The sequence below is a fragment of the Diadema antillarum genome, unplaced genomic scaffold (assembly GCF_040938485.1).
Source record: "Diadema antillarum isolate AM-2024a unplaced genomic scaffold, OU_Dant_1.0 seq00002133_RagTag, whole genome shotgun sequence".
Classification (NCBI taxonomy): domain Eukaryota; kingdom Metazoa; phylum Echinodermata; class Echinoidea; order Diadematoida; family Diadematidae; genus Diadema; species Diadema antillarum.
Genome location: NW_027272773.1, coordinates 1 through 52,946, shown reverse-complemented (window position 1 = coordinate 52,946; position 52,946 = coordinate 1). Strand labels below are relative to the sequence as shown.

The following is a 52,946-nucleotide window of genomic DNA, read 5'->3' as shown; positions in this document are numbered from 1 at the left end:
CCCCCACCCCCCCCCCCTCTTTCATTAGGAATCCGAAGGGACTCAGGGTGGTCCACAACTTGAAATTTTAGCATGTTGCAAGCTCAGAATCTGAGAATATTGCAGGAATTGAATATGCGAGGAGCGCACACAATGAGTACATAGTACGCAATGTTTTGCTGCTTATCTCTCTTTGTGCTGCTTACATTCAATGTTCTCTCTCATGTTTTGCACACAAATATCTAAAGTACCTGGTAGTTTGATGTTTCTTATGTTATGCACATGTTTTGCACATTTTTGAATACTTTTACTTTGAGCTTGTTGCAAATTCTTGAGGATGTTGCATAGCATGTTGCTGGCTTTTTAGGATGTTGCACAAGAATTTTAGCATGTTGCAGCGACATGCTAAAACCCCTCGTGGACCACCCTGGGGACTGTGACAGTGAAGTGGTAGGCCTAGGCCTACGGGGAAAGTGGGGTAAAACGGGTCCCTTTTAGGCTGGGTTCACATAGGAGTATACTATTCGGGTAGCACGTTTTCGAGGGCACGCGAATAGCTTCAACAGAATCGAACAACATGATTTCCTAATACCGGGTCACATAAGAGGGCACTATTCGAAGATGCCGTATAGCTGCGTATACTGTAGTTTAATAGGTTTAATATAGTGGGAATCGTGCTTGTTCGATTTTCGTGCAGCGTATATCATCCTGTTCGGATGTGGCAGCTGGTGTGTTCTCGGTGACTCGGTCCTACTAATTAGGCGTTTTCACATCAGCCCGATAAAAATCCAAGCTCGAGAAATTTTTCGCGATTGCGAATTAGCGCGCTATTTCATTTCTTGTTCACATCAGCCCGAAGAGAATTAGTCCGAATTTTTTTCGAGCTAATTCGACAGCTGAGTATGTGCAAACAGCATTAGTAATGTGTGTGCCCTCTCAAGAATTCCTCATGATTTGTGTGCAGTTTACCTCGATCGATCGGGTCACACATGCTAGGCATGCTGATGTGAAAACGCCTAATAGGTGTTTTCACATATTTCGTGATCAGGTTGATAGCGCGCTATTTCGAAACATCGGGCTGATGTGAATAGGCGTTTTCACATCAGCCCGATGTTTCGAAATAGCGCGCTATTTTCTGACTTGGGAAATTAACCCGATCACGAAATAGCGCGCTATTTGATAATGTGAACACAAATTAGCGCGCTAATTGTATCGCTCTGTTCGAGAAAATTTCTCGAGTCCAACTCGGGAAATTTCTGAAATAGCGGGATAGTAGCGCGCTATTTGATAACGTGAAAACGACTCGAGAAATTAGCGCGATGCATCCCATCATGCCTAGCGTGTGTGACCCGATCGATCGAGGCAAACTGCACACAAATCATGAGGAATTTTGAGAGGGCACACACATTACTGATGCTGTTTGCACATGCATACTCAGCTGTCGAATTAGCTCGAAAAAAATTCGGGCTAATTCTCTTCGGGCTGATGTGAATAAGAAATGAAATAGCGCGCTAACTCGCAATCGCGAAAAATATCTCGAGCTTGGATTCTTATCGGACTGATGTGAAAACGCCTATTGATGCAAACTAATGCAAACAGATGCAAACTAATGCAAACTGATGCAAACTCAATGCAAACTCACGCAAATTACTAATTAATGCAAACTATTAATACAAACCGCTGGCGGTGAAAATTAGGGTGAATTACAGCACCTGGACCTAGCTCTGCCCAGGCCACTCTAGCCCTCTCAAAACAGATATCGATCAAGTAAATCCATCATATCGAAGAATGACTAACGTCATGTTTACTTCAGTACCGGTATATCAAACATCTCACCTCAACAGTCAACAATAACTATTAAAAAAAAATATTGAAAAATCATCAAATTCATATTTTTTTTTGACCAAACAAATGTAGTTTAGATTTAAATTTGCTTTCAAAATTCAGAAAATATAGAACAGATTGAAGCGAAGAAATACGGACTGTAATGATCGATCATTGATGGCCGAACTACTAACTAATGCAAACTCAACGCAAACTCCAAGCAGGAAGGTCTCACCCATAGCTCCCTGCTCCAAGACACAACGCTATCCTATAGGGTCTTTCCTATGTGAAAACCAAGTAATATCGATTACAATTTTCGGAAAATGACACCCCGAAATACTAGTGTAATTAATGCAAACTCAGAGACCCAACGTAATCCTATCCTGCCTCTGTGAAACTGACCTAAATCGATTACAAATATCAGAAAATGACACCCCGAAAAGACTCCACTAAAAGACCCGCTCATCACAGAAACAATTCCGACACACTCCTGCTGACCCCTGTGAGCCTCCCTTAAATTGCTCAATGACAGTACATGTAGTATTCTACGTGAAAACAGTGGAAACAGTTAAACACAAATTTATCAGATAACGGACGGGCAGACCTCTGGTAGCCCATTAAAGGTGGCAACCTCACGGGCGGCCTCGGGTAGTTCAACTACTAATGAGTTAAAGGGTACTATTGAAAAGTCTAATTGCAAATGGAATGAAAAGATTCAGATATCGGTTTGTCTTGCATTTTGCAGACTGCCGTCGTTTGCCAGATCTCAACCAACAGAAACATTGATGAAGGGGGTGCTGGGGGTCCCTCAAGATATTCACTACTTTCCTAAGAATTTTTGTTTTAATTTCTAGGAATCAAATTCCTATAGAAATTACAGATTTTTTCCCCATTGCGATGAGAATAAAAGTGGTGATGAATTTCATTACCTTTTCATTGCAGCCTCCTAGTGAACATCGAAAGGAATACTGAATAAGATATCACAGGAAATACCCAAAAAGAAGGTGGATCAATTATTAATTGTGGAAAGAGGGCAGTCATATCTAGTTAAACAAGTTTTGTAGTTATATAAATAAAATTAATAACACATGTTTAGATGACTGTAGCATTTTGTCCTTTTCTTAGTTACTGCGTAAGCCTTTTTCCAGACCGTGAGTTCTTTATCTGTAACGTGTCTTTTCACTCTCCCCTTCTTTTTTCTTCATTTCTCCTCATCTCGCTCTCATCTCCATTTTCCTTCATTCTTTGTTCACTTATCATATGCATATATTTCCGTACGTCGATCTTTGGGGTTTTTTTATTTTCCCGTTGTTTTTCTCAACTATAATATGTGACTCGTATTTCTTTCATTCTAAATTTGTACAGCTGTGCTCATGTCATCAGTTTTGGGTCCTTCTTACTGTCCCCCTCCCTTATATTTCTCCCCTCCCCCCCCCCCTCCCGCTATATTTTCCTTCTCTTTTTTTTTGGTTCCCTGTATCGTGTATTAATAGATCTGTATTTATCATATTTCTGTACATTTTCTTTGTTCTTTTCATCAATCGTATTTCACTCTCATTTACTTTATTATAGTTATTTTGTATATTTTCAAAGTTACTTGCAACTCTGTTTGCATTATTGAATTGATAACGTGAAATATGACTGAACACTGGACTCCGATACCCAGAATATGGGTTGAGTGAAATAAAATTTTAACTTTCCACTAATCACAGCAAGGCACTGCAAACACGTGCAAGGAAGGTGTCGATCGATTAACAGGTTCTGAAATACAAACTCCTGAGCGCAGTTGGTCGTGAAATATGTTTCCCACAAATTATACTGACAATTACTGTACAGAAACAATCAAAACCACATTAGTTATATCAATAGTTGCCTTTGCATGTTAGTATACTTCCATCAATGGGTTTGTTCACAACAGGTAAAACTAAACAAATTTATATGCAACTTATTTGACACATTGACAGTCTATCATTTATTTAAGACACGATAATACGAGGAATAAGATATCACAACAATGTTATGTTTGAAATGTTAAATCCTTCTGTTCGATATCCGCTCCCCTCTTCATCTCTTCTTTTCCTTCTAATCTCAACTCGTCTAATCTATTCCTTCTCTTTCTTATCCTTCCATCTCATTTTCTGTTATCAGCGGAACTTTAGTTTCAGTTGTTATTGTTATTGGCTTTTTTTTATTCCATTGAGGTGTCAATACTTTGTTGTACTTGTTATACACGTATAGATATTCTTTTATTTCCATGTATAATGTAGTAGATATTGTGTTTCTCAATATTTTTGATTTCAGTCAATTAAAGCAATGATCCAAGGGGCATCGATCCGTTTCAATTATGGTGATGGGAAGGGAAGTAGTATTAGTATGTCTCGGGTGTCATAACTTGTGGGAACAATAGAATATGAAATATGAATATGAAAATGATAGATAAGTTACGAAACATGAATATAGGATACATAAAAAAGAAATTACGAATATGAATAAGGAATGAAATAAAAAAACAAATAACGTAATACGACGTATTGATGAGAGAAAGCAGTAATGAATGACGTCACTAATTTTGATATTTATAATGATGTCAGGAGCTTACACTCATTTCCATAAATGACGTCATAGGTTGCATTAAGGTTATATCGGAGAACCCTCTTGGGCATCTGGGCATAAGAGACTCGAATTCTTCAAAGAAAATATTGTTTCTATTTCGATATTTCTGTAAGTACTCAGATATCAAACGAGTATGACTTCTACCGGGCAGGGTAAAAACAGGGGGCCACATAGGAATACAGTATGATTTCGCTCCACTTTGCCGTGCATGTCCGGTCGGCACTGGCAGCAGCTAGCTCAGTGGCACTGTGCTGCAGTCCAACCCCGGCTGCAGCCCCAACCTTAAATGAAACATAGCTACCCACTTTCCTTACCTCTCTACGCTTCCTTTCCTCGGTTCTCTTTGAAGTCGATGCTCGAGGTGTTTCTGTTTTATAACTCCTACTAGGTGTTTCAAAAAACATTTCCCACTTTTGATCATAAATATTTCAAAAACTATTCATTCAATAAAATTGTCATTGATATGAGTAATAGCTGGATAGTGTACAATTTGGTTGAAGGTAATTTGCACGTGTAAACATAAATCAGTTTCATTAAATCTAAGATTGATTTTGAAGTAAGGTTTCAGATTTTGGTCAAATTTTAACCCTCTGTACAAAAATTGAACTTCGCACAGGAACCAATAATGTGTGTGTGAGTGTGTGCTGACAATGGCCCTGAACAATGGACATGCCTGAACCACCTGTTGACTAGGCGTCAGTCTGGCGCTCCCTGTCACATGAATGCTTAATCAATAATTCATGTGGATTGCCCTGGGCACTGCTAGTCTGAATTCATGCACGGTAAAGTGCTTACAAACACCACATTTCAGTCCAGCTGGCAATCATTTTCAAATTTTGCTTCACATATCACTAAATCTTGGATATAAATAAGCATAAATGATCTAAAGTTCCTCATTTTAATACAACTGTCTACTAATTAAATAGTCTGACAAATTTTTCGCTTTGTCGATAAAACGAGATCATTTTTGGTAAAGAGTTCAGCAGCATTTATCATTGGGGCGATTTGTTTCAGAGTAGATTTATTTAAAGCTCCATATACACAAGTGTATATAAACTCTAATTGATTTTCTTTACTTCCTGTCACCACGTTTACGATAGAACAGAAGGTATTCATTGTAATTTTGTTTTTCAGAAGTAGGGAGAGCACTGACGCGACTCAACGACAGTATCGACAGGCGTTTGACTTTACACAGATACTAAGTACTGCCAGAGGCTGAATAAAGACTAGCTGTGATAGTGGAATTTCTCATGAATGAATAATAAAGCATTCAAACCCTGGCCATTGTTCAGGACCGTTGTCAGGGTGTTAACCACACACTCCCATACACACCCATTGACCCCTGTGCACAGTGAAATTTTATACAGAGGGTTGAAAATAGAGCAAAGTCTGGAACCTAACTGTGAAATTAATCATGGATTTCATGAAACTTATTTATGCTTTCATATTTAAACCACCTTCAACCAAACTGTACACTATTCAGCTATCACTAATATCAATGACAGTGTTATCTGATAGTTTTTTGAATTATCAAGAATCAAAAGTGGGAAATGTTTTTTGAAACACCTAGTATGAGCAAATATATGGTCGGGATTGCATCTGGCTTCAGGAGTTTTCTCGGTAGGTACCTGTATAACCGAGGGCCACAGCCTGCCTGACCAGGTCAAAACGTGCTTCTCAAATGGTCCTCGCATAGCCATAGCCCTACAACACGATATCGACAATGCTTTTGTTTTTATGTTCGGCTTCGTTGTACCGAGATTTCTCAGCCATACAGCGCACCTTTCATGATTCTTTTGTGGGTCTGGAATGGAAAAAAAAAAACACACTCTGGCTCTGCACCCCAACCCCTCCCGGGTGTGGCACACTCTGGCTCAACTACTGCACTATAAAGCGATATAAAAAATATTAATTTCTTAAAAGACACAAACACTCGACCAGACAAGACACAGTATCAATATGCGCCACACCTATTGGATGGGTTGTAAACAAGAGTGTATCTTGTTTAAACTCCACCCCCTGGATGTTGCACATGATACTGTGTCTTGTCCGGTCGACTGTTTGTGTCTTAAGAAATTGATATTTTTTATATCGTTTTGTATAGTCTTGTGTACATGATATGGGACACGTCACGCAGTCACACCAACACACACTTTATTTGAAATCATTTTGTATACTGTGATGTAGACAAAGTGAAGTGGATGTCACATTTCACACTTTACACCTTCACAACACTCCTGAAATTACAAGGTTGAATAAATGAATTTTATTTTACATTTCATTTTGTATGTCAGAGTATATAAGATAAATACGTCAAAAGTGCAGAGTGCACAGACCCCAGGGGATGTGCTGTGACAGTGCTGACTGGGTAGGCACTGTGATAGCACACCCCCTGGGGTCTGTACACTCTGCACTTATTGACATATTTCATCTTATATACTCTGCATACAAAATGAGATGGATGTCACATTTCAATTTGGGCACTCTGAAAATAAAGACATGCAAGTTCTGAAAATATTTTTTTTTTTAATTTTCATTTTGTAACGTTATTTCATCTTTATTGCAATCAACTGTGCAAGATATCTAGAAGAAGTTCATGAAGCAATCTGCATTTCCACTTAAGATTTGATGCTTGACCAGGTCTTTGAACCAGGTCTTAAGATGAAGCTGTCGTTATTAGAGGGTAAGTCATGTCATTCAGCTAAATGTCTCTAGGCAACGGGGAATACTGTTGTACATACGACATGCACAGGGGCGTCACCAGCTTTTTTTCAAGGGGGGTGCGTTTTGACTGTAAATGTAAGCTGTGATTTTTTGTTTTATTTGATTTATTGGCTCCTGTGTCATCATGTACATTTACATGTGATTGTATACATACACGAATCTTTCGCTATGAAGGACTATACGGGGGTACATTATGTGACGGTGTGAGTCTGTGAGACCCTCGGCGATGATCCATTCCGCTCCTTCAGTGCGGAGGGTGTGGGAGGTGGATACCCCTTCCCACGGTAGGCCCACTTTTTGTAAAAACAAGAGTGTAAAAGTCGCGTTTACAGAGCATAGTGAAAATAAAAATACTATGAAGGACTATTACGGGGGTACATTGTGTGACGGTGTGAGATCCTCGGCGAGGGTGTAGGAGGGGGATACCCCTCCCACGGAGGGACTTTTTGTAAAAAGAAAAAAAAAGGGAGAATTGCATAACAATTAGATGCGAGCGAGCTTGAAAATTTTGATATATCACAATCCCAAACTGCGGTTTGTAGCTATATTTTTTTTGCTTTGGAAATGAAGGGGGCGCACAGGGCACAACTACTGGCAATTACTGGCAGCAACATGAGGATAATGGCATAACGATTAAATGCGAGCGAGCGGAGCGAGCGAGCTTGAAAATTTTGACATATTACAGTCCAAAAACTGCCGTTTTTAGCTCTATCTTTTCGCTTTGGAGATTAAAGGGGGGGGGGGTGGCGCACCGGGCGCAACTGCTGGCAATTACTGGCAGCAACGTCAGGAGAATGGCACAACGATTAAATGCGAGCGAGCGAAGCGAGCGAGCTCGAAAATTTTTGCATTTCACAGTTAAAAAAATTCCGTTTTTAGCTACATCTTTTCGCTTTGAAAATAAGGGGGGCGCACCGGGCGCAACTGCTGGCAATTACTGGCAGTAACATCAGGAGAATGGCAAGGCGATTAAATGCGAGCGAGCTTGAAAATGTTGACATTTTACAGTCAACAAATTACCGTTTGTAGCTATATTTTTCGCTTTGGAAATTAGACAGGGCGCACCGGGCGCAACTGCTGGCAATTACTGGCAACAACATCAGGAGAATGGGATAACGATTCAAATGCGAGCGAGCGGAGCGAGCGACCTTGAAAAATTTGACATTTTACAGTAAAAAAAAAACTTCCGTTTGTAGCTATATTTCTTCGCTTTGGAAATTAAGGGGGGCGCACAGGGCGCAACTGCTGGCAATTGGTATACTGGCAGTAACATCAGGAGAATGGCATAACAATTAAATGCGAGCGAGCGGAACGAGTGAGCTTGAAATTTTGACACGTTTAACAGTCCAAAAACTGCCGTTTGTAGCTATATTTTTCGTTTTCGAAATCAAGGGGGGGGGGCCGCACCGGGCGCAACTGCTGGCAGTTACTGGCAGCAACATCAGGAGAATGGCATAACGATCATATCGTCTGTATCACTTCAGTCAATCAATTTTCCTTACAATGTTTTTGTTTACCCCAAGATTCCACAATTATGTTTTCTCAATTTACTTTGTTTTGATTATGCAACCTTATTCTAAGTTACCAAAGAAAGTGAAATGTTTGTTCTTTTCGAAAAATGAAATAAAGTTTGAATTGAATTGAACTGAATTGAATTGAATTGAATTGAATTGAATTGAATTGAATTGAATTGATTAAAATGCGAGCGAGCTTGAACATTTTGACATTTTACAGTCTAAAAACTGCCGTTTGTAGCTATTCCTTTTCGCTTTGGAAATTAAGGAGGGGGCGCGCCTGCTGGCAATTTAATACTGGCAGCAACATCAGCGATTAAATACGAGCGAGCGGAGCGAGCGAGAGTGAAAATTTTGACATTTTACAGTCCAAAAAATGCCGTTGGTAGCTATGTTTTTTTTTTCGCTTTGGAAATTAAGGGGGGGGGGGCGGTGCGCCACTGGTAGTCAAGGATGTCGGTTTATGTTCATGATTGGGGGAGGTAGGCCTATGACCAGAGAAGGGGCGTCGAAGTGACCAAGCGGGGGAAGGATGTCCATATATCTGCACTTTTTAGAGCATCCCCTAATTGTTTGTGTTTGTGTGTGTGTGTGTGTTTTATGCATGGAAAAGTTGGGAAATAGCCCAGGTCAAGTCTTATTATTGGCAATGCAAGGCATTTACATACATGTTCATATAGCTGTGTGTTGTACTTTGTGATACATTTTTTATATACTTTGAATATAAAAAACTGTCAGAGAAGAAAATGAGGTATTTTGATGTTGGCTTCTATCTAATTAGGCAAGTCACTTGAAATCAAAGATGTCAATAAAACCTGTCCGCCATATTGACGTCCCATATTACCTGCAGATTGTTGGGTCTTGTTGGTCCCCTTTGAAGCCATTAGTACAGTACATAGACCAAAACACACTTTCTTTGGTTAAACCAATCAATGAGCTCACGTAAAATGCAAAGAATCGATTTCACACACAATAACTTTACTTACACCAGTGTAATTGGTGAAATGTCAAATCTTATATCAAGGCTAAAAAATACTGTAATTTTTACATATCTTTTCAGTATTTGGTGATATTCTCACCAAACTTTCAGTCAGCGAGCAGGAAAATCATCAAGAACTAAGCACAGTGATGATATAAAACTATAGATGGCGCTATATGCATTTTGGAAGTGGTTCAGGTGGAGTAATAAGGGTTTTTAAGTCACGCGTGCCATATTACCTGCAGTCTCATATTACCTGCATGTACCCTATGACCAGAGAAGGGGCGTCGAAGTGACCAAGCGGGGGAAGGATGTCCATATATCTGCACTTTTTAGAGCATCCCCTAATTGTTTGTGTTTGTGTGTGTGTGTGTGTTTTATGCATGGAAAAGTTGGGAAATAGCCCAGGTCAAGTCTTATTATTGGCAATGCAAGGCATTTTAATATAGACTATAGTATGCAAAGCAACACTCAGTGATCTAGCTTTGATATAACGAAGTGTAAGGTACAGAGGTGTACATTCTACATCACATTGCGCAACATTGCAGCGACTCTTTGCCGTTCGGATGTTCTGAGTACACTGCTCCATCCTGCTTATCATTCAGAATGCCAACCAGGAATCACGCTGAATCACAATCTTTTGTCGGCTCCGGGCTTTTCGAACAATGTTTCACACTATTGATGCCTCTTTAATTATGGTTAAAAGAAATCTTAGAGAAAAAAAATTCTTGCTCACCCTTTCATGTCAATTTCAAAAGCAGCTTACCAACCCTTGAATTACCATTTTGATTTTTTTTTTTTGTAACCAGCGGATTGGGAGGGGGGCACGTGCTCCCCCCCCCCCCCCCTCCCAGTTACGCCACTGATTGGAGACCTATAACGGGGGAGGGTGTGGGCGGGGTATCTCCCTCCCATGCGACGGAGCTTTTGCATTTTCTGAATTGATAATCCGTTGCACAATGAATGAAATATACCTTACGTATATAGTACGGGCGACAGATAGTAAACACGTGATTTACGTATAGCAATTGCGATTGTTTTTGTTGTTTTTTTTTTGTTTGTTTGTTTTTTGTTTTGTTTTGTTTTTTGTTGTTTTTTTTTTTCGTTTTTTTTTACTCCTGGTGCAAAATAAAAACAAATAAGAAGAAAAATAAAAAAAGAACAATTATTTAGCGTCCGGCGTTGAGGTCGCTCGCAGACTGAAGCGATTTTTTTTTTCTTTTAGGTTCTGAAGGGGGGTGCGTTCGCACTCAGCACACCCCCCCCCCCCTGGTGACGCCCATGAAGTTTATTTGGATGATACTATCTTATAGGCAAATTGTTCAATAATAATCTACATCAAAATATACTGCTACCTTAAACAAGCGGGACTGTTTCAAGTCGATAAAACAAGCAAAACATGCATCAAATTGCACCATTTACAACATCAAAATGCAATTTCAGTTCTAACCCTGGAAGGGGTTTGACCCCCTCCCACACCCTCCCCCCTCGCTCGCTCCGCTTGCTCGGGCTCGGTCACGTTCATGACATCAGTGTAAGAATCAATACAAGAAGTTTATTGAAATGATATAGTTTATAGGCACATTGTTCAACAACAATTTCCATCAAAATGTCGGCTACCTTAAACAAGTGGGACTATTTCAAGTCGATAAAAACACGCGAAAAGCCTGCATCAAATTGCACCATTTACAACATCAAAATGCAAAAAGTTCTCACCGTGGGAGGAGGGGGGGGGGGGGGAAACAGGCGCTTCCACACCCTCCCCCCCCCCCCTTGCTCGCTCCCTCGCATACTAACATCCCCCCCCCCCCCCCCCCCAAGATGAAATCCTAGCTACGCCGGTGCCCCTTTCCCCGCTTGGTTTCCCTCAAAAAAACAGTAAAAGTCTAGGGATTGAGAGCTTCCTATATTCTAAATGTCTGTCCAAAAAATCTCGTTACATTTAGTGTCAAAACGCACCCCCCTTGAAAACAAGCTGGTGACGCCCCTGCGAGACCGACACTATACGCACACACAGCCCATGAAACCGACACTACGCAAAAGATGATAAAGAGACTGGCACTAGGCAAAGAAGGGTCACGAGACCGACACTAGTCAAATAATGCAAAGAAGGCCCACGAGACCGACAGGATGAAAAGCGCCATCTATATGTCAACTTCAAGTGCGTATCATAAAAGGGAAAAGAGGGAAAATAACGAGAACGATGTATCGCTTCAAGTTTAGGTCTTTCGTAATGACATCGTGCTAATTTTGATAGGCTCTCCCCATTTCTAGCTCTACGATTCTATTTTTGTATGAAACACTGATTCTACTGAGACGAAGATTTTAAATACATGTATGAAAGTAGCCCTAAAAATAGTCACGAGAGACACTGGATCTATTGACTAATGATAATAATAATAATAATGATAATAATGATAATAATAATAATAATAATAATAATAATAATAATAATAATAATAATGATAATAATAATAATAATACAACTGATGCAAAATTGGGTATTAACCCTGAAAAGGCGGGGGAGGGGAGAGGGAACCATGGGCGGAATCTGCCTCCCTCAACGTTTTGTGGAATACATATAATTGTACAAGACCTCGTCATGAGGCTTCTTGATTTCTTTCTTTCAAGTCTCGCGCAACTTTTGAGACCAAATTTGCCATGTCCGCACCCACCTTTATGAAGCCACGCCCATTTTTGTATCGGCATGTCACCCCCACAAGGGGCACAATTTTTGATTTTGTGTAATTTCCTATGGAAAACAGTGCTCTGTTGTGAAACTCATAAAAACCCACTTTTACTATTAATTTCTTTGATTTAATAATTTTTGGCTAATAACGGTAGAAAAATGGTCAGTGTCAATTTCCAATAAAAAAAAAGAAGAGTAAAAAACAAAGAAACTGAAGTACATAAGAATTTCCAAAAACAAAGAATTGAAAGTACTTTTGGAAGTTTTTATGATGTGCAATTGTTGAATACATGTATATTAAAGGCATAATTTACCACTTGCAGATGAAACAAAAACCCAACATTAGTGCTTTAAAGTAGTTCTAAAATGTGAGTTAGGGAAACAACCACTGTAAAAATTTCAATCCATATAATCGATGTTAAGTATTGTTAAATACACAAAATGTGAACAATAGTTATAATAAGAATGCTTCCAGACTAAACCATATACAGTCATGGTTTGAAAAAAATGCTGACATCTCCTCATATCTTAGGCTTTGTTGCAAAAATTTTATATGGTACGATGTTTTGTGATACAACAGACCTACATCAGACCTATGCATCAAATGTGATACAGTATCTTCAACATTTTTGAAATCACTGCTCCCAAAGGTAAACTGGACCTTTAAAACTGATATACAAACCCAATAGTAGACTCAATGCTTGTACATTAGTGCTTTACAGGCTAAAATAGATCTTGGTCTTAATTTGCATTAATTCATAATCTTGTAGATTAAGATGTATATTGTCGCTAATATACAGTGTGTCTCTAAAAAAAGTAAACCCAACTTCAATGGCAAATTGTCAGAAAACTATAAAATATTTACACATTATTTTTTCATGGTTAGATAGTCCAATAAGTCTTCTGTCCAATGATACCACGTAGATTATGTAACTCTCATGCATGACTGAGCATGATTCAACTTAGTGAATGGGTGTGAAATCATCACTGTGGCAAGTTCCGCGATCAGCATACCTTCTCACATTGTACCAGATGGCTCTTTTTGTTTGAGGCTGCCTGTCGGGGAACTGCACCCGAAAAGCCTCTTGAACTTCCACGAAACTTCTTGTTTCCTGGTATCGAGTTACCAGGAATACTCTCTGCTCAATTGTCAACTGTACCATGTTTGGAAAGCATGTGAAGTGTGCCTGTGTCAGGAACAACCTTTGCTGAAGTTGTTATGTAATCATAGGCCTAACATGTGACAAAAAGTTAACTTCAAATATGCCCTGAATGCATGACAATAGCAAGAAATAACTTGCCACAGTGAAGATTTCACACCCATTTACTCAGTTGAATCATGCTCAGTCATGCATGAGAGTTACATAACCTACATGGTATCATTGGATAGAGGACTTATTGGACTATCTAACCATGAAAAAATAATGTGCAAATATTTTATAGTTTTCTGAAAATTTGCTGTTGAAGTTAGGTTTACTTTTTTTAGAGACACACTGTAGGCCTACATGTATATGGCATGTTTCTATAGCACTGTGGTGATTAAATTGCTTTGCAGCGTAATATTACCCTGGTCACATGATATCCCACTTGCATCTACAAAGCATTCACTCCGCTCCATACAGACCATTCACATTCCATTGATCATGAATGGGGGTTGTCCTTGGAGAACAGCAGTTTGCTTTCATTTATTCACTTTTATTAATTACTATCATTCTACTCAGAAAGAGAACTTTCCCTTCAACAGACAAACTGTCACCTTCAAAGCTGATGTACTTGTTGAAGTATGATGTATGTGTACAATGTATATTTAAAGTACAAAGTACCTGTATGTAATTACAGTGTATGCATAGGGACTTACATGTATTTGCTCACATCTTTACACACAACTGTGAAAACCGTTTGCAAATCTAAATTTCTTCATTTTGTGGTGTAAGGATCCATTCCACATCATTGTTCACATTTCAGTCCATAAGATCACTATGGGGTAAGGGATAAATGATCACACGACTGAACTGATTTAGCGGAAAAATATATTTCTGAACACAGCCACTTTCTTGTGACAAGATTTTTAATGATACAGTACTTCTTTGCAAGTGTGACATTTCACTTCTCATACTTCAGGACAAAGTTACTTTGACACATCTTTCTTGGGAATACCGTGCCATGCAATAAAGGCTGGATTTTTCTTTTACATGTGACAGCATGTAACAAGGCATTTCTACTTGACACACTTAAACATCTTGCACACTTCTTCTTGTGTGGCACCATGTGCTTGGTTGATGCCATTAGCAGACTATTGCTTGTCACCTGGGTTGGTTGGCATCTCCCACTAATTTTCCAGTGTGTGTGATGGGTTTACCACTGCACTGGGTTGGCAACCTGAATGAATAAATATGTGTAATCCTTTGCATGTATAGATTGTGACTCTTCCACTCACGGGACCTCCATTTTATGTCTTATCCAAGGGACAGAATGTTTTGCCTCTTGGAAGGCATGATAGCACACAACACTGCTCACCAAGACTCTCTGGGACTCAAATACAAGCAATTTGATTGCAAGGCAGATACACTACCAACAGAACCACTTTGTGGGTCTACATCTTGCACACTGAGAAAGCAGAATAAGATGCTTTAAAATGACATTGTACTCTGCTGTGCTTTCAGGCTAAACATTGATTTCCACATTTGAATAAAGAGCACTGTTTAGATAATTGTCATCAGTTCGATGTACTTTATCAACATTCTACAAAGCACAGCCGGTTAGGTTCACAGAAACAACAAAAATGAAGAGCACTTATGAAAAAAAATAGGCAATTCTTGGCGACCATATCATTGATATCAGTTTATACATAAGCCTGTAAAAGATGGGTGCCTACATAGTTCTGTGTTCAACTAATCACATGCTTTTCTCTCTCACAAAGTGAGGGACAGTAGGCCTAGATCACATTGTGCTGAACATTATCCCACCAAATTGAAGTGCACTTCAAGCACGATAAATGAATCGTGCTTCCACACTAGTCACAGATGCCACTAATCATCACACTTGAATCAGCTTCCTCTCAAAAATATGCCACCACTGCCAATTCACAACACGTTTGTACACCAAGGCATCATATTGAGAGACCTTCTTATTCTTCTCCATCTTGCCAAGTGTGGGCTATAAGTACAGTACTTTGACATCACTGAAATTGAGTAAGATAGCATATGTGGCACCTTGGAAGTGTAAAACTTGACATTATTTTGTGGCGTCCTACATAATTACCCCCTCTGACAATTTGTGCAATCATTCTCTTTACACAGCTTGTATCTGTAACACTCAGGTACGTACATGTATTATGTATAAAGGTTCAACTTTGCAATATTACATTGGATGCCAAATATACGTTGTACACTTCAAATGTGCCATACGTGTATTTCATTTCAAGAATTATAGAATGGGTAGTGAGAATCCTGCAATCTCATTGGTCTGAGCTATGGGTGGATTTTCTACTGGCCACACGCTGCCCTCACAGTGGTAAACATGTTATCGCGCACTTAGTATTAGATGCCTATTGGCTGAAAAAACCATGGTTTTGAAGTACTGGATGCATGATTTTCGGGCTTTAGTCTATGGCAAGCCAAAATGAAATGCATCCAGTAAGTTTGCCATTGGGTAACAAGATCGAAAAATGGATTTTTGGCAGGAAAATTGTTCCATTCTATAACAAAGATGACGAACACGTCTTTTCGTGCGTCAGTCGGAATAGTGTTCATGCGGTAACTATGGTAACTATGGAATTAAGCCTAAACCCACTTTGCTTCGCATCGTGGGTTAAGCATTCCATAGTTATCTTATGCACACAATTCCGACTGACGCACTCAGACCTGTGCGTCATTTGTATACTGTGAAATGACAGTCATTTCGAGCTGGCGGAATATCTTGGATTCAAGCAGTAATACACATATCATAACAAAAACAGCATAAGAATGGTAGTGTGTGCATCTGACTGCTGAATAAAGATTTCAAGATGAAAGATTAACCTTGGGGTGTTGAGTTGATGGATATTTCCTTTCTTTCATTTGGAGATGATTACAAACACTATCACCATTCTACAAGCTAAGCTTGTGGCATCTTACCTGTGCATTAAAGAACTGGTCTATTTGTTGCCTTCAGTGATATTCAAGTTACATTACTTTGACCAAATGGACATACACATTTTGAATGTTATTTTATGGCCTTCAATACATGGTACATTTTGAAGTTTTAGATTGACATAACTGTTTTCACCTTGTTCTTCTTATTCTTTGGATGCCTCACCTTTTATCCAAGATGAATACATAAACAATCAAGATTGTAAACCTACAGCTCTCAGAAACTTTCATCTGCTTTGTGATAACAATCATGAAACCTTGACCTATTCCTCTTTGCATTTTTGTCACATGGTCTCAGAAATATCAATGGCAAGGCAAGGCAAGAAGAAATACCATCAAATGAACATAAACAAAAAACAAGAAATGTCGCTTTGGCGAATGATGCCTCCGCCATAGTGCATGATTCTCCAAATAGGTGTATAGTACAATGTCTTCACAATGTGTGATGACAGTTTCACATAACTGGCAAAATACTGAAATGACAGGTTTGTCAGAAATATCTTGAATGTTCACTTTCCTTGAATTGGGTTTGCTATAATTGTCTAAGAGTGTAGGTACATAATTTGAGGGAATTGAGGATTTTTACTTGACTTCTGACCGACCCTTTCATAAGTTCATGCATTGAGTAATTCTCAAGGTATGAAGAAAGAGTGTAATTAGAGTACAAAACAGATTTTTTTTTTTTCATTTAAACCTGGTCTTTGACCCTTAACCTTTGACCTTTGACCTTCTGGCTGGAAATTTCCCAGAGAATCTCCATTAGGTAATACATGAATATATTAATTTTTAAGACTAATAATGCAAGCATTGCATATACTAGTACATGTATATGAGGGAAATAGTAAAATTTTTAGGAGTTGACCTTGACCTTTGATCCCCCTGACTATTGAACCATGACCCCTTATCTCTAGATAATCCCTGCCAATCAGTACATGCGTATGTACCAAGTTCCATGAAAATACATTGAACCATTTGCGAGAAAAGTGAAATTGTAACATTTTCACCTAACCTTTGACCTTTTAACCTTTGACCTTATGACATGAAACTCTCTCTGGAGAATCTTTTTGCAGTAGTACATGTCTACACTAAGTTTCAAGAAAATACCTTCGGGCATTGCATAGATATGGGGGAAATAGCAACATTTTTAGCATTTGACCTTGACCTTTTGACCTTTGACCTCTTGCTTATGTCATTAAAATCTACTCAACTAATTGCCCCATCATGCACCATCCTTGGACCAAGTTTGGTGAAAGCTGCTTCATCCAGTTTTGAGTTATCACGTAAACAGATAAAATTTAAGATTTGACCTTGATCTTTGACCTTTGACCTCTGTCGGATTTCACTGAAAAACTAATTAATTAATTGTCCCATCATACATCATCCTCCAACAAAGTTTGGTGAAATTTGCTCCATCCAGTCTTGAGTTATCGTGTAAACGGATACAATTTCATGATTTGACCTTGACATTTATCCGATTTCACCCAAAATCTAATTAAATAATTGCCCCATCATACTTCATACTTGGACCAAGTTTGGTAAAATTCCAGTAAACATTACTGAAGTTATCGCATAAACGAAAGCGGACGGACGGACGTACGGACGGACAACCTGAAAACATAATGCCTCCGGTACCACTTCGTGGCGGAGGCATAAAAAGAAGAGGGGGAGGGGAATAAGGAAACATACTCTGCCTCTTGTCCTCCACGGTGCAGACATTAATGACTTATGCAATGCAAAACCTCTTAATCAAAGACATAACCTTGAAATACTCCTCTCCTGTCATACAATTCCAGTCCAGATCATAAGTTACTAGTAGGCTGAAAAGAAAGAGTAAACCTTACGAGTTCAACAGTGAAAATGTGATCAAAATCGGATAAAAATTAGGAGAGTTATGATATTGTGAAGTTCTGCTATTTTCTGCAGAACGGTTCTTGTACGGTTGATATGAATATGCAAATGAGTGAGCTGATGATGTCATAACCTCACTTTTTTAGTTGACTGTGCACACACAAAAAAGAAGGAAAATCAGCGTTTCTGTTATAAAGTGTAAAACATCATGCTATTCCTGGTTGAATAACTTAAGAATAATAAGCTGTTAGATAAATCAGGATCTGAGACTAGGATATAATTGCATTTGAATGAAGAACAGAAAGTTTCAAAATTTTATGTACAAACTATATGGCAAGTTGTGAGGGAATGACTTCATCACTTCATTATTTGTAGATTCATATTGACTGTTCATGAACTATTTCCTGAACAATTAGCAAAACTTCAAAATGTCATAACTTCCTTACTTTTTTATCCAATTTTGATCAAATATTCATTGTTATGCTGAGAAAATTTTACTCCTTCTATTCAGACTAATTTTCAACTGCACTGGAATTCCCTTTTAATTGGGCTACAGCAACACAAAGTGAAATTCACAATCTTCACAACTTTTTGGAGCTAAAAGCCTCACACATCTCTGTGACACATGGTAGGTGAAATTTAGTCATAAGTCCTGAAAGTGTACAACATTGGACAGTGGCCTAAATTAATTACACTAAAATTGCACCAAGAATACCTATCTAAAGAACAGAATGCACAGAAAATGCATTCTGTTCTTTTGACAGATGAAAACTCTTCAAAAATTCTACTACTTCTTGGCCATATAACTGTTTTTAGACCTCAAAACCAACTTCTAAAGTCTATACCAAAGAAATTATACATACACACCATTCATGACTGATGACTAGCAGAATACAAGGAACTGAGAGTAGCAAACATATTAGATCAGTATTAATTTTTTCTTCCTTTTTTACTGTCATGAAATTTGTAAGTTGTCTTCCTTAAAACACCATGGCATCTCAGTCACAAGTTTGGTTTAACAAATTTGCCACACTGAGCAGGGAACCCAGCAATAATATTGCTGTGTTCCCTACTCAGTGTGGCAGAACATATTACACTTATATGTTCTGAACAACACCAACAACAACAAACACATTGCGGCAGATTTTTTTTTTTGTACCTTGTCTTCACTGTATCAAACCATACATCCCAGAGAGGAATAATTGCTCTAACAAGGGATCAATTATATCAGCAGATAAACATCTGTCGTTTTTTCGTCCATCTTGATGCACTCATCCAAATCAGTGAGAATTCCTTTCATCTGAAATATAGTCTTGTCAATTTTCATCACATTTTTCTTAAATGATTTTAAAGCATGGACTCACAGTCTGTATCTAAGATTTGACTGCAGATTATAATCACTGCAGTGAAATTCTCTGAAAAAGCTTGTCGCAACAATTATGATGGAAAACAATATAAAATACTCTTTGATTAATTTATCTGAACTGAATCTTTGTCGATAAATCCCTTGTTTACAGCAGCAATATGCCCTAAACAGCTTTCATTTGTACCAAGTTTGGTGGCATTTCACAAAAGAGTCATGATGTTACAATACTCTTCGAAAATCACATGTACCAAGGAACCGAGTAAATGGTGTCCATATCATGGAGATCTCCCATATGCTTTGGTAAAACACCCTGCAGCTTTCAAATGGACATTCAAAATTAACTAAGTATTGTGATCTAAAAGAGAGCATCAAGAGGAGAATCTAGCATATTGCTTGAATCATGTTTTACATGCAACTCTTCTTTAATGTTCTGCATTAAGAAAGACTCAGACACGGAACAGTGTTGCCGGAGCTTATGCTAACATCATCATTTGAATGTTGTTGTATTAAAGATAGCTGAACTTCCTGATATCACAGACACCCCTATGTCACAAATAAGGCATAAAATAATAAGTAATTTCTATACACAAATGAAAAATTCACTTGTGCATAACAAATACCAATGAAACCTCCCAAAGAAAGTTATTGAACATGTATTCTCTAGTGCCTAAGCACTTATCATGCTAATTGCTCTCACGGCCAAAAGCTGTAAACATTTGTTCTGTGCCAAAAATTAACACAAACAAAATAAGAACACTTCACTAGGCTCACACTAATGTGCCTAACAAAAATGGAAGACAAATAGTGTATCGAACAGACATCATCACTTTAATTTGGGTATTGCAAAGATTTTCTGGTGAGCTGCCTTGCCCACATGACAACTATTTTCTCGCATGCTGAAATGAATGTATGGGACGGGACTAAAAAAACCCAATCTCTATTCAAACCACTCACTCCATGTACATGTTGTGAAACACAAACAATGTCATGTTTTAAAGTTTTCACACAAAATCTGGAGGCTCCCCTCATAGAACAGGGAGTGAACATGTTTCTTGTCACAAAGTTGATCAAATTATATGCTTTCAGTCATCGTCATAGTCCTCGATAATGACCTCATCATCACTGTCCTCATTGGTTGCAGAGTCATCCAGGGCATCTGTGTTCTGGTTGCTTAATATCAGCTTGTGTCTGGTACTCTGCGATGAGGACACCGTGGGCTGTGAGCTGCTGAAGTCATCCTCTACACTGGTGTCATCCAGATCCCTTTCATCCAGCCTCTGAAGCCACTTCCTTCACATACAATCGTATCATGATATGCAACAGATGAACATGTGCAAGTCACTATATAAGGTTGATGATCGAGGGATACGCATATGACAACAGAATGAGTAGCGAGAAAGGGTTAGAGTGACTAATAGACGTAACCACATCTATCAAGAACATGCTTCAGAGCTACACACTGACAGATATATCCACACCACAAAACATCCTGAAACTGATGTGCAAATCTATTCTTTTCTAAATAAAGACACACACTTGTTCAAAAATTGTGGCATAAAGCAAAGACACAATTTCATGTGAATAACACAGCAAGTCACATGGCTGATGCCACAAGCAGCGTACTACTGTAGACACACTGTTGAACAAATATTTCTATTTATCCTTTGATATATCATGTATCGTTTCACTGTGGTAACAAGGCATAACATTGTTTGGCATCTCTAATACAGATTATAACATTTCACAAATATTGCAAACAGTGAACGCTTTAGTTACCATTGTCAGATCGTGTCTTGTTTGCCTTTCATGTATTATCAAAAGACATAAGAAAATCCTAAAAAAGAATGGTGATGACTACGCCATGCAGTCAACTTTCAGGCATTTGTGTCTCAAGCAATTAAGGCCAAGTAAATTTTAGTGACAACTGACTGTGACCTTTCATCTTTCACCTCTGTAATTTGAAGCCAACTATTTATTGGCTAGAATTGTACATACTTTTTCCTCTTTGCAAAAGAATGGTGACCTCTCTGTCCTCTGACTATCACTATCATTATTCATGCAATTTTTGTAAATCTATTTTTACCATGTCCTATAACTTGACATTTCTGGCTGAAGTTAAACCTGGACAAAAATATTTACTCATGTAAGTTTTTGTCATCATTGTTTCATGTAAATTACTGCCTATTAATATCCACCCTGGGAAGGGCAAAGTAGGTATTCCACGATCCCTTCTCTCCTACACTTTGGATGCAGAGGTATCCCAATATTGAGGTGCATCATAAATGAAATGTCGCTATGGCGACTGATGCCTCCGCCATAATGCATGATTCTCCCAATAGGTGTATAGTACAATGTCTTCACAATGTGTGATGACAGTTTCACATAGCTGGCAAATATTGAAATGACAGGTTTGTCAGAAATATTTTTAATGTTCACTTTCCTTGAACTGGGTTTGCTATAATTGCCTAAGAGTGCAGGTACACATATTTTTACTTGACTTCTGACCGACCTTTTTATAAGTTTATGCATTGAGTAATTCTTAAGACCATGAAGAAAGAGTGTAATTACAGTACAAAATAGATTTTTTTTTTTTTTGCATTTAAACCTGGCCTTTGACCCTTTACCTTTGACCTTTGACCTTCTGGCTGGAAATTTCCCAGATAATCTCCATTAGGTAATATATGTATATAATCAAGTTTTAAAACTAATAATGCAAGCACTGCATATACTAGTATACGAGGGAAATAGCAAAATTTTGAGGAGTTGACCTTGACCTTTGACCCCGGACTATTGACCCATGACCCCTAAGTTCCCTAGATAATCCCTGCCAATCAGTACATGCGTATGTACCAAGTTCCATGAAAATACATTGAACCATTTGCTAAGAAAAGTGAAATTGTAACATTTTCACCTAACCTTTGACCTTTTGACCTTTGACCTTATGACATGAAACTCTCTCTGGATAATCTTTACGCAGTAGTACATGTCTACACTAAGTTTCAAGAAAATATCTTTGGGCATTGCATAGATATGGGGGAAATAGCAACATTTTTAGCATTTGACCTTGACCTTTTGACCTTTGACCTGTTGCTTATGTCATTAAAATCTACTCAACTAATTGTCCCATCATACATCATCCTTGGACCAAGTTTGGTGAAAGCTGCTTCATCCAGTTTTGATTTATCACGTAAACATATAAATTTTAAGATTTGACCTTGATCTTTGACCTTTGACCTCTGTCGGATTTCCCTAAAAAACTAATCAAGTAGTTGTCCCATCATACATCATCCTCGGACAAAGTTTGGTGAAATTTGCTCGATTCAGTCTTGAGTTATCACGTAAACAAATATAATTTCATGATTTGACCTTGACCTTTGGCCGATTTCACCCAAAATCTAATCAAGTAATTGCCCCATCATACTTTATACTTGGTTTGGTACACGTTTGGTAAAATTCCAATCAATATTACTCAAGTTATCGCGTATAAAACGAATGCGGACGGATGTACGTACATACAGACGTACGGACGTACAGACATACAGTTTGTAATAATAATAATTATAATAATAATAAATCATTTATTAAGCGCAGAAACTATGTCTATATATTCTACTGCGCTTCAAGAGCTCTTAAATTCCTATGTTGCACAATGCTGCATGGGAAGTACAAGAAGAAACAAGCCCATGCTAAAACAAAAAAGTTTTCACTTTTGATTTAAAACTATTTAAAGTCTGACATTTCCGAATGTCTAATGGTAATCTATTCCACAACCTAGGGGCTGCACAAGAAAATGATCGGTCACCTAAGGTAACTTTTGTTTTGATTTGGGGTATCTGCAATATCAATCTTTCATTTGTACTGCGGAGATTATGGCTATGAGTCTGAGATTTAAAGTTCAATAATTCACTGATATAACCAGGGGCCTGACCATTCAGAGCTTTAAACCAGCATCAGTATCTTGAAATCAATTCTTTGGCGAATGGGCAGCCAGTGCAATTCCTTTAAAATGTACAGACTGTACAGACGGACAGACGACGGACAACCCGAAAACATAATGCCTCCGGCACCACTTCGTGGCGGAGGCATAATTAAAAGGTAAAAGCACTTGGATATCCCAATTGAAGACCAATACAACAACCACACACACACACACACACACACACACACACATGCGCCCCTGCACACATTTCCCACAGAAAGATTACTGGTAATTGACAAGCTTAATACACACCTTTCATGCACAGAGTTTGAAAATCTTGTCACTTCCTGTAGAAAGGATATCTGACCTATATGAGACAAAAAACATACAAAGCAGCATAACTGCGATATCTTTTATTTTTTTGAGTGATTTATATGGTTCATATGCATAGTTCTGAAGTTAACTTTGAAACTTTTAAGATCAACTGACATGCTGAAGGACATTCAGCTTCGAGGTCTGTAATGCATCTCTTTCAAAAAGACAGTAAGTTTTGTCTTCTTTGTGTTTACATGATGTCCACACAAAACCTTGCAGTACTAACAGAGGGGGGAAAATATTGTGAAATTTTGCTTTGATTCAAGAATAATGTACCTGATATGTATGTGACAATAAAAAAATGCTCACACAAACTGAAAAGGTGTCCTTTTAGTCAGTTTCACAAAATACTATACCACTGTAGTTGATTGGTAGCTTTGAGGGTTGCTGGAGAAGCAGAGTGTTTTGGGTGGTTCCTTTCTTATGTGCTTAAGTGGGTGTATTGATTTTGCTGTTATTAAAGACAATCCCATGTTCACATGATGAACCAAGCCTTAAAGGTAAATGCATAATAAGTCATTATGAAAAACTATTTAGAGAGTCCCTTCAGAATGCTAAAATTCACTTTAAGTAGAATTTACTTTTGATGTGGATTTGCATTATTTCTTTGACTGAAGAATGTAACTTACCAGGATTCTTTAGTGGAGTGTTCGTCAGAGCCAAATATGGCAGTAGCTGTGTTTGAAGATCATGTGGTGTCCAACTATGACCCACAAACAAACTTCTGGCTACAGCACATCTTTCTTGATACTGAAAAGAAAGAAAGGGGTGTTATGATGTATCTTTTTCAATCACAACTTTCTTGGAATTTCCAAATTCAATGATCAGAATTGAGGCTCCTTTATGGATACTTGGTAATATTTAAATATGTCTCCTGGTACTGACATATATAGCATGTAAGAGAGCTGTACCAATGGCCTAAATCTCGAGGTAATCTTGCGATAGATGTTACAATATCCTTTCACATTCATACGAGCCTTGCCGCTAGCTAGAATCGTTCCCTGTCTGTAGGCACTTTAAATGAGTGCCACATTTTTGGATTTCTGCCAGACACTGCGATACAAAAAACCAGTGATCCATGTTTAAAGACTTCAATTCCTCACCATAGGAACAGATTTATCTTATAAATCAAATGCCACTTCTGTGAAGAAATCACTGGAAGACTCCAAAAGTTTGAGCGTGACTTAACATCATTTAGATGGGGAACTCCACAGCAGAAGATTCAAGACATATATCAACATATCAAATGTAAACAAACCACTAGGAAGTGATGTCACACAACTCAGACAATCAGACACTGGTTGAAAACATTTATTCAAGATTTTATAAAGACAATTCCAACGCTATCCATAGGCATACATGGAGCATAGTTTTCACACAATACTACCATCTCCCTTTATATTACGCAGACTTTTGCTAATGATCTTGCCCCATTCACATAAAGTTTATAACTGTAAGTTCACAAAATTATGCATTCCAGCACGATGGACATACCTTTCTAGAAACAGCAAACCATTCTGGTTTGTGGAGGGGTTTCCAGCCATGGCCACCTCCACCCCCACCATCCTTATTACACCATCTACGACTGGAGTTGTAGTGGATGAGACTTCGCACTGCCACAGATGCACTGTATTGCCTCATAGTTGTCCGATGCTTGAAAAAATGAACATTGAACAGTAGTTTGTTTGTTTCTTTGTTTTTCAAGCAGCATGACTGCTCACATGAGTGTGCTAGACTTCCAAACTGAGAACCACATTGCCCACATAAAAACCTGGCATGTCTATTTCCTAATTTAAGACTTATTAGACACCCATCATATTCAACCTCTTCTTTGAGATGAATTCATCTAATGCCATGTCACTAACATCCCTGTCATCAATGATAGCATTGCATTACATACACTGTATACTCACTGAATGATATGCGATAGAATACAATACAATAAACATCAGAACTTACAAACTTCTATATGAACATAACCTACACCACTGAATATTTAAATATGCATGCCAAACCACCACGGATGATATCTGCCTAAATCTGATCAAATTAATCTTTGCAGACGATAGACAAAGGGTTAAAGGGTGTGTTCACTTCTGGTTGAGGTGAGAATTTAGCTTTTAAAGTTTTGCGAGATATTCAGAAACCACTCTATGAGATGTCAAAGAGCATGCAATTCTAAGGGGTATCAAAAGTTTACTGTAAAAGTAGTTTCTTTCGCGTACAGATACGTACTTTCGCGGTTTCCATCGGTGCCGACTTTTTTGCGTGTGTTTAAATTCACGGTCGGCAAAATCTGTGAATTCACAGTCGGCAAAAACTGTTTTATTTTGCACATGAAAACCCAAACTGTAATCCAATTATTATTTTATTTATTAAATAGAAATTAAAATTAAATGCAGGATTACCTGAAATCCCGTCTATACCTACATTGAGCGGTATCGCTGTGTGTGTGTTGACCATCAATACACTCAATGCGCGGAATGGTGTGTGCATGTGCGCAATGGCGTTGTAACAAGCGGCGAGTTCAAAAAATTTTCGCGTGATGTTAAATTCGCGGTTCAACTTCAAAGCGCGAAAATAAAACCACCGCGAAAGAAACCACTTTTACAGTATTTGATGAAAATCGGTTTTGAAATGGCCGAGATATCCAAAAACAAGGTTAGACAAAGATGCCTGTCGCCTTTTATTATTATCACTTTTTTAAATATCTCAGCCATTTGAAAACCAATTTTCATCAAATAAACGTTAAATCCTTCTTAAAATTACATGCGCTTTCATATTTCATAAGAGGTTTCTCATTATCTCACTTAGGAATGTTCAAAACATGAATCCCCACCTCAACCAGTACTGTACAGTCCCTTTAACCTATCCTCACAGGGATGAGGCCAAATGGGACCACCCATGGGACTCTTATGGACAATTGTCATCTTTTCCCTAAATGGTGCACTACTTGATCAGGTGTTTGTTGTTGTTGTTGCTTTTGAAATGTTACATTCATTATGATATAAGTGCTTGAGATTATTGTGGCATTGCATTGAGGCACTACTTCCAGCTGCAAAGCGGGGACACACAAAGAACTTGAAGAGGATAGTATGCCATCACCCTTTGATACTACTGCTCTCAAGATCATGATAAAGCCACGTAGGGTGCATTTATCAACTCACTTCTGGCACAGAACTAAGGTTTCCAAACAACTTTCAAGGAGTTTTGGGCAGTTGATAAAAGCAAAGCTGTTTTGATTATGGGGTTAGAAACACATTTCTGAAATGCCAAAAAGTGCAATAGAAAATGTGTTTGAGCCAGAAACATGTTTCTGTAGAGTTGATAACTGCAAAGTTGTTTTGAAACACGTTCATAGCTTGGACCTACCCATGCCAACCACTGCCAACTACACATCTTGGCTCCTAGGAGTCAAACTGCACAGTGGAGATGCACAGTGACAAGGCTTTCTAAGTGACTCATGACAGAGTTGATAAATGCAACAACTTGAAAAACACAATCCAAATGGCATTTGCCAACATGGGTATTGAAACACTTTTGGGAAATTTGATAAATGCAGCCTGAGATCAATGGGTGTGGGTGGATTTTTCCTAAACTAGTTTATATCATATCTGGCAGACCGTACTACGCGTACCGGTAAATGTGTGAAGATTGGTGATTTCACTGCAGAGCAATCTGGAGTTAAGCTTGGTACACCCAAGGGTTATGTTGGTGGGCCACTTCTCTTTTTCACATACTTACACCTGATTGGAAAACTCTTGAAGATGCATTGTATTTACAACTACTGTCTCACAGATGACATTCAAATTCATGTTTCTACCAAACCTTCGATTCCACCAGGAATAGATAACTTTGAGTAATGTTTAGATGAACTTAAACTGTGATTGACATCAAATAGTCCTAAATCAAAAGATTTAAAAAAGAAATTAATTCTTGCTACTTGGCTGAAAACAAATATTGAACACTAGAAATTACCACGATCCTGTAATGTCTTTTCAGAATCACATCCTGTTCGTACAACAGGATGTTTGTTAGGTATCAGTTGTGCAAAGTTAGGATTCATCCAAAAGTACTGTCCTGTGAATACAACCAAACTTGTTATATATGCTTTTATTTTCTCTCGTCTATATTTCACTCATTCACTGTTCTGTATCTATTCCAGGAAAGAAGTACATAAACTCCTGTGAATTCAGAATTCTGCAACTTGCCTTTAAACACTCACTAAAAATAATTGCCAGTTCTAAGGTCTCTTCATTGACTCTCAGTAGACAAAGGAATCTCCCTTGAAATCAACTCGCTGATGTAACATGCTATCTTCTGGCCTTCCCCTTATTTAAAGAGTAACTCCATCACATCATGCAAAAAACCCTGAAATCTAGACTCTTCGACAGATGCACTTTATATTTCTTGCACCAAAAGTCAAACACTCATGGGCAAAACAAGCATAATCTGTTATAGGTCTAACACTTTGGAAAGGTATTCACAAGAATCTTCGTCAAATTTCCACAACAGATGAATTAAAATCAGAACTGAAAAAAATACTAATTCAGTCTTTAATAAGCTATGCCTTACTTGTATTTCTAAATCTTGTTTAATTGCTCCTCTCTTCCTGTGTATCATGCTATGCGTAGTTAATTGTCTGTATCATATCACCATGAGCATCAAAAGGCAGACATGTGCACTATACAAGTGGCAATCATTATTATCAATTTGAATACCTGGTAATCCCCCATCCAGACTTGCTGTACCTTTTAAAGCCAATAGGACCATCACTGCTGTGTCACCATACATGTACCTAAATACAGTATGATTTGGCAGTAAAATATCTTTATTTGTGAAAGACGATGACCGTCTTGGCCCTATGGGCATTGTCCTGAAGGCCACATGGAGGCCACCTCCACCATTTGAACCACTTTGTAGGCCACATTCCTAAAATGGTATCTGCCACATTGCTCCTATCTACTCCACTCCACTACTAGTACACTAAACTTCACCCTTGATACAGTGAAACACAATGCAAAACACGGCAAGTGCCATAATGTGTCTCGCCCATTCACGTACAAGAAATTGTACGCAAATGGGATATAACAGATATAAAAAAAGAGATATAAAAGGGTAAAAATTTATGGCAAAAAAAAAAAGTGCCATAAAAATTTAACATTGGGCCCTTAAAGTTCGTTGACCCCTGCCTGTGACCTTTGACCTTGTGGTGACCATCCACTCACCAAGGGACAACTACCATCCAAGTTTGGTCACAAACGGACCTATGGATCAAAAGTTATGACTCATAATAGAAACGCGCCATAAAAACTTAACATTAGGCTCTAAAAGTTTGTTGACCCATGCTTGTGACCATTGACCTTGTGGTGACCATCCACTCCTCAAGGGACATCTACCATCCAAGTTTGGTCACAAACGGACCTATGGATCAAAAGTTATGACCCATAAAAGAAACGCGCCATAAAAACTTAACATTGGGCTCTAAAAGTTTGTTGACCCCTGCTTGTGACCTTTGACCTTGTGGTGATCATCCACTCCCCAAGGGACATCTACCATCCAAGTTTGGTTACAAACAGACCTATGGATCAAAAGTTGTGACCCATACAGGGGAAACTCGGTATAACGAACACTGCTATAACGAGATATCGGTTATAACGAGGAAATTTTCTCGGTCCCAAATTTCCTTCCACACAAGTCTATGTAAAATGCTACTCTTATAGCGAGATCGGCTATAACGAAATAACTGCTATAACGAGATAAATTTTGTGACTTCCAAACAAAGAAAAACATAGTAAATCAAACCTGCTATAGCGAGGTAAAGCAAAATGCCTTCGGTAAAGCTTTACTTCGCCTGTGCTATCATCTTCCGAGATTGTAAAGCTTGATGCGCCAAAAACTGTCTTGTACACACATAATCATTTTCTTCAATGCACTCCAGCTAGCACTGCATGTTGTACGTGTGAAGTGTGTGTGTGCACGCACACTGATACATGCAGAAAATGTGGTGGGACGGCCATATGTATACATGACATCATCATGACGTTTAGCAGGTGTGAGGCAATCTGATGCTGTGATTGGCCTTCTACTTAGGGAATTCCCCGTCTTCACACACACGCAGTCATAATGTACATACAGAATGTGTCACAAACACACACAGCATTGTGCAGACCATATTCAAGCTTTCCACACAACACACACCCATACGATAACCACATACCAATCCACAGACGATCTTGATACAATCGCAAGCTGTATAAATTCACAAATTCAAACATCTACAATTAATGAGAAACACATTCTTGATCACACATTGATATTGGATTTCCTTGGCAAAAACATCTTCTTACCCATAAAGGTGAGTAATTCCCTCACACACAATACCAAGTTTTCAGTATTGATTGAAATATGATGGGTAGTCCCACATGTGCAAATTAATGTCATTATTTTATGCCTTCTTTTATGCCTACTGATATAACGAGATATCGGCTATAACGAGGAAAATGACTCGGTCCCGACCATCTCGTTATATCGAGTTTCCACTGTAATAGAAATGCGCCATAAAAACTTAACATTGGGCTTTAAAAGTTCATTGACCCCTGCCTGTGAGCTTTGACCAATAGGTGACCTTCATACTGTAAAACGAGAAATTTTCGCGTGCATTTTAATTTCGCGAATTTCGCGAGCGCCAAAATTCGCGAAATTAAAATGCACGCGAAAGTTTTTGCCCACACTACATGCATTGAACACCAGTGGCAATTCGCGAAAATTTCATGCCACGAAAAGGGCTGTCAGCTCCAATTCGCGAAAATTTCATGCCGCGAATATATCATGTTTTACAGTATACTGCAAAACGAGAAATGTTCGCGTGCATTTTAATTTCACGAATTTCGCGAGCGCAAAGATTCGCGAAATTAAAATGCACGCGAAATTTCTTGCCGCGAAAAAGGCCGTCGGCTCCAATTCGCGAAAATTTCGTGCCGCGAATATATCATGTTTTACAGTATGGCAAAATGTGAAACTTTGTATGACCCCTCTTCCCTCAAAGTTTGATTGCAATTGAAGCCCAGAGTAAAGAGTTATTAAAGTTTTTGTAGCGTTACGGACAGACGACGGAAGACGGACGGACGGACGGACGGACGGACAGACGCCGCAGGCGATCCCTTAGTCTCCCCTCACCTCCGGTGGGCTCGACAAAAAGTACATTGCCCAAGCGGGTTTGTAAACCGTATGTCATCAACTTCTCCATTCAGTGAATTCATGAACAGCTCTATTCATGATGATGGTACATGATAGAATACAGATAAAGAAAGAGAGAAGAGAAGAGATATAGAGTGGGCTCTGAGGGAAAACGTGTAAATGCCAACTTTGACTTGTCATTACAAGTCTGGAGTCCCCCCACCCCAAAAAAAGAAGAAGAAGGAGAAAAAAACAACAACAAAAGAGCTTGTCCTCATGCGTAAGGCTACAACCACATGTATGACACTTACTGTCCATTCACATGTCAGGAAATCTGTATCACTGAGATGTCTACTCCCCTCAACCACACTGTCAAGGTCTGTGTAGAAGTCTAGGTAGTTCTGATGTAGGTACAGGATGAAGTTTTCGTTGGACATGTGAGTCCTTTCAAACAGCTCCTAGTAAAAAAATTCAAGATATATTTTGTCAGCTGTACTTACATTATAGTCTTTGAATAAATCCCTATGACGTAGAATAATAGACATGATCCAAGTCTTCTTAATGTAAAAAAAGTTTGATAAGCAATTAATAACACTAATATTATTAACACTAAAACCAATATTTGGTGAACACAAGTAAAAGATTCTATAACTTTCTCCTTTCAAGTCAATTTTAATGACACCATTATCATCCTGTTTGTCTGATTTTACTCTACTCATTCAAGTCAACTTGAACACATTATGAAATTGCACTTAAAAAATGAAAAATCAATCTAAGCTGATCCATAATCAATCCATGATAACTATGTTAAAAAGAATTGTTCCCTGCTCATTTTTGTACCTAAAAGAAATTCATGTATTCGTGATGAGCATTTTTACAGCCACTAAACACTAGACTTACATAAATTTCCACATTTACTGCAAGCTATTTCAATAGCTTTCATCCAAACTTAAAACATTTGATATGACACTTCCTTTTTTTGTAGGGTACTATAAGAAGGTGTAATTTTGGAATGCATTTGTTCTACCTGAAATAATCAACTTTGTACATTTGCAGTCATTTAATTCTAAATTGGAATATTGCTGCATCTTACAAACTTCAGACATACTTGAAAGGGAGACACAGGAAACTAGTAGTGGAAATCTTCATGTACTTTTATCAGAATGCAGAGATTCCAATGATCTTTGGTTACTCATAGGAAAGTCAAGACTGACCTCTGGGTTGACAATGAGTCTGTCTCTGTCATGATGACTAAGATGAGGGGGAAGCAATGGATCCTTGGCTGTCTTTGGCTCTCCTGTTTGACAAGAAGTGGCATGGTGGGACTGTCATCTCGTAATGCAGTACATTTACCACAGTGTAATAAGATAGCTATTTTGATTATGGTAACAAAATGCAGTGTATACTTGACAGAGCAACAGCTTTGCCTTGATCTGTCTTTTTTCACATCAATCTTTTCCTCTGGCTGCATTGAATTTTCTCACTGAAGCTGGAAAATCTTTGTCAAATTCTCCATCACACCTTTGATACATGACCTTGCCAACCTGCAACCTTAACTCTAACACAGTGATTTTCATGTCTGTTAATATTTCACCAAAATAGGTCATTAGAATGTTATTATATATTCATACTAGTAAATATATGAACATACGTTTGTATATGTACGCTAACTGCCAATGAAAGATACACTGAGCTAAAAAAAAAAAAAATAATAATAATAATGAAATGCTGTAATCACTGACCAACTTTGATTATATGCATCTTTTGTTACAACACCAAAACAAGTAACAATTAAGAATTTTGAGCCTACTTTGATGGGTTCCAAAACTATGACAGCAACTTCTTATCAAAATTGAGGGTTATCATACTTGCAAATGTATTAAAAGGGAGTGATGATGCATGGTCACAACAATGTTGACAACTCAGACCAACAGCTTGTGTACAGCAGATAATTTTAATATTTCTGTTTGTTAGTATGTTTGTTGTTTTCTTTCATATGTGTTCCTAGGAGAGGCATTTCTAAAACATCAAGTTATCCATTTCTAAAACATCAAGTTATCCTTTCAGGCAACTATGCTATGTACACATATATTACGACAGAAGTTGGTACCCTGATATGTAGATGCAGCACTACTGCTGATTATGAGGACTGAACAGTAAAAATAATCGAAAGATAAACAACTTTCCAACACACAATTCAAAACCATGACTGCTAATATGAGCTGAGCAGATCTAAATTCCTGACTGACCCTTATCAACAAAGTGTCAGATGGTGTTAGTCACTCTACAGTTAGCAAAATAGCACACTTGCATGATAATGTGCAATACCTACTTTTACAATAGAATATCTTCCCAAGGGCTCTGAAAAGAAACAGCGATGTATCCTTTCCACCAATTGCAACTGGTCCTTTCTCCTCTTTTTCAGTTCCCTTTAGTTGCATCCTTCTCTCCTGCCACTGACTGTCATGTGATGATGAGGATGACAGGGCTGAATTGCTGCATGGTTTCTCTGTCAACCTCCTCTCAGTGCTTTCAATCCCTATTGAAACACAACATTTCTTACTACTGTTAGAATATTAGAGATTAACAGTCAATCTTGAACCACGTCAATCATTTTGCCAACTAAGTTCATTGACTATCAATGCATGGATCATGAATCAGTTGTCTCCTCCACTAGTTTTTTTTTTTAGATGACTTTAATCCAGAATTTCTACATCTGTCCCTTAGAAATGAAACATGCCTTATCCTCTATGTCTAGCCACATCATTTATTCTGACTTTAGTTTAAAAAAATTATGTAAACAAACACCATCTTCAACTCTATAGACAGTGGAATACAAAGCAGGAAGGTTATACCTACAGAATTTGTCTGATATATATCCTGGCTGAAAAGAAAGACAAAGAGCAGAAAATCAGTTTTACTTGCTGTTCTTTGGTTATATTGCTGTTCTTTGGTTATATTCCTATTTTTATAACTGATTACCATTTTGGGTAAAGAATCTCCTCATTTTCAACTGTAACATTATCTGTACAAGTGACTACAGTTCACTATGCCTCACACAATTGACAATAGCTGACAATGATGCCAGACCAGCATGTGTTCCTTTGATAACTTTGAAAGACTGAAATGATGATGATAATGATTGGGGTCTTTTTTTCAAATGGGACATTAACTTTTCCTGATATCATATTTACTACTTGCAGGGTGCGAGCTAAGATTTACAGTGCACTCCCGTTATAACGAACACAGTTTTGATGAAATTCCAGTTACAAAGAAGTAAAATCTAAGTTTTGTATGTGACTTCATATACTTGTGTTCATCTTTGTAGAACTCTCAATAAGCAGGGTACTATACTCCATGCATCAACTGATATACAGCAAGGGCTTCTCAGGCTCTGAATATCATTAGAAATTGTTTTTGTTTTTGGGAGGTCCTCAAAAAGGGCAGTGTGACAGTGTGTATGCTACTTTTGTTTCAGTGGCAACTATATTTGTTTTTCAGCATTTTTCTTCACAGGACAGCACTCATAACAAAACTGACAATGATGTAGTATAAAAAGGTGATATGGATTCTAATCAACTTGTTGGCTGTGAGCTATCAAATGATAAGTCCTTATTTTTCCTAAATACCCAACTTTACTTTTCACTGGGCATCAGTACACTAGTGACTGGTACTAATGACAGCTCATTTGAGCTCAGTTGCTTTGTCTGTGTGCTATAAATGCATCATAATTGTTTGCATGTTTGGTTTGGAATTGACGAAGGCCTGGGAATCTTGCAAAAATAGTTGCCATGGAATTTAAATCATGTCACCATTTTATAGAACAATCAAAGCACGTTACTTGGTTGAGCATTGGTAAAATTATCCACCCTCTTTAATTCTTAAAAAGTCCAAAACACTTGGCTTCATCTCGCATGTTTTTGACTGTGTGAAGTTACTCTCAGGTGGATAATTCTTACAAAAACCCTGTGTATCATGCATTATACTATTGGTATAATGCACAGTATATTGTTGGTGTGTGTCTCACCTTTGAGACTGGCAAACTGTAGGGCATTGATTGCTGCCCGGATGTCACCAGAGCTAGCCACAGCCAGAGCTTCAATGGTTGACTTGGCAGGAACACAAAACTTGTGTCTGGCCTGCCAGGAAGCGACATGTGGAATGTACAGGATATATAATCAATGAAAGAGATATCATAAACATCTCTAATGATTTATATGGTAAGGGTGAGGATCTGAAATAATCATTCCCTTTAATATTATCTTATCTGTACTTACCACAGTTCAAATTCAGAGTGATACTTTCATAATCAGGAGATAGAAGGTGACATTGGTTTTATCTTTAGAATACTGCCTGCTTTACAATACTATGCCTCACCCTAACAAAAAATAAAAAATAAAAAATAAAAATAAAACAAAACAACAATATGATTTTTGTAACATTATTACAAGACTTATACACAGCTTGGTATATATTGGCAATGTGGATGTAAGAGGTAAGGTAATTACTTTATTAATGCACACACAAGCAGTTAACTAAAGACATAAACAAACTAGAAATGTCGCTATGGCGACTGGTATGCCTCCGCCATAATGCATGATTCTCCTAATAGGTCTAGATAGTCCATGTGGACAATGTGTGATTACATTTTCACAAAACTGGCAAAATATTGAAATGACAAGTTTGTCAGAAATGTGTTGAATGTTCACCTTCCTTGAACTTGGTTTAATTGGATGAATAGGAGAGCATGTATTTGGGGATTTAAGGACTTTAACTTGACTTTGACCCATTCATACATTTATGCATTGAGTAATTTTCATGGTACCGGTATGGAGAAAAAGTGCAATTTCTGTACTGAATAGTAAATTGTTACCATGTTCATCTGGCCTTAGACCCTAAAATTCATAAGATAATCACTTTCAGGTAGAACATGCATAGATATGCAGTAGGTTTCACGATAAATTGAGCCACTTCCGAGATATGGAGGAAAAAGTTAGTTCAGCACTTTCACTTGATCTTTGACCTTTTGACCTTTGAGGCAATAAAAAAAGAAAAAGAAAAAAAAAACTCTCCAGAGAATTTCTATTAGGTTACACATGCATACACCAAGTGTAAAAAAAAAAATACTAATCCTGCTGGCATTGCATGAACATGAGGGAAATAGTAAAATTTTGAAGTGTTGCACTTGACCTTTGACCCCTGACCTTTGACCCCATGAACCCTACATTCTCTAGATAATCACTGCCAGTCAGTACATGTATATATACTATGTTCCATGAAGATACCTTGAACAATTTTCCAATTTACAGAGAAAAAAAAGAAGTTTTAATACTTTTACTCGACCTTTTGACCTTTGACCTTTGACCTCATGACCCAAACTTTCACCAGAGAATCTAAATTGGGTAATACATGTATACACTAAGTTTCAAGAAAACATCTTCAGGCATTGCATAGATATGGTGGAAATAGTGAAATTTTATGTATTTGACCTTGACCTTTTGACCTTTGACCTTGAGCACGTGCACCCAAAAGTTGATAGGCACAACTTCACCCCCTAATACACATACATGCCAAGTTTCATCAGGATACCTCAACAGCTTTTGATAGTTACCTTGTCCACAAAATTCATTACGGACGGACGGAAAGACGGACGGACGGACGGAAGGACGGACGGACGGACGGACAACCCGAAAACATAATGCCTCCGGCACCTCTTCGTGGCGGAGGCATAACAAAAATGAAACCAATTTCGAGCTAAAATGGAGATTGTGGCAATTCCAAAGTAAGAATACATGGAAATGCTAAGAGTTTTATTTATATACTCAACACAATTACCATTAATTTGATATTCTCTGGGCAGGAACCAAAAACTTTGGTATAACAGTTGAAACCACTGCATGGTTCTACAATAGATATCACATGGTGTGAATTCATCTACACGCAATACGTTCATCTGTTCCACTGTCTGAGTTATACTGTAGTTGCTAGTGCAAGATGCATCTTTCTCCACTATAATAAACATATGAGTGTAGAGGGTCTTGCCCCCCAGTTGGGCATGAAGCCCATTTGTACAAATGTACATTCTATCACCCTAGCACTAATACCTGAAAAGCTGGTGAATAAGATGAAAATGTGAAAACTGGCCCCTAATTTGGTCCCCCAACATGGCTTCGAGTGGGACAGTCACCAATTTACTTACTCCTAGCACTAACTCAACCCTATCACTTCCTGGTTTTAGAGAAGATAAATTTCAAAAGATTCCTAAATTCAGGGTCTTTGGGGACCTCTGGGGCCCACAGGAGGGGCATTGTGCCCATTTTAATTATTGAGATTGTATCACCCCAGGGATGTTACCTTCCAAGTTTGAGAAAATTTGTCATTAGGTTCTCCAAAAAAAAAAAGCAAAAAAGATGAAGATGTAAACAGTTTATACATGACGGACAACATGCAACATACACGATGACGATGAATGATCGCAATAGCTCACTTGAGTCTTGGCTCGGATGAGCTATGTCTTGATTGTTGCATTCAATCATCTGTAGTGTGCACATTAAATGTGGCAGGCAAGCTGATATTAAAATCGAAATCACCAAAGTACACCACAATTTCATCACTTCTGACCTACTTTTTGTGTTAAAGAACAAGGCAAGTGCCAAATTGTGTCTCGCTCATTCGCATAGAAGAAATTAATATTTTTCTAACTCCTGGAAGTTCATTGACCCGCCTATGACCTTTGACCTTGTGGTGACCTTCAACTCCGTAAGGGACATTTACCATCCAAGTTTAGTCACAAACGGACAAAGGGATCAAAAGTTATGAGCCATAATCAAAATGCGCCGTAAAAACTTAACATTGGGCCCTAAAAGTTTGTTGACCCCTGTCTGTGACCTTTGACCTTGTGATGACATTCAAATCCCAAGGGACATCTACCATCCAAGTTTGGGCACAAACAGACAAAGGGATCAAAAGTTTTGAGTCATAATCAAAATGCGCCTTAAAGACTTAACATTGGGCCCTAAAAGTTCGTTGACCCCTGTCTGTGACCTTTGACCTTGTGGTGACCTTCAACTCCCCAAAGGACATCTACCATCCAAGTTTGGTCACAAACGGACATATACATCAAAAGTTATGAGCCATAATCGAAATGCGCTGTAAAAACTTAACGTTGGGCCCTAAAGTTCATTGACCTCTGCCTGTGACCTTGACCTTGAGGTACCCTTCATGTTTGGTAAAATGTGTAACTTTGTATAACCACTCTTCCCTCCAAGTTTCATAGAAATTAAAGTCTTCGGTAGAGAGTTATTCAAGTTTTTGTAGCGTCACGGATGGACGACGGACGGACGCCGCAGGCGATCTCTTAGTCTCCCCACACATCCGGTGGGCTCGACAAAAAATAGCACTAAAACTAGAAATGTCGCTATGGCGACTGATGCCTCCGCCATAATGCATGATTCTCCCAATAGGTGTATAGTACAACGTCTTCACAATGTGAGATAACAGTTTCACATAACTGGCAAAATATTGAAATGACAGGTTTGTCAGAAATATCTTGAATGTTCACTTTCCTTGAACTACATTTGCTATAATTGTCTATTAAAGAGTGCAGGTACATGTATTTGGGGAATTGAGGATTTTTACTGGACTTCTGACTGACCCTTTCATAAGTTTATGCACTGAGTAATTCTCAAGGTATAAAGAAAGAGTGTAATTACAGTATAAAATAGATCTTTTTTTTTCATTTAAACCTGGCCTTGACCCTTCACCTTCTGGCAGGAAATTTCCAAGAGAATCTCCATTAGGTAATACATGTATATTAAGTTTTAAGAATAACAATGCAAGCATTGCATATACTAGTATATGAGGGAAATAGTAAAATTTTGACGAGTTGACCTTGACCTTTGACCCCTGACTATTGACCCATGACCCCTAAATTCCCTAGATTATCCCTGCCAGTCAGTACATGTGTATGTACCAAGTTCCATGAAGATTCATCGAACCATTTGTGAGAAAAGTAAAATTGTAACATTTCCACCTAATCTTTGACCTTTTGACCTTTGACCTTATGACATGAAACTCTCTCTGGAGAATCTTTATGCAGTAGTACATGTCTACACTAAGTTTCAAGAAAATACCTTTGGGCATTGCATGGATATGGGGAAACAGCAACATTTTTAGCATTTGACCTTGACCTTTTGACCTTTGACCTCTTGCCAATGTCACTAAAATCTACTCAACTAATTGCCGTATCATACATCATCCTTGGACCAAGTTTGGTGAAAGCTGCTTCATCCAGTCTTGAGTTATCACGTAAAAAGATTAATTGTAGGATTTGACCTTGATCTTTGACCTTTGACCTCTGTCCGATTTCACAAAAAATTAATCAAGTAATTGTCCCACCATACATCATCTTTGGACAAAGTTTGGTGAAATTTGCTCGATTCAGTCTTGAGTTATCACGTAAACAAATATAATTTCATGATTTGACCTTGACCTTTGGCCGATCTCACCCAAAATCTAATCAAATAATTGCCCCATCATACTTTATACTTGGACCAAGTTTGGTAAAATTCCAGTCAATATTACTTAAGTTATCGCGTAAATGAATGCGGACGGACGTACGGACGGACGGACAACCCGAAAACATAATGCCTCCGGCACCACTTCGTGGCAGAGGCATGATTACAGACTTACAACTGGAATACTGTGAGCTGGAGGAAAAGGGTTGTCAATCTCAGTCGTATTAGGCAGAAAAAAATACTTACCCTGCTGGCTTCTGCTGAAGCTACCTTTGTCAGAGTTTTTGTCATCATTGTTGGTGCAATAGGATTGAAACTGTTAGACACAAAGATAAAGGAATGGTAAAAGTTGATCCAGACAATTTTTCAAAAGAATACAAACTGCATATCATATACAAGTAAAATATTTTTTTCAAAATGTCATTCATGCATATCAAAACTGGATGGAAATCAGCCATGGGAAGAAAAAGAAAATTAATCATTTCATATGATGGGTCTAGGGCAATTACCCTGGACCCTTCCCCTGGCTCTAATCCTAATCCAACTCCTGAACCTAATCCTAACCCTAACCCAAACTCCTAACCCTAAACCTAACCCTAATCTTTACCCTAACCTTACCACTAACCAGTATTTAGCCGGGGGGGGGGGGGGGGGGGGGGGGGGGGGGGGGGGGGGGGGGGGGTAATTGCCTGGATACGCATATGATACACAAAAATTATTAAATACTGCAGAATTTCACTCAAGAACTGAAGAATAACATTTATAAACTAGAAATGTCGCTACGGCGACTGGTGTATGCCTCCGCCATAATGCATGGTTCTCCTAATAGGTCTATAGTACAATGTCTTGACAATGTGTGATGACAGTCTCACACAATTGGCAAAATATTAAAATGACAGGTTTGCCACAAATGTGCTGAATGTTCACTTTCCTAGAACTAGGTTCAATTGGATCAATGATTAAAACGTCAGAGTGCAGGTATTTGGGGGAACTGATGATTTTCACTTGACTTTTGACCCTTTTATAAGTTTATGCATTGAGTAATTTTCAAGGTATTGAGAAAAAGTATAATTTCAGTATCAAATGGTAAAATAGTATTATCTAAACCTGACCTTTGACCTTTGACCCCACAGTTCCAAAGAGAATCACTGTTAGGTAGAACATGCATAAATATATAAGTTTCATAATACCTTGAGTTACTTTTGAGATATGGAGGAAGAAGTGCAATTTAGCACTTTCACTTGACCTTTTGACCTTTGACCTTTTGGCAAGAAACTTCCCACAGAATATATATTGGGTTAAAATGCATACATCAAGTTAAAAAAAATCCTTCAGGCATTGCATAAATATAAGGAAAGTAGTGATATTATGAGGAGTTGACCTTGACCTTTGACCCATGACCCCCAACTTCCCTAGATAATCACTGCCCATCAGTACATGCATATATACTAAGTTCCATGAACATACCTTGAACCATTTGCGAGATATGGAGAAAAACATGAAATTTCAACCTTTTTTTCACAAAATAACCTGTGACCTTTGACCCCGTGACCCTAAAATCCAAACAAAGTATTATCCCCCCAGGATATACCCTCATACCAAGTTTGATGCAAAACCACCTCACGGTTCTTGAGATATCAACAAAAACAAAACGGGACAGACGTACGGACGTACGGACGGACGTACGGACGGACGACCCGAAAACATAATGCATCCGGGCACTTCGTTGGCGGAGGCATAAAAAGCATGACAGAATAAAATTGTGGTGCTTAACTATGCATTACATTTAAATTGCCCTCTACTAGTAAATAAACTTGTTATGTGACAAACCACAATTGATTCATCAATGTGCCACACTATAAATCTGATTGTGTACCCTATCTTTATGATGTAAATTCCTCATGGTGAATACCTGGCAAACAGTCAGATTACTATTCCTTTCACCTGATATTATGCACCCTCAGATTTGATTGTACATCTGCTGGAAACAGTGAAAGTGCATTTGACTTTCCGCCATGGCTGTCGCTGACAATGAACACCAGAGGGCAGCGTCCGGTGTAGCTAAACCTTGTCAAGACTGCATGGAGGCTGGACGGATCACGATAGAAGGCATTCGGAATATCCTGTGTTGCAAGAAAATAAAGCTTACTGAATCATGAGTGACTGTAAATACAGTTATTTCACTTCTTCATATGTATCAGTTTTGAAATGCAAGAGGAAATACAGGAACAAGAAATTTGCAAATTACTTTTATATCAAAATTTACTTCTTTGTCAGAAGTAGATCATGCATAAATCTCTCACATTTTACATAGTTCATCCACTTGTCATTCTGCAATAAAACTCAAGCCTTGAGATAAACTGGTCATTGTCATCTCACTCAAATGTCCATAATCTTTCATCACGTCAGACCGCAGTCAGACCGCAACACAGGGCCTATGGGACAGTGCTAGGGTGGTGCATGTAGTAGTCTTGGCGCAGACTCCTTTTGACCCACAAGGGTTTGTGCCTGCAAACTCTAACCAGTATGTCACGATACCCTGTTGCCATTTATGTGAAGTTTCCTTTAAAAACATCCTCTTGGGGGTGGGGGTGGGTTATGAGCTTTCATTGATTTCTAACATTTTGCACATTTTCCATCAATAAACGTGTGAGTAAATTGTTCCACTGTTGCACATATATCTACCTGTAGTGTTCAAGTGTGTTACTGCATCTCTGATGAATTGAAATGCAACATAGAAGTTTTGCTAGCGGACTTTGGCATACATCTCATGGCATTAAACACAGCAACCATGCAATCAGAGAAATCTTCAAAATAGACTGTAGAAAATGTGATGCATATTTCTTGTAACATAGGATGAAGTTACCAATCAACTCACCTCAACAAGGACAACTTTCTTGGTCCTCAGCTCCCCATCCTCTAACTGAAGAGCTGGGTATCTGTTGGCTCGCTTCAGAAAGTCTTGAAACTGAGTCACTTGTGAATCAGTCCTGACATATGATTCTTTGGAAATGTACAAGATTAGAGAGCATGTTACCATCATTCCAATCACACACTGAAAGAGAATAACAAGGTAATTCACAACTTGAAATCTTAGCATGATTATCACATGGGGAAATATCGGTAAATTGGCACCTCGTCTACAACCACCCTGTCCACTGTCCACCTAGTCCAATGCCATCTCGTCTAAACTCACTTCATCTACTACCAACTCGTCTACCAACCATTTTGTCTATATGCCAATTAGTCTAATTGTCATTTCGTCTACTAGCCATTTTATCTAATGTTCAATTTGTCTAAGTCACATTTCGTCTAACACCCATTATGTCTATTGACCATTTCGTCTATTAATCATAAGGTCTATGAATAAAATAGTCTACAGCTCATTTTGTCTAATAGCCAATTGGTCTACAACTCATTGTCTAATAGTCAATTAGTCTAATAACCAGTCAGTCTACTCCCAACTGGTCTACTGCCAACTGGTCTACTCCCAATTGGTCTACTCCCAATTGGTCTACTCCCAACTCGTCTACTCCCAATTGGTCTACTCCCAACTCGTCTACTCCCAACTAGTCTACACCCAACTGGTCTACACCCAACTCGTCTACTGCCAACTCATCTACTGCCAACTTGTCTACTGCCAACTAGTCTACTCCCAACTGGTCTAATACTAGTTATAGTTTTATTTTATTTTTTTTTGTTATTTAAGTCTACTTCATCCAGTTTCTTTTTTCCCAGTGAAATAGGTTGAACACTCTTGGTGCCCCATTTGGTTTAAATTTTTATGTTCTAATTATGACAATTTTTTAGGAAAAAAAGATAATGTCACAGTGTGAAAAACTTGCTGTGTTATTTTGTGGTGGATGTGTAATTTATATCAGAAGCAATCATGCAGCATTTATATGTCCAAACTTCAACACTCCATCCATTCAACTTTGATACACAATCATAAGTATGGTAAAAATGAAAAGGAACACTTTAGAAGTACATTATCAGTATTCTTTATTCTGTCTGCCACGTACTGATGTATGTAAACGGTTAAATGCACAAAAAAGGTTGAAACATATACACAAAAATATGATTCATGCACAATATATAGCTACTACTAAGATGAATAATTTACTTGCCTGCAATGTACTCAATACACGTTTCGCGAGGAACCCTAAATAAGCATTTATATGTCCAAACTTCAACACTCCATCCATTCAACTTTGATACACAATCATAAGAATGGTACAAATGAAAAGGAACACTTTAGAAGTACATTATCAGTATTCTTTATTCTGTCTGCCACGTACTGATGTATGTAAACGGTTAAATGCACGAAAAACGCCCACATCGCGCGGATCGTTAGTACCTTCACTAGCGTACCAAACGCAATGAAAATCAAATTACACTCTTACTCGATAATTCCTCATTCGGGATCCCGCCAAGATCGCTGCATGCATGTGCACGGAGGTACGGGTGGACTGGGGTGGTCGGTCGAAATGTAATTCTGTTTCGTATGACTGACAATTCCGTTTGTGATGGAGGATTGTAACCGAGCTAGTTTATCATTATTTAGTTATTTTACGGCCAGAATGTAGACTGGATAGTCATTTTTCACCATTAATTAGTATGTCTTTATATTCAGCATGTGCGGAATAATTAACAACTAGAATAGTCTAATATTGATTTTTGTGCTAATCAAGGGCAGGGTTTAATATGAATAGTTCATGACAGTGAGACGGACTGGACACTAGACAAAGTGGTATACTGGTATTCATTATTAGCATGACCAGATGGAAATGATCAGTTTGGGTAAATTGTTGAGAGTAAAACTATATCAGTTGGGAGTACACCACTTGGGTATAGACGAGTATAGACCAATTAGGAGTAGACAAGTTGGGAGTAGACCAATTGGGAGTAGACCAATTGGGAGTAGACCAATTGGGAGTAGACCAGTTGGGAGTAGACCAATTGGGAGTAGACCAGTTGGGAGTAGACCAGTTGGTAGTAGACCAGTTGGGAGTAGACCAATTGGGAGTAGACGAGTTGGGAGTAGACCAGATGGGTATAGACCATATTGGGTATGGACAAACTAAGGGTTGGACAATATGATAACTAGACAAAGTGAATGTAGACTAAATGACTTGTAGACGAGGTGGGAGTAGACTAACTAGTAGTAGACAAAATAGATATTACACGACATGGCAAATAGACATTGTGAGTGTAGACGATTTGGCTATTAGATCAATTGTTTTGTAGACGAAATGCTCCTTAGACAAGTTGGGTATTAGACAGTACGGGTAGTGGGCAAAGTGACTATTAGACAATATGGGTACTGGACAAAACGAGTTGTAGACCAAATGGGTATTAGACGAATCGGTAATAGACGATATGCCAGTAGACCAATTGGAAAATAGACATAGTGGCTGTAGACAAGGTCACTATAAAACCGAAATATCTTGATATTGTACATGAACGGAATGTGTGTGTGAAGTGCAGCTTGACCACAATTGTATTTTGAATATATTATACATAGCATTTATATATCAAGGGTTCAAGTTAACAGTGGCCCGGTTGCTCAGGGCAACTAAAAATTGATGTTAGACCACTAAACTTTCAAAGAGCATACCTTTTGGTGGCCTGATAGAGCAACTAAGATTGAAAATACATTGCTTTGTTTCCTTTGATATAGCACCACTACATTTCTTTTTCGGGCATAAAACATTTCAAATTTAATAATTTCAGTGACCCAAAATGGGCCACTGGAGAAAAATTTTAGTGTTGAACCCTGTACTTACATGTACATCTAACAGCATCTAGATTCAGCAGACATGTTTGATATCATTAATTATCATTTTAACATCTGGGCATTCAGTGTATTAGTATGTTTATCATTCATTCTGAAGTAGTGGCTCTTGATAGTTGATGAAGATCAATAATTATCAAGCTATAAACATAGTGTGAGCTATCGAACAGACTTCACATGTCATGCTATCATTCCCAAGTGCATTATGGGAATTAAATGATGTTTTTGATGCCTTTTCCTGCTGAAGTGTTTCACAGCTGTAAGGCCATACAAATGTTGCACTACCAACGCTCATTTTCTAGGTGTAATGGCTTCTACTCACCTGCTTTGTAGTCAAATGGTGTGTCTGTCTGAAAGGCTGAGGATACAGGGTTGGACCATTCCTGCAACTCCAGTCCTAATTTGTCTGCTAGAACTCGAATTGTAGCTGTCTTACCTACACCTGCTTGGCCAGTAAGAAGCAGCAGTGGGGCCTGGGAACGCTTTGTAAATAGACAACATGCCAAACAACTCTCACATTACATAGATATCCATACAATAAAAGATCATGGGGTTTCCAATCTCCTGAGATTTGATACAGGCCCATGATCAAGTAATCTTAATCAGCAGCTTCAAACACACAGCAAGTGTTGCACACTAAACACTAAATGGGAAAGAGCAGGGCCAATATTTAATGCAACCTGTCAATTCCCAACATTGCAATAAATCTTATGAAAACATTGGTGTGCACCTCCTTCTACAAATATAAGTCACATTTCTGTCAAGTGAGCTGCTAAATTGACTCTGCATTCTCCTGTGTTTTAGTGAAGTGATTCACAGGGAATGGTAAATGGAATGGTGACTTTCACAGTGAACTTCTGTGATTAACATCAATGTCAAATGCATATGGTGCACCATGCCATAATAGAGCATTTTGCATTTGATTGTTAATACCCTTGATCGTGACATGCATCACCTCAATGCAATAAACTTGCCTGGGTACTACATAATATATCATACAGGTCAACCATACAACACATTACGAAGTTTAGAAAATGTATACTGATATCAGAAATTGATTTATACCCATGCTTTAAACTCACATATGCTGGGCAACCACTGAGCTGGGCGCATGTAGCATGAAATCAATGTGCAAACACATGACTGGCATTATGTTTACTATTTGCTAAATTCTTGAATTCTTTTTGTATAATCAGCCACGTCTAACTTCCTCCTACCTCTCTTGTATCTCACCTGTGAGGCCCACACACACTACAGAAATGTACACACATACTGACACACACAAAAAGAAAAAGAAAAAGAAAAGAAAGCAAGATAGAATTGCAGTAATGTTGCATTAAATGAAGGTGACTTACAGATACAGGCTGTCTATTCTGTTTCATGTGGAAGCACAGCCAATCTTCAACTTCTTGAATTTTCTTCTTGTGTACAGCAAGGTCTGCCTGCAAAAGACACATACAATCTGATTTGCTATTGACAACGTGTTTTTACAATAGTCACTGGAAAAAAGATTGGCCTATCAGGGCATACAATTTCAGCACATATGACAATGTGTACATGCAAGCAAAATATGAGCTACAAATTTTGCAAACTGCTTTGGCTTTCTTAGATTAAAACTGCACTTTCTGAGTATGTAGATTTGGGGACTTTTACCAACATAGAGTAGAGAGTACATTCGGTACTTATCTGTGAGCAGCTGTGCTATGGAAATTTATCTGACACAATAATGTACCTTTAACGAAATTGATATTCATGTTGATCTAGCACAGTATTACTGAAATTGATATTCATACAGCTCAAGCACATTATTTTTTTATTTAATCTAAGTCTTTTATGGGTTATTTTCATCCCTTCCCCAATTTTCCAATTCAGATTTCAAGGCAAAGATGGACTTTTAGAACAACTTCTGATCTTAATCACAATAGAAAGTGAAATTGAGAGGGGTATTGAAAACTTCTCAGTGATTCAGTTATCTATGGAGAAATTAACATCTTTAATACAAACACGTAGCTTATCATGTGTTTCCTTTTTTCTGACCATCTCTTGCAAACACACGCAAACACACACACACACCAGGGGCGGATCCAGGGATTCCTTAAAGAGGAGGTGCCTTTACAAAATTAAAGGGGGGGGGGGGGGGGGGATGCACGCGCCCCCCACGTTATTTCTTTTTATTTCTTTGTTTTAACAAAAAATAAAGGGGGGCGGGGTGTGTGCCCGGTGTGCCCCCCTGGATCCGCCACTGCACACACACAATTACATGAAAGAAATGTGGACATGAACACCCCTAGATTGCCATTGCTCCTTGCTCATAACACCATGTCACTAGGTCAGTTTGATTGATTTTCCAATGTTGAATTCATGAAATTGCACTCCCCAGTCATCACGTACATGTACTGTATACGCAATACATGTACTGTATACGCAATACATTGTTTATCTAGCAAGTCTAAATTTTCGCGAATCGGGACTTCCCGACTATTTCGCGAGTGGTTAAATTCACCTTCGTGGAGTACTCGATTGAATAGAGAAATGCATACGTGTGCCTCACAATCATACCAGGATCAGAGTCATTATTTTGGCGTGTCTTTAATTTCGCCAATAGCACCTGACTCGCGAAATTAAAAACCTCACGAAATATTCGGTGTATACAGTATCTTACCAGAGTGTGGGGACAATGTCGGTCAGCCCAAGTCTGCCCTTCAAGGTGCTTCTTCCACTGAGACCAGCTCTGGGATAGCTTTTCTTCCTCTTTGCGGGGTCTCTTCCGGCCTGCTGCACCCTGGTTGGTCCATGTCTTACCCGTCTTACCTCTGGAGTTTGATGTGGTCTTTGTGGTTGATTCATCAACTAGACCATCAAATGAGGATGTTATCCATTGATGCATTTCCTGGTGATAAAAAGAAACAAAATCCAAACCAATGCTTAAAGCCATGCCCATCAACTGGTGGTGTAACTGCCACATATTTTGATTTGGCACACATTTATAAAACAAAGCAAAAAAAACCCCCCCCAAAAAAACACATTCTCCACTGAAAATGAATGTCGGGTTTTTTTTCTCTCTCTCTCTCAAAACAGCTCTAGAGAGAAAAAAAACCAAAATTAATCTTTTTAATGTCTCTTTGTCGGAGCAACAACAAAAAAAGGAAAATAACTAGATCTAGGCCTAGTTGCTATGTCCGACCTTCAAGAGCACTACTTGACCGAAAGATCAGTCTGTATCTGGTCGTCGGGAATATGTTCCACAGAAACTGCGTCTGGCTTCACAGAATCCCCTCTACGGATGAGGAGAGCGATAACGTCAAAAAAATAAGACTCCTCCGGACAGATGGATATGTCTAGAGCACATAGACCTACATACAGGCTGTAAACTACAAAGTAAGAGGGTTACAAATCAATTAGAAAAGATTCTACCCATCATATCAATTACCAAAACAGCTAGAGTGATCCTAGGATTTTAGGAAAAGGCGGGTCCCAGTGCACCTTTTTCTAACATTAACCGTTAGATTTAATTATTACGATCGCTTTGTTTTACTTTGTTTTTGGATGTCTCAGCCATTCCAAAACCGGTTTTCATTAAAATAAATAAACTTCTAGAAATCTAATTCTTCTTAGAATGATATGCTCTGTACTATACAAGTCATTAACGGTTAAGTGGTTTCTTGGTAGGCCCTAACTGCGACCAGCCCCAACGTGCTGTCTCACAAAAAGTGAAAAGCCCAATCCTCACCAATGACCTGTATTGGATGTTACTGTATTGTTAGTTCACTAACAATAAATAGAATTCTATATCATGCATCAGCGCCTACATCCCTTTAACGTTACGGCAAAATTGACAAATCCAACGCCAACAGCTATAAAGTTTGCCTTTTCCTCCCCTGCTGGCAACCAGCAGCATGCACCACATTCTTTAACACTAACGTTATAATTATATCAATTTATCATGTTAGATCTAACGTTCGAAATTTCTATACGATTTTCTGTTTGTATTATATTTCTATGTCTGCTTGTTTTGTTTGTTGAATTGCCGAATAAATAATAATAGATTCTAGGCCTAATAATAATAATAATAATAATAGGCCCAACTGTTAATATTAACATAACGCAACACAAACGTTGGCCACTGTAATTTACTAACACTTAACGTTAACACACAGTTCTAGAAGATATTGTTGTAACATTAGATTTATTGGCATTAAAATTTACACTTTCACTAATTTAGCGCCCACTTTACAATATGGCCTAATTCCTGAATTTACACTAACGTTAGATCTAACGTTAGGCTACTTAGGTCATCAGGTCATGTAGATCTGGATTAGAAGTCCTATCTTTAAAGGCTGCCATCTTTAAATTACGTTAGATCTAGACTTTCTAACGTTAGACCTGACGTGCAGACTTGAAACCTGAAACAAGGAAATTCAAGGAAACTTTTGAGGTACACTATTGTACCAAAACTTTTTATTATCTTTAACGTTATCTACACTAGTAAATTACAAGTAGCGCGGCAGTGGTTTCCGGTCACACACAGCACATTGCAATTGCATTTGAACATGCAGGGCAAGTTCATGTCTAGCAATCGCCCTTTCATTTACGAAAAATAAATAACTGGTGTGCGAGAGGGTAATTGCGGTAATTGACATTTTTTGTTGTGAAAAATAGAGTACTTTATACACTTACGAGGAGTTACGCAAGTTTCTAACCTAAATGTTCCAGCGTTGCCGTTGTGGTCTTTACTAGACACAGTAGGCACCTTGGAAATAGACTACCGATATGGTTACCACTGTAACGTTACATAATTATGTGTACATTGTACATACCAATTCCTATCATCGTCTCACTCAAAAACGCTGCCGAGGAGTACGCCAACTAGCGTTGAGCGGGTAAAGTTTCCAGGTGAGCTGTACTTACCCCGATATATGAAAGTGTGAGACCACTAGAAATTATAGGACAAGAAAGAAGGAATTTCTGAAAAGAATCATGAGTAAATCTGAGAATTGGCAGGTGCGGTGCATTAGGCTGCACCAATAGCTACACCAAACCTAGGGACAAAAATGAAGCCGCATTTTTTGTTTGCCTTTAGATTTAAGTAACAAAACTATGCATTCATTAGTGCTAATCATCATCAATTTTTATTGTTCTCTGTGATATTGTCTAACATATAACCATGTGCAAAAAAAAAAAATGAAGAGATTTTGCATGTTAACATTTTTTTTTTCAAATGGTTGTTTAACATTGTCTAATCTACCTCTTATGTTTAAACCTGTCTGGACACCCAACAATTGGGCAATATGTCAGCTAGAAAGGGGGTTGTATTTCCGATCATTTTAATATTTTAGACTTTACCGTGTTTGCCGTCTGATTCTACTCAACTTCGGGGCCTATCATGAATTCCACTAAAATTATCAAAGTTTGTCTTCAGAAGCGTAATGTAAATACACTTGAAAATGTGTGAAAAGAGAGTGAGAAAATTTTAATGTAAATCGTGAATTTTAAGTAACAAAGTTGCGCACTCGGAATTCCCTTTCTTCTTCTTCTTCCTCTGGTTAAGTCTGCCTTTACACTTCCAATTGATAAGCTGAAGGTTCTTGCAGACAGAAAGGACCTGTCAATTTCGGATAACATCTTGGTATAGGCCTACTGATCTAACGTTAGGCCATGTTATGAATTTGTTCTTATTATCTCAACTATATTAGTTAGATTCTCAGACAGCAATAGCCCAACATGATTATGCTGTCTGGCCTTCTAATATTTATCTAATCACCCTTCTAAAGTGCTGTGTGGAATAAACAATGTATACCGTAACAGAGGGGCAGGTATAAATGTGGAAAGGACTGTCACAAGGACACAGCTGAGGCTTGCCTAGGACTAATCAAGTCTAAACTAGATTTTACCTAGACCTACTTTAGTAATAATTGTTAGTTGTAACTGCTTCCATTGTCTATAGACTAATCTTCATTGAAAAGTTTCACGTATAGTCACTTGAATGTATATTTCAGAGAAAAATGTTCTTTGTCATCTACAATTTCAGTTTCCATCAATTCTACATTGAATTCTACTTTGAATTCCTCGTAGAATGGTATGCTCTATTCATGAGTGGTTTCATGGTAGGGCCTATTTCGCAAAAGGTTAAAAGCCCAATCCTCATCTTTACCAATACTATTTCATCCCTTTAAGAGCAAGAGCTAAAGTTAGCTGGGCTCTTTCAGAGTTGAGTCAAAGATAAAGAGCGCCGCGTAACGCTCTATTATCTTTGCTTATCTAACTACATACCGTGAACGTTGATTACCGTGAACGTTGATTACCATGTACACCACATCAATGTAGCCTGTAACAGGGCCGGCGGAGCATTTCAAAAGTGGGGGGCCCACTTCCGGGTTTCATGAGCTAACAAGCAAAAAAAAAAAAAAAAAAAAATGGTCCTCAGCTCATCTCTTTCCTTCCACTTCCGGGTTTCTTCAGCTGACAAGCAACACTGGCAACAACAACGACAATGTCACTCAACAACAACAACAACAACAACAACAAAACGATCTTCAGTGGAAAAACATAACCTTACCGCGCTCACACTTCAAGATCTCTAAGTAAGTATTTATTTTCAGTGCCACTTACGTACAACTTCCGGGTTAAAAAAAGTGGGGGACCCAAAGTGATGACACCTTACGCATAGGGCTCGACAGTAAGGGTGGCCCGGTGGCCCGGGGCCACCAAAAACGCACGTCGGGCCACCAAAATTTCAGAAATTAAGATTTTACCCAAACAAGTCGGATGTTTGCCTTTACCACTTTTGGAAATGAACAGCGGTAACAATCGGCATCGTGGAACGAAGATGCTACAATAAATGTCAGATTTTTGCTTTTAATTTTGGAAATGAATAACGGTAATATTCGACTCCGTATGATACTAGAATAAATGTCGGATGTTTGCTTATACTTTTGGAAATGAATAACGGTATGATACTAGAATAAATGTCGGATGTTTGCTTATACTTTTGGAAATAACCGTATGATACTAGAATAAATGTCGGATGTTTGCTTATACTTTTGGAAATGAATAACGGTAAAATTCAGCTCCGTACGGTGTTAAAATTAATGTCAGATATTTGATTTTGCGTTCGGAAATGAATAAGGATAACATTCGGCTCCGGAAGATGCTGAAATAAATGTCGAATGTTTGCTTTGACGTTCGGAAATGAATGTTAATAATATTCAACTCCGTACGATGATAAAATACATGCCGGATGTTTGCTTTTACGTTCGAAAATAAATAGCAATAACATTCAGTTCCGGAAGATGCTAAAGTAAATGTCGAATGATCCCTTTGACGTTCGGAAATGAATATCAATAATATGCAACTCCTTACGATGATTAAATAAATGTCGGATGTTTGCTTTTACTGTCGAAAGTAAATAGCAGTAACATTCGGCTCCGGAAGATGCCAAAATAAATGCCACATGATTGCTTTTACATTTGGAAGTGAACATAGGCGTACCCAGGATTT

The 52,946-nt window shown here is 38.3% G+C and overlaps 1 protein-coding gene across 1 annotated transcript; it reads right to left on the bottom strand.

Moving 5' to 3' along the window:
- Positions 1-19,228: 19,228 nt before the first annotated feature.
- LOC139714019 (cell cycle checkpoint protein RAD17-like) lies at positions 19,229-50,217 on the bottom strand. The gene is made up of 15 exons (XM_071625744.1): positions 50,127-50,217; positions 48,112-48,339; positions 46,805-46,891; positions 45,772-45,931; positions 42,534-42,658; positions 41,600-41,778; positions 39,902-39,971; positions 35,167-35,278; positions 33,472-33,678; positions 32,354-32,436; positions 31,451-31,597; positions 25,455-25,613; positions 24,590-24,710; positions 23,898-23,952; positions 19,229-20,956 (listed from the first exon to the last, which is right to left on the bottom strand). Exons 2-15 carry the CDS (start codon positions 48,334-48,336, stop codon positions 20,749-20,751), a joined length of 1,938 nt encoding a protein of 645 aa, XP_071481845.1. The 5' UTR covers positions 48,337-48,339; positions 50,127-50,217; the 3' UTR covers positions 19,229-20,748.
- Between the last annotated feature and the right edge of the window lie 2,729 nt (positions 50,218-52,946).

Excerpts from the sequence above, each read along its gene's own strand:
- LOC139714019 (XM_071625744.1), bottom strand. The coding sequence starts at position 48,336 with ATGCATCAATGGATAACATCCTCATTTGATGGTCTAGTTGATGAATCA. Across the intron at positions 33,679-35,166 it reads ACAGTTTGCCAGTCTCAAAG|GGATTGAAAGCACTGAGAGG; the intron begins GTGAGACACACA and ends GTGTTTCAATAG. Across the intron at positions 20,957-23,897 it reads TCAAACTCTGTGCATGAAAG|GAAGTGGCTTCAGAGGCTGG; the intron begins GTGTGTATTAAG and ends TTGTATGTGAAG.